This window comes from Mobula birostris, chromosome 7 (assembly GCF_030028105.1).
Source record: "Mobula birostris isolate sMobBir1 chromosome 7, sMobBir1.hap1, whole genome shotgun sequence".
Classification (NCBI taxonomy): Eukaryota; Metazoa; Chordata; class Chondrichthyes; order Myliobatiformes; family Myliobatidae; genus Mobula; species Mobula birostris.
This window is the reverse complement of record NC_092376.1, coordinates 148,601,370-148,673,458: the sequence shown is the minus strand read 5'-3', so window position 1 is coordinate 148,673,458 and position 72,089 is coordinate 148,601,370. Positions and strand designations below refer to the sequence as shown.

Below are 72,089 nucleotides of genomic sequence, written 5' to 3'. Positions count from 1 at the left end.
AACTGCTTTTTTTCAACTGCAGTGCCCGATTTTTTTCAACTTGAAGTTGGCAGCATAATAATAGCGCAACTCTGAAACATCGGAGTGTGAGTGCAAGAGTAGAAAAATGTCGACCGAGACGAGCAACCAGCCACAAATAGAGACGGGTGCAGTAGCAATGCCTGGAGATGAGACAGCAGAATCTCAGCGGCACCCAGCACCCGCGGGCGATCCCGTGCCGGGAACCATGGTCGGGGCAGAAGTCCTCCCCCAGTCAGCGGCTTCAGTCCGCCACCGGCCATGACGGTCAACCGCGGAGTGATAGATTGATGGAAGACATGGTGGCAGATGTGGACTAACTACAGCGTTGTAGCACAACTGCACAAACAAGTTCCAGAATACCAGACAGCATTATTTTTACAGACAATTGGACCGTCAGGACTTGAGGTCTACAACAGTTTTGTGTTCGCAGATGAGGCTGAAGGCCAAGACCTCACAAAGATTTTAGCTGCATTTGACAGGTATGCTATCGGTGAGAAAAATGAGACATATGAACAGTACTTGTTCAACAAGCAGCAACAAGATCAAGGTGAGACCTTTGAATCGTTTCTTGCCAGCCTTAGATCTCTTGCAAAGACATATAATTTTTGCTCGTGTATGTCAGACAGTCTGCTGAGAGACAAGATCGTACTGGGCATTAATGATTCCCAAACCAGAAAACGTCCGTTAAAAGAGAGAAAACTATCACTTAATGACTGCATTGACATCTGTAAAAGCACAGAAATGGTTGAATCACACCTACAAGCATTCAGTATAGCTGTAGACAGCAGGTCCGCTACTGTCCATGGGATTAAACCTTGCACTAACAAGAAGGTTCAAGGCATTCTGGACAGAAGGCTGGTGCTAGTGGTGGAGCCAGAGCAAAACGCACCTTGAACAGCCACAGAAGCAAAGTGAACCCTTGCAAGTACAGTGGCACGGAACACACAAGAGACGAGCAACAGTGCCCGGCATAAGGACAGGAGTGCAAGGCGTGTGGCATTGGAAATCACTTCGAGAAGGTATGAAAGCAGAAGCCCGTGCATGGGGTGGAAGCACAAAGCGATGACCAAACTGACAGTGACAGTTTATCGACAATGTCACACTGGTGGTGAACCGTTTGAAGACAAAGGATGACGTATTCGTACAGACGCTCATCAATGGAAAGCCAATAGACTACCAAGTTGACAGTGGGGCGAGCATTAACATCTTACCCGCAAATACTTGAAGGGAGTAGACCACACACTAAGACAATGCACAAAAAAAGCTGATGATGTGGAACAAGACCACCATGGATGCAGAAGGGAGGTGCAGAGTGAAACTGCGTAACCCCACAATGAACCGCAAGTATTCTGTTGAATTTGTCGTGGTCACTAATGACTTTGCACCTTTGCTGGGAAGTAGGGCCAGCCAGCAAATGAAGCTTATTACGGTCAATGATGACAACTTTCGCAGGGTGCATGCATCTACACTTAAAGAAAAAACAACGCACACCAGAAGAACGCTATGCAGAGGTGTTCGATGATGCACTTGGGGGGCTTCTGGGTGCAGCCCACCTGCAGATTGATGAGGAAGTTCAACCCACAGTGTTACCCCCACGACGTCTACCTCACACTATGAAGCGGAAAGTGAAAGCTGAGCTTGATCAACCGGTAGACAGCAAGGTGATAGCTCCAGTCCATGAACCTATAAGGTGAGTTAGCCAGCTAGTGGTGGCAGAGGAGAAGAACGGCAATCTTCGTATATGCATTGACCTTTGACCATTGGACAAAGCGCTGAGGAGAGAACACTGCCCCCTCTCGGTGGTAGAGGACATTTTGCCAGATCTTGACCAGGCTAAGGTTTTCAGCAAGCCTGATATGAGTTCTGCATTCCGGCAAGTGAATCTGGACAGTTAATCAAGCATGCTCACCACTTTCAACACACCTTTCGGGCAGTATAGGTGGCTCAGACTCTCGTTTGGAACCAGCGTTTCATCAGAGATCTTCCAGTGCAGGCTGCATCAGGCGCTGGAAGGACTACCGGGAGTGATCAGCGTCGCAGACGACATTCTGGTGTACGGAAAAGGGGAAACGCAGGAAAAGGCAATCGCCGATCATGATGTGAAATTTGAGCAGCTTTTACAGTGTTGTGCAGGGCAGCATATCAGGCTCAACAAGAACAAATCTTCTACAGAGCGACAGAGGTACCCTTTTTGGGGCACCTCATCACAAGTGAGGGACTTCAGCCTGATCCTAAAAAGGTCGCTGACGTTCTCAACATGCCGTACCCACAGATGTGCAGGGAGTGCAGCGATTGATCGGATTTGTCAACTACCTGAGCCGTTTCCTCCCAAGTCTCTCAGATACCCATGAACCAATAACACAGCTGACAAAGCCAGATGTAGCATGGGAGTGGTCAGCTGAGCAGTAAAACGCTCTCTCCAAGATCAAGCGGATGGTATCCGAAGCACCGGTGTTAGCATACTACAATTCTAAGGAAGAGCTAACCATCCAATGTGACGCCAGTAACAAAGGCCTAGGGGCAGCACTCCTCCAGAATGGATGTCCGATCGCATATGCAAGCGGAGTGCTAATGGACACAGAAACGCGTTACGCAGCGATCGAAAAGGAAATGCTCGCAATCATTTTTGCACTTGAGCGTTTTCATCAATACACTATTGGCCACTTCACAAGAGTACTCAGCGATCACAAGCCGCTCGAAATGATAGTTAAGAAGCCGTTAGTGAAGGCACCAAAGCGCCTGCAGAGCTATGACTTCGACATCACCTACTGTCAAGGAAAGCTCATGCACCTCGCGGATACGCTATCGTGAGCAGTTAGCAGTACTCCAGGCCAGGAGAACAGCTTCGACGAAGTCAACATGTTATCGCACCTGCCAATCCACGATGAGCGTCTAGAGCAGATTCGCATAGAAACAGCGAAAGATGACACACACTACAGATGCTGAAACGCGTAATCATCAGTGGATGGCCGAGCGAACGTGACAAGCTACCAGAGCAACTTACACCTTACTATAGCTATAGGGATGAGCTCGCAGTCCAAGACAGCTTAATCTTCAAAGGTGAGCGTGTCATCATACCGCAAAGTGAGTGAAAGCAAATGAAGGAAAGAATTTATTCATCACACTTGGGCGTAGAAGGATGCCTCAGAGGTGCATGTGAATGTCTTTTTTGGCCAGGCATGAGCAGCGACATCAAGCAATATATTGCTACATGTGAATTTGTTGCACATACGAAACGAGTCAGCAGAAAGAATCACTTATGAGTCATGAGGTATCTGCTCGGCCATGGGAAAAGATAGGTACCGACCTGTTTACATTCGAAGGAAAAGAGTACCTCATCACCGTTGATTGCTACAGCAATTTCTTCGAGGTAGATCTTCTTTGCAATACGACCAGCGCAGCCGTTATTCGCAAATTGAAGGCTCATTTTGCGAGATATGGTAGCCCAACACAAGTGGTTAGTGATAATGGGCCACAATACACATCAGCGGAGTTTCACAGATTTGCACGAGAATGGGATTTTGAGCACTTGTGTAGCAGCCCTGGAAATAGTAAAGTGAAGGGAAAGGCTAAATCAGCAGTTAAAACAGCTAAGCGGTTCCTCACAAAGAGCAACAAATTGCGAGCAGATCCCTACCTCGCACTTCTAGACCATCACAACACACCTTCGCAAGGGCTCAGCACGAGTCCTGCCCAGTGTTTGATGAATTGCCGCACACGCACGCTCTCACCTACTACAGCGAGTTTACTGGAACCCAGAGTTGTACGCGAACGCGAGCGTATGAAACAACGCGTCCAGCAGCAGGCTGGCAATTACAACGAATCAGCCAAAGATATTGCCCCACTCGACGAAGGGGATACTGTGCGCATGCAACCCTTGGTGCAAGGTAAAAAGAACTGGGAGAAAGCAATTGTGTGTCGGCGCCTTGATGAGCGTTCATATGTAGTTCAAACCCCTTCTGGGATCTACCAACATAACCGCACACATCTACGAAAGACGGCTGAGGAACCGCCTGAAAAGCAAAACTAGGTCAAACAACCGAGATCAATGACCACAGTGTGCCTACCGTATCAAATGCACACAGTCAAACACCAGCAGAGGCTAATAACACAACACAAACATTAACACAAACGTTGAAACATGCAAATAACAAACAACAGGATTTGGACAAAACAGTAAAAACTCGTTCTGGCCACAAAGTGAAAAGGCCACAATATCTAGAAGACTTTGTCCCACATTGAATAATTGCATGAACAATTGAACAATAAGTCTGTGACACTATTTGGCATTTTAATGTCATGTTTATACTCAAAGAAGGACCATGTCCTATTTGAGGTTGTGTAGTTTGTAGTTTGAAGTTAAAGTCAAATTTTAGCATGTTTTATATTTTGTATATATGCTCATACAAACGGAAATAATGAATGGTATGTATTTGTGACAGGCATAAGAGACATAAGGCATGATTAATGAATGCCTTGAAAGTTAATTCCATGAAAATACACTGGAAAACAGACTTCAGAGAAATTGAGTTTAATTGTTAATACAATTGTTCCTTTTCTTTGTTTTGATAAAAAGGGGGATGTTATGATATACTTGTACATGCACTCGTGAGCAGACGATTAAAGTTGGTGCGCATGCGCTGTTGTTTTTATCTGAAATATCTGTCTCGAAACAAGGGTGATGACTTCTTCTCTGTAGGCTGCCTCATTATTATTTGAGATTAGTCATAGTCATTGTCATACTTTATTGATCCTGGGGGAAATTGGTTTTCGTTACAGTTGCATCATAAATGCAATTGGCTCAGGATGTCTGACCCTCCTTAGGCCAATCAATGTAGTATCATCTGCAAATTTAATTAGCAGTTAGGAGCTGTGGATGGCGACACAGTCATGGGTGTACAGAGAGTACAGGAGGGGGCTTCAGACACAGACCTGGAGGCTCCTGTGCTGAGGGTCAGAGGGGCAAAGGTGAGGGAGCCCACTCTTACCACCTGCCGGCAATCTGACAAGAAGTTCAAGATCCAGCTGCACAAGGGAGGGTGAAGGCTGAGGTCTCTGAGCTTCTTGTCAAGCCTGGATGGAATTATGGTGTTGAATGCTGAACTGTAGTCCAAGAACAGCATTCTCACATAAGCATCCCTCTTTTCCACGTGTGTAAGGATGGTGTGTAGAGCTGTGGCTATTGAGTCATCTGTCAGTCCATTCTGTTAGTAGGCAAATTGTAGGGGGTCCAGTGTGGGTGGTAGCATGCTGCAGATGTAGTCCTTGACCAGCCTCTCAAAGCGTTTGCTTATTATTGCGGTGAGTGCAACAGGACGCCAGTCATTCAGACATGTTACCCTGGTCTCTTTAAGTACAGGAACAATGGTGGGTGTTTTGAAGCAGAATGGCACTCTACACTGGTAGAGGGAGAGATTAAAAATCTCTGCAAACACACCAGCCAGTTATGCCGCGCACACCCCTAGTACCCGCCCTGGGATGCCGTCTGGTCCCGCAGCCTTGCTGCCTCAGGGATGACCAAGGTGCAGGTTGCATCGGCGGCTCCTTTCGGGGGCTCAGTGCTGCCGACTTTGAACCAAGCGTAAAAAATAAATATGCCGGTGATATTAAATCTGATCCTGATATCAAGGTCACTTGAAAACCTACTGTACAAAGAATCTGTTAAGTGGGTCAACTGACAGAGTAAAACTTTAAGGCATTTTTAATTATTTAAATGAGCAGTGACAAAATATCTCTTCTTGAAATTTTTTTTGATCTTTTACATACTTTAGCTATGTCAATAAAGCTGCAGTTATCTTTTCATGTAATTAATGTATTTCAATGAACGTTGTGTTTCTAGGGTGACTGAAATGCAACTACACATGCTGCCCACTGACGTGTTGTACTTCTTGTCCTGGAAGAGCAAGGTAAGTACATACAGTAAGTGTCAAACATTGTTGCACAGTGCCTTAGGGTAATATGTCTATCATGACTGTATGATTGACTACATGTACAAGTTGTGAGATGTATGCATGATGCCTATCAACATTAATATCATTTGCCTGCCTTAGGCCAGTTTCTCTCTGTGGCTTTCTTATCTAAGTACCTGTCAAAATGCCTTTTAAAATTTGGAATTGATTCTGCAAAAGTCAAACAGAAATCATTAATTGAGAATATTTGGAGGCTGCTGAAGTTTTGATGATTCAATTGATTGAATACATGTACTAAGACGATCACTACATGATTAAAGCCTAACGATTTAAAATCTTCTGTGGGGGTTGATCGTGTTTTTATTATTTACAGAGTTTAATGTACTTTGGCAGGAAAATGTTATACTGTACTCAAAATTATTCAAAAGTTCTGCGTATCTTCAAATGCATTATTTAAATTTAAATCTCCAGGCTAATCTATGGAAAATTTTAGTCAAAATGGATGACTAGGGTCTAGGTTACTGTAAATGAGATGCTAAAGACTGGATCTTAAAATTAATCGATAGTTTTTCAGCCCATAACCTCATGTAAAACTGATTAAATTGTTTTGGCCCTGTTAAAGGAACCACTCAAGTTTTAAATTAATTCAAGTCAATGGAAGTTAGGCAACTTCTCTAAGAGCTACACTTCCTACTATACAAGTTTATATTCCTAATCAATTTATACAAATTCAAACAAAGTGTTTCCATTTAAGAATGAATAGCCCGAGTTTCTCTAGTTTATCAGATCTTAAAATTTTTACAGCTGCCCAATCGAAGCATGAGCGAGAGAGGAGGCCACTCACAGGTCCGTGAGTGAGATTTAAAAAGGTGCGTTCACAGGCTTTCAGTGTTTGCTGGTTGCCCAATCGAATAGCGATCCAATAACAAGGGAAAATAAAAATGCTAAGACAAGCGTATCAGCCATTGTGCCAGTTGACCTAAGTGTGGAGGCTTTAGCTTATCAGGCTTAAGTAAGAAAAGGCTTGGGTAATGTATGTATCTGATAAATTTCTCCTTCATTTTTCATTCATTAGTACATAATTTGAGCAGTAAGACTGGCTCCAGAGGTTGTGTGGTGTTCTTTGTGTGAGATGTGGGAATTCTGGGAGACCTCCAGCCTCCCAAATAAACACATCAATACTAAGTGCACCAAGCTGCGGCTCCTCAGAGAATATATTAAGGAGCTGGAGCTACAGCTTGATTACCTTCAGCTCATATGGGAAACTAAGGAGGTGATAGATAGGAGCCACAAGGAGGTAGTCACCCCTAAGTTTGCAGAATGTGGGTACCTGTGACAATCAGGAGAAGGAAAGGAAATGGGTAGCCAGTACAGAGTACCCCTGTTCCCATTTCCTTCAATAATAAGAATACTGCTTTGGACACTTTTGAGGGGTGGGGGTTTGTAATCTACCGGAGGAAGCTGCAACAACCGGGTCTCTGGCACTGAATCTGGTGCTGTGGCTCAAAGGGAAAGTGGGGAGAAGATAACTGCAGTAGTGATAGTGGGTTCCATTGTCAGAGGAGTAGACACGAGATTCAGTGGACACCTGGATGGTTTCCTGGTACCAGGGTCAGTGACGTCTCAGATCAGGTCTGTGGCATTCTAAAAGGGCCACTGAGCAACTAGAGGCCTTGATACATATTGGCACCAATGATATAGGTAGTGTAGAAGTCATGTATCTTTTCTGTCTGTATTGTATTTTGTGTTGCGTGTTTATTATGGGTAATTTGTCACGTGGGTAATGGGCATGGTAAAAGCAAATGAGTAAGGTTATGTATTCATGCGTTGTCTTAGCTCATTTTGGTCTAGTTAGAACCGGGGTGATCTTTTTTGTTGACCTCTAATTAGATCATTATACTGCTAATTTAGTTTGACCACCAATTAGAACGTTATCAGACCACTGGTTATGCTAATTGGAGCTTATTAGACTGCTTAATATGCAAACCTCACTAATTTGAATGCTAATTATTTTATTTTGTTATATCGCCAATTTTAGTTTCATTAGTTTTTATATCTATAAGATCGTTCATCTTTTCTGATTTTGTAATAAAGGATTGAATGCGCTTTCTTCAAATTGGAACTTAATTATTTTAGAAGTATGACATGCAGTGACAACCACCATATTCAGTCTCTAACAAGTTTTGGTTTGTTTTCAAGTAACCACCACATTTTGTCAACAACAAAAAAAATGGTTATACTAGACGAACACCGGTCTACGGCGAAAGATTGCCTAGATCTGCTGGCGAAATTGGAATCGTATCACTGAGAAGTTTGCACATTGGCAACTCCAGCAGCCGGTGGCAATAAACGACCTTTTGTTGATCCGTGCTGTGTATTTGTGGGCTGATTACAGATTTGAATGGTCTGCACTGCCTGATTATTGAGGACCGTTACTCATTCGTCTGGTGTTTGCCTGGGGGGTGGGGGGGGGTGTTCTTCTCTTTGTTTTATTGAAGTGCTGAAATATTCCAGATGCTGGCGTTTGAATTAAAGGCTGTTTGTCCTGTCTGGTTTAAGCACTGTGAATGCATGGAGTGCTTGTTTGTGCCTACATTTATTGAATCGAATATCACCGGTGCTGCGGCTGAACAAAGAGTTAATTGCGAGAGCTGCAAAAAGGAGAAAGTAACATGAGCGATTGGAAGCACGGGACTGACAGCAGCGACCCTCACATCGGAGCTGGCAAAAGAGAAATTAAACTTTCTTCAAAAGCTTTAGCGGGTAGAACCAAAAGTCTTCGAAAGGGATATAAAACAAAAAATAAATTTCTAATACCATCAATTAAGGATCTTATGGGAAATAAGGAAAATGCGTTACACGTGCAATCTCCTCTTGCGGACTTGACTGGACTCCGTGAAGCTGTTGCTAAGCAACAGCACATGTTGATCTCATTACTTCCCAAGGTTGAGCAGGAACACAGATCCAATGTTTTTCAAACATCGGATGACTTAGTGCATGCATAGGGGGCGTTAAAAAATGAATGACCCAAACATGTTCCATTGAAGGTCACATTGCTGCAACAAGTAAATATGTGTCTCACTTTCCATCAGACGATGTTTCTCAAATTTCAAGGCATGTGTTGACCACGCACATAGCAGATGATCAACAGGATGACGTAGACGCAATGTAAAGCAATGTCAGTGCTTTAAGTTTTCCTGCAGGCACAGCATCTTCTGTATCCAATACCTCCTCTGTAGGCATTAAATCAGAGGCTGTTAGCTGCATTATCACACGGCAACAATTATTGAACGACAGACGTGCTGGAGTAGCAAGAGGAAGTGCTATGGAAAAGGAAGGACCTTAAATTGCAGGAAGAAACTATCGCACAGGCGGCTAAAATTAATGTGCTAAGGACTTCAAGTGTGGCGAGCGCTAAAAGTGCTCCAGCAGGACAGTCCTGCGGTGTGAGTCCCTATATTGATAAAGCACAGAGAAAACCCAACACACTCAACGTCAATGTTGATTCATTTGTTACTCAAGTGTCTGTGAAACATGAACAATACCCCCAAGAGTTCGCTCAGGGTGTTACTCTCAGCCCGCACGAAGGAGGCACTCTGTATCTATGTCATATCCAACGGTTCAAAGGGCTCATGGGACCATTCACTTACAGCATGGAAATAGTCTTGTTTCAGATGATAGATGTCAGAACAATATTATGTGGAAGTTAAATGAAATAACAACCTTTTTGGAACAACTACAATGCATCTCATCTTGACCTAAAATAGAGATTCAAATTTTCGATGGCAACCCATTGTAATATCATGCATTCATGAAGGCTTTCGAAAAAGATGTTGAAGGCAAGACTGACAGCTATAGTGGCTGCCTCTATATCTTTGAACAGTACACTAAAGGTCGCTCTAGACTCGTTAACACTCACAACATGCTGGAGGAACTCAGCAGGTTGGGCAGCATCCGTGGAAATGATCAGTCAACGTTTCGGGCCGGAACCCTTCGTCAGGACTGAAGGGGGAAGGGGCAGAGGCCCTATAAAGAAGGTGGGGGGAGGGTGGGAAGGAGAAGGCTGGTAGGTTCCAGGTGAAAAACCAGTAAGGGGAAGGATAAAAGGATGGGGGAGGGGAAGCAGGGAGGGGATAGGCAGGAAAGGTGAAGAAGGAATAGGGGAAAGCACAATGGGTAGTAGAAAGAGGCAGAACCATGAGGGAGATGATAGGCAGCTGGGGGAGGGGGCAGAGTGAAATAGGGATAGGGGAAGGGAATTACCGGAAGCTGGAGAATTCTATGTTCATGCCAAGGGGCCGGAGACTACCTAGATGGTATATGAGGTGTTGCTCCTCCAGTCTGAGTTTAGCCTCATCATGGCAGTAGAGGAGGCCATGTATGGACATATCCAAATGGGAATGGGAAGCAGAGTTGAAGTGGGTGGCAACGAGGAGATCCTGTCTGTTGTGGCGGATGGAGCGGAGGTGCTCGACAAAGCGGTCCCCCAATCTGCGTCAGGTTTCACCGATGTAAAGGAGGCCGCACCGGGAGCACCAGGTGCAATAGGTGACCCCATCAGACTCACAAGTGAAGTGTTGCCAGACATGTTGCTAGCAGGTTGACCCGAAGAAAGGACATGTAAAAGTTAAGGCTTTACTACTGGAACATTTTGGTCTTGAACAGAAAATTGCTTCAGCCTGCATCAAAAGGCTCTTTCTCGAGTACCTACCAAATCCAAAGATGTAAAAGTTTTTCCGGACTACAGTCTTTTCCTTAGAGGCTGTCGCAATGTCATGGAAGAAGTGCAGTACATACTCAAGTTGGACATGCCTGCTAATATGATGATTGCCATAAAAAAAACTGCTGTATATTCTCAGGGATAAATGGAGGATGCAGTCTGTGAACTGCAAGAATGACACAACTGTAAGATTACTTTCACTGACATTGTTGATTTTATTGAAAGGCAAATATAGATTGCTACAGACCCGTTATTTGGGAATACATAGGATGCCACATCATCTGCAATAAGCAAAGATGTGAACAAAACTAAGTCACAACTTCATTCTAAGGCTAAAGGAAGCAGCTTAGCCACTACTGTGGCCACTGAGAAGTAAAGCTAGAACTGAATCTGGAACTAGTGGAAGGGAAATGGTCTTGTCTGCTCTGTGAGGGTGAACTCACATTGGATTCTTTCTGTCAGCTGGAGAAAAGAGCTCAGAGTGAGAAGATGGCCTTCCTAAAGGAAAATGGTGTCTGCTTTGGCAGTTTGTGTACAGGACACATCAGCAAAGATTGCAGAAAGTGTCTTCCATGCAATGTACGCAGTGGCAAGCATCCCAGCATACTTCATGTTCACTCTGATGAAAAGAGTGCTGAATCAAAACAAGCTATGAAAGAATCAGACACAGCAGTGGGTAGTGTTCTGGTATCCAATGGTCTTACGGGGATTGGCAATCGTGATTGTAAACTTCCCATAGTTCCAGTACAAGTGAAGTCTAAGAAGGGTAACAAGACAGTGGTTAGTTATGCTTTCCTAGATCAAGGAAGTACAGCAGTGTACTGTACAGTGAGCCTCATGAACAAGTTCTACCTCACAGGAAAAAGGATAGACATTTTCTAACACACCATGGGTCAAGGATTGGACCTGGCTGGCTTAGATGGTGAAAACTGTTGTGAACTACCTAAAATCTATAGACAAGAAAGTATGCCTGTCCACAAAGGGAACATGCCATGACAGAGAGATCTCCGCAGATGGTCTCACCTGAATCATGTCCCTTTGCCAGAGATTGACACAGAAATTAAACTGCTGCTAGAGACAAATGTGCCCAAAGCATTGGAGACATTGCAAGTGATTCACAGTGTTAACGATGGACCCTATGCAATCAGAACGATGTTGGGTTGGACTGTGGATGAACCACTGAAAGGAGACCATTGTGATGGAAAGACTGTGCACAGCCAGAGCTGACAATTAACAAATCCTAAGTTTTGAACTTGGATGAGCATTGCCACCAGCAGTTTAAGGCAGATTTCCCTGGATGCACCCAGGATGAACAACCTGGTCTGTCAAGAGAAGATCACAAGTTCATGGAGCTTATTGCAAATTCTGCAAGACTGGTGGATGGTCACAACCAGATTAGTTCACCTTTGAGAAAGAAGAAGGTTAACATGACAAATAATAGGAAGGTTGCTGAACAGCATGCTCTAAATCTAAGGGAGAGGTTTAAGAAGGACTTGTCATTTCACACTGACTACACAGTTTTCATGAAGGATGTCATCCCTATAGGTTATACCAAAAGAGTGCCAGCAGTGCATCAGGATCACAGTGATGTGAAAGTCTGGTCTATTCCATATCATGGTGTTTGTCACCCTAGAAAAGGGAAACTTCATGTTGTGTTTGATGGTGGCGTGACTTTTCAGAGAATATCACTTAATGCTCAGCTTTTGTTGGAACTGTGCGTGAGTTGCAAGAAGCCATTGAGAAGTGGAATCATTCACAAATGAGTGATGGACTTGTTCAAAAAGGAATTAAGTGGATTTTAACCCCCCAGCTGGTTCACATCATGGAGCAACATAGCAAATGGACTCAGGAGTCCTTGTGTAGTATTTCTTTAGGGTTAAATTGCAGGTTGAGTTGGTGGTGAGGAAGGGAAATGCAATGTTAGCATTCATTTCGAGAGGACTAGAGTGTAAGAACAAAGACGTAATGCTGAGTCTTTATCAGGTATTAGTGAAGCCTCACTTGGAATATTGTGAGTAGTTTTGGGCCCCTCATCTGAAAAAGGATGTATTGACATTGGAGAGGTTTCAATGGAGAGTCACAACAATGGTTTCTGGAGTGAAAGGCTTATCATATGAGGGGCGTTTGATGGCTCTGACCCTGTTCTTGCTGGAATTTAGAATGAAACCCCCTGGTTTCCTTGGCTGCGTAAGTCTAGGGAAAACACTCTCCGGTTATGCCAAACCCGTGAGATTGAGCTGGCTCTCTAGCTCCAAACCCCAGTTTGTGTGGATACTGTGTCATCTGCTACCCTGTTACAAATTAGAGCCACAAAACAACAGACAGTACACTGCATACGATTAAAAGAATTATATCTATGAATCTTAACTAAAGGGTTAAAAGGGCCCATTTTAATTAAAGTCAAATGTGCACAAGTTGGAGCTCATCTTGAACTTGTCAGTCACTCACGCGCTGGGGCCTCGGTCTGTGCGACAGCACACACCACTTTCCAAACGCCACTCGCAATCCACCTCGAACAAATGGGTCTCCCACCGGGTTGTATCCTATGACCCAGTTCTCCCCAGCGTCTTTTCCCTTTAGCTCCTGCCGAACCAAAAAAAAACCCCAAGACCAACCTTCGTGTCCCTCACCGAGAAAACCTCCCCCTAATTCTACCATCCTATTGTCATCCCTTATCTTCAACAATAACCCAAACAGGCTGACAGCAAAGCAGACTGCTCTTACAGAGCTGCTAAATGAAATTCCTACAGCATAACAGTAAAAATATGAACCAGGGCATTACACTCTCCCCCCACTAAAATAACCATGCCCTCATGACTTGTAAATAATTTGTGATCCCATCATTAATAATAATGATTTCAAAGGAAATTCATGATGCCAGAACCTCCAATCCATTTGTAAATGGTAGTGACATATCTCACTAGGGGGATAGTCGTAACACTCTGTTCCCCCGGTGCTACATAGGCCAGCCTATCTGGGGGTTTCCTGACTCTTTGAGACCTCCTCATCCCATCATCTACGTCTTCAGTTTCAGACATTCCTTGGGATACTTCTGGTCTACATGGCGAGGCCTCCCCCTGTCTATTACTTGTGCCTTCCGGCAACTCAGATCCCTCTGCCACTTGGCTGAGCTCAGCTTCATTCCCAGTTAGAGTCCAGCCCCCCCTCTTCATGGTCCAGCTGCATGCCTGCCTGTACACTGCTAGTCCTCCCATTTCACCTGCCTCCGTGTGAGAAGGGTTGGGAATCTCTTCCTCAATTACTGGGGAGTTGGTGAAAGGCAGCATATACCACACACCCATTCCCTCATCCTCTGAGTCAGTATCCCATTCTGGGACAGGGGCCAGTTTAATCTTTCCTGCTGCTGGTCCTTCAGTCATCCTGCATCGCCACAGAGTCCTCTTACTAGATGTAGGCTCCAGGTCAGGCTCTGGGTCAACATGCACCTCTTGATTCCAATGGAGAATCTTGACAGGCCCAGTCCCATCCTCTGGTTTCACCCGGAAAACTGGTACGTTTGACATCTGACTCTCCACCTCATAGGGCGTAGCCGCCCAGCAGTTAGCCAACTTATGCTTCCCAGGTAGCCCCAAATTCTTTATGAGGACTCGGTCTCCAGGCATGAATTGGGAGAACCTAACCTTTTGATCATACCTCCTCTTATTTCCTTGATTCTGCTTAGTAGCCAAGACCTCAGCTAATTCATAAGCCTTTTTCAGCTCCCTTCTCATATCAGACACATATTTCAGATAAGCCTTCAGTGGTAGATCTTCTTCTCCTGTTCCAAAACAGAGGTCAATGGGCAACCTCGCCTCGTGTCCAAACATCAGATAATACGGTGAGCACCCAGTAGCTTCATCTGTGTACAGTTGTGTCTAGACTGACATCTATATCATTTATTATTATACTGTAATTTGTCCTCTACTGTGCCTATTGTCTTGTTTATTAATTTTTGTACTGCCCTGCACTGTTCTGTGCACTTTATGTAGTCCTGTGCAGGTCTATAGTCGAGTGCAGTTTTTGTGCTTGTTTTACGTAGTCTGGTGTAGCCTTGTGCTGTCTCACATAGTCTAGTGTAGTTTTGTGTTGTTTCATGTAGCATCATGGTCCTGGAGGAATGTTGTTTCATTTTTACTGTGTACTGTACCAGCAGCTTATGGTCGAAATGACAATAAATTTGACTTGACTTGTCTCTAGCAGTGGATCAGATGTCCAATATGTTGACTCCACTTGTTCTTTTTGCTGAGTGTGCCTAGCAAGGTCCGACTGAACCCCTCTGGCTGGGCATCACCCTGTGGGTGATAAGGTGTAATTCTCGACTTCTTGACTCCACGCATACTCAGTAACTCATGTATGAGCCTACTCTCGAAATCCTGTCCCTGATTGCTATGTATCTGCCCGAAGAGGCCATAATAAATGAAATACTTCTCCCGTAACACTTTGGTCACTGTGGACGCCCTCTGATCCTTGGTAGGGAAGGCTTGTGCGTATTTGGTGTAGTGATTTGACCAAGAAATTTGCCATGTTGCTGGCATCTGGCTCTATTGACAGGAAATCTATACACACCAGGTCAAGGGGCCCCTGCACTCTGCAGATGGGACAACGGAGCAGCCCTCGTGGCAGTGTCTTCCTCCGTACACATCGAATGCATGACTTGCAGTACTCCTCAACCTCTGGTTTCATTCAAGGCCAGTAAAACTGATTTCTGATCAATCCATAGGTCTTGTCAACCCCCAAATGGCCAGAATCATCATGAAGTGACGTCAACACAATCCTCCGATACTTCTCAGGCAGAACCAGCAGGGAACGCCGAGCCCGGTCCGTAGGCAACGTGACCCTGTATAGGATCTGGTTCCTCAGCTCCAATCTGGGTCATTTGGCGTAGTAGAGACATCACAGAGTGTTTCATCTTGTCTGCTTGGGCAATGTCCCCTTTCGCAACCACTGACCAAACAGTACCAATACACGGGCCACCTCGCTGAGCAGCTGCCACTACCCCAGGGCTCAATTCTGGCAACTGCTTTGTCTTCAGAGAAGTCAGGTTGCAGCAAGCTTGTGGAATGGCACCATCAAATGATCAATCCTGCCCTTGCCTTCCCTCTGCCTTCCCTGTGATGGGAAACTGGCACATGGCTTTGACTCCAGGAGCACGAACGCTCTCCCACTCTCTGTCCCTGTCCAGCCCTTCACGTGCACATCGGGACAAAGCATCGGCATCAATGCTCTGTCTTCCCAGCTGGTACTTCAGGCAGACAACACCGCCAACCACTGATGACCTATGGCATCCAACTTTGCTGAGGTCAGGGTACAAGTCAATGGATTGTTGTCCGTCCTCACCTCGAACCTGGCACCATATAAATAGTCAATTAGCTTATCCACCACAGCCCATTTCAACGCCAGGAATTCCAGTTTGTTTGTGGGGTAGTTTCGCCCAGAGAATGACAGACTCCGGCTGACAAATGCGACAAGTCTTAACCCTGTGCCCTGATCCTGGTACAAAACACCCCCTAAGTCCTCTCTGCTGGCATCTGTATGCAATACATAAGGCATCGGGGGTCTGAAAAAGCCAGCACAGGTGCTTGTGTCAGCAGCTCCTTCAGTGATTGAAAGGCCTCTTCACGTTTTGCATCCCACCTTGGTCCAAAAGGCTCCGAAGGGCTAAGATAATTTTTACTATCCTCTCCTTTTGTCCTCCCTTTCTTCCCCAAGGGAGGGTAACCACACAGAACAAAATTTAATGGGTGATTCACTTAGACTAGTTCTTCACGAACCTCCAGTAGTAACCACAGAATCCAAGGAATGAGTGCAAGGCACTCACTGTCTGGGGCCTTGGCCGTGTGGTCACCGCCTCTATCTTAGATGGATCTTTAGCTACTCCATTTGATGAGACTATGTGCCCAACATAGCTGACAGCCATCTAGCGGAACAGGCACTTGTCCAGGGAAAGTTTTAACCCTTCAGCTTTCAGGCAGACCAGCACCTTCAGTAGTGTCACTTCATGTTCCTCCAAGGTGGATCTGAACACTGTGAGATCTTCCAGGTGCACCAATACTTCAAGCAAGTTCATATCCCCCACCATTTTCTCCATGACTCGCTGGAAAGTTGCAGAGGCTCCGGATATGCCATGGGGCATACTTTCAAACTGGAAGAATCCCAGTGGACAAATGAATGCAGTCTTCTCTCTGTCATCCTCATTCATGGGGATCTGATATTACCCATTCAAGTCCAGCACAATGAACCACTTCGCACAACTCAGGCAGGCCAGCGCGTCCTCGATTCATGGGACAGTATACTGGTCGGGACTATACGCTTGTTCAGAGTCCAAAAGCCCACACACATCCGTATCTTCCCATTCTTCTTCCTGGCCACCACTATTGGGGACGCATAGGGACTTCTGGACTCAGTGATAATCCCAGCTTCCGCAGATGTTGCTGAATGTCTTCCACCTCTGCAGGTGTCAGTCGCCACGACCTTTTCTGACCCGGGTGTCCTCCGTTACCTGGATAGTGTGGCGAGTACTCTTGGAACAACCCACATCAAACATGCAGTAGTAAAGACATCTTCCAGCTTCAACATCTTCTCTATCAACCTCTTTTTCCAACCTCCCAATACTGGGGAGTCCCCAAAGTTGAATGACTCAGCTCAAAGTTGAATGACTACCATTCTAATTGGATGGCACACATTTCACATCATCCCTTATCTTCAACAATAACCCAAACAGGCTGAAAGCCGATCAGACTGCTCTTACAGAACTGCTAAATGAAATACACACAGCATAACAGTAAAAATATGAACCAGGGCATTACAGGAAGAACGAAGGGGACCTTCATTGAAATCTATTGAATGTTGAAAGCCCTAGATAGAGTGGGTGTGAATAGGATGTTTCCTAGAGTGGGGGAGTCTAGGACCAGATGACACAACCTCAGAAATGACAGACGCCATTTTAGAACAGTGATGAGGAAGAATATCTTTCGCAAGAGGGTGGGTGAATATCTGGAATACTATTATTTAGAGTATAAGTCAATGTCGGATCTCTGATATTTTTCTAATCCTTAGGGTTCTTAGGAGTTTTTATTATTAATTATGTTTATTTCAAAGTTTTAACAAAGATAGACATTTGAAACTAAGAGCTGAGAAGTAGAGCAGTGATTCAATGAATAGGAAAGATGAAGGAGACAAAGAGAAGAAGACGCCTCTGAAAAATCCATCACCATTTATAATCCAGCTAACAGAAATTCCTTAGATAAGAATAGACCAATCAATGGTTGCACAATTATATCACGTGAGTAATGCGCCAACATTTAGCCAATGAAAAATGAGAAAGGTGATAAACCATTATGTAACTGCTATACTGCTTTCTGTCAGTAAGTGGGGCCAAACCACAACATACTGTGAAAAATACATGAGTTTGTTAAAAAAAAAGTACAAATTATGATTAAACTAGGACTTTCGTCGTATATTAATTCATCTAATATCTTATAAAAAGTATTTTAAAAACAGTGGATTCCAGCAGTTTCCCCTTTTGATTCTGTAAGGGACCCTGGCAGAATCACATCTGAAAATTCAGAGCTAGAAAAACTTTCAGTATCTACGTTACAGAGTAATCAAGAACTACTTCTTAAAAAGCATTTATAGTACTGCATCATGATTGGATACATTTGTTAATGCTTATACAAGTCATTTCATGAGTAAGTGAAACAGGCAAAAATATAACAAGCATCAGAGTAAAGTCCATAATGTCCAATAATTATATTCCTGCTTGAAGTCTTCCCACAGTACTTGTCTTAATCTGGAAACACTTTAGCTTGCTTGCAGTGGCTGGCATGTATCCACTTAATTTTACTTTCTACCTTAACTTCAGGATAGATAGAGGGGCCTCAGGATAGAAGGGAGCCCTTTCAAAACAGAGATGCGGAGTAATTTCTCTAGCTGAAGGGTGGTTAATTTGTGGAATTTGTTGCCACATGCAGCTGTGGAGGCCAGGTTATTGGGTGTATTTAAGGCAGAGATTGATAAGTTCTTGATTGGACATGGGGTCAAAGGTTACGTGGAGAAGGCCAGGAACTGGGGTTGAGGAGGAGATATAAAAAAGGATCAGCCGTGATTGAATGGCAGTGCAGACTCAATGGGCCAGATGGCCTAATTCTGCTCCTATGTCTTATGGTCTTAACTTCTGAATTGGTAATTAACACTACTTGGTAAGGACCTTCCCACCAAGATTTCAAGGGATCCTTATGCATTTTCTTGACCAGAACCCACTTGCAAGGAATCAAGGTGTGTCCTCCTTCCGATGGACCACTCCAAGCAGTAGAAGCCTATTGAGAAGCAGACTAAATGGCTTGCGTCATTTTTGTACAATAATCAACCAAACTATCTGACATAACATGTATATCAGCCTATCTGAGATTAAGAGCTCCTGGTGGGTCACCCAGTCACCACTTCAAGTGGACTCAGTTTTGTTTTCTTGTTTGGAGTTGCCCTAATGCTGCATAAAACCAAAGGAAAAGCATTAGGGCATGGTACTCCTTCCCCATGACACCTAGTCAGCCGTTATTTGATGATGCCATTTATTCTTCCAACTTGTCTTGATGACTCTGGATGATGCAGGCAATGAAAAGACCATTCAATGTTCATCAGTCGACATAATTCCCACCTAGGAATATAGTCCCTAATCAGAGTTTTGGCTCTGTTTGTGGCAGTAGCTTTTCTTGCTGGGATGGCTTCCAAACATTTTGAAAATTTGTCCACTATTACTAGTAAAGAAATAAGGAAGAAATATTCTTTCAATTCTGCCCAGAGAGGATTGGCTTATAAGTGATGTTGAAATTATATGTAATAAGTTCAGAAAGTTGTGGATGGGAACTAATAAGGCAGCTGGGACTCTAGCAGCCTTAACAGTGCTACAAAAGTCTGAGAGTAATGAACTGCAAGTTCAGATAGATGCATCAAAATGCAAACGCACCAAATAGAGAATCAAACCTGTGGACTGCGTCAGCAAGTGAATGATTTAACTGACCAGTTGGAAGAAGAGAAAAAAGACAATTAAAAAAATCTAAATAGCAGATCTCTGCATTAATGGAGCAGGTGAGAGAAAAGCATGCAAAGTATGTTTGTATCAAAGCGCAATATGTATAGTTGTAAAATGAGGTGAGGCAAATCCGTGCTGTGTAGGAAAGACCTTCGGTGAGTAGTACAGTCAACCCAATGGGCGATGTTAATCGTGTTGAAAGGCAGCCAAAACTGATTAGTCACCAGAAACAGTGACACCTTGAGAAATCCAAGAAACTGCAAAGTGTTACTGACTCAGCAGAAGCCCCTTGTGGCTCAAGTGATGATGACAGTAATGAGGTAATTGGTTGGGCAGCCATGGCAAGACTTGCCCCAGCAAAAACTAAGAGAGTGAAAAAATGCAAGACTGATGAAGGAGATTATGAAAGGAGACAAAAAGTTTATCATCAACTGCCATATCCAGAAAAAAATGCTAAGTAGTCCAGGGAAGTTTCACATCCTAACAAAATGAAGCTTAAAGACTTGGGCTGAACTTCAATTAACACTACTTATAGATACAAATTGCATCCATATGATGACATTGTAACTTTAGCTACAATGCTAACAACTCAGCAAATAAACCAGTTGACCCAGCAAATTGAGGATAGTATAGGAGAGGACACACAGGATTTACCTGCCATTTGGGAAATAATTAAGGCATGGTTGGAATGACAATCCCCAATACAGATTGATTAGCAGAAAGCGATTGACTGCAACAAGAGGAAGTGATTTATTTAGGACAGAAAATTTCCCAAGCCAAACAGGAAATCACTGAAGATTGTGCGAAGGCTATTAAATCAGTAAAATCAGTCCAGCAACTTCGATCATTTCTGGGTTTGTGCAACTACAACAGAGGATGGGTTGATTCATATGCTGAAATTGCTCGACCCCTCTCCAGTCTGCTGAAAGGCAGCAAGCACTCCGATGACTATGTGACTCTTAATGAAGAAGATATGGAAGCTTTTCAAACTTTGAAGGTGGTACTAAGGACTGCACCTGAATAGGGAAACCCTGTATGTCAACAAGAAGCCTGGCTACATGACGGCAGTTTTAACTCAAGAACTTGGAGATCAACAGCATCTTCCAAGATGCAGCACAGAGTATCATAGGAAGTCATTCCTGCCTGTGGCCATCAAAGTTTACAACTCCTCCCTTGGAGGGTCAGACACCCTGAGCCGTTAGGCTGGTCCTGGACTTACTTCATAATTTACTGGCATAATTTACATATTACTATTTAACTATTTATGGTTCTATTACTATTTATTATTTATGGTGCAACTGTAACGAAAACCAATTTCCCCCTGGGATCAATAAAGTATGACTGTGACTATGACTATTTGTATGGTTGAAAGAGTACAGAAAAAATTTACAGCAATGTTGCCAGGACTGGAGGAGCTGAGATATAAGGAAAGATTCATAGGTTAGGACTTTATTCCTTGGAACATATAAGATTGAGGGGAGATTTGATTATGAGGGGTATATATAGTGTAAATGCAAGCAGGCTTTTTCCACTGAAGTTGGATAGGACTGGAACTAGAGGTCATGGGTTAAGGGTGAAAGGTGAACAGCTTAAGGGGAACATGATGGAATACTTCTTCACTTAGAGGAGCACGAGAGTGTGGAATGAACTACAAGTGGTGCAAGGGTGCATGCGAGCTCAATTTCAAGGTTTAACAGAAGTTTGGATAGGTACATACATGGATGGTAGGGCTATGGAGGTCTATGGTCCCAGCGCAGGTCGATGGGAGCAGGCAGTTTAAATAGTTTAGCATGGACTATATGGGCCAAAGGGACTGTTTCTTTGCTACGCCTTTATATGACTCTAATTGATTGCCACAGGTGGCTATGGAGGCCAGATCATAGGGTGTACTTAAGGCAGAGGTTGATAGGCTCTTGATAAGTCAGGGTGAGAAAGGTTACAGGGCATAGGGCAGGAGAATACAGTTCAATAGACAATAGGTGCAGGAGTAGGCCATTCAACCCTTCGAGTCAGCACCACCATTCACTGTGATCATGGCTGATCATCCACAATCAGTATCCAGTTCCTGCCTTATCCCCATAACCTTTGATTCCGCTATCTTTAAGAGCTCTATCCATCTCTTTCTTGAAAACATCCAGAGATTTGGCCTCCACTGCCTTCTGGGGCAGAGCATTCCACATATCCACCATTCTCTGGGTGAATAAGTTTTTCCTCAACTCCGTTCTAAATGGTCTACCACTTATTCTTAAACTGTGGCCTCTGGTTCTGGACTCACCCATCAGCGGGAACATGCTTCCTGCCTCCAGCGTGTCCAATCCCTTAATAATCTTGTATGTTTCTATCAGATCCCCTCTCATCCTTCTAAATTCCAGCGTATACAAGCCCAATCGCTCCAATCTTTCAACATATGACAGTCCCGCCATCCCGGGAATTAACCTTGTGAACCTACGCTGCACTCCCTCAATAGCAAGAATGTCCTTCCTCAAATTTGGAGACCAAAACTGTACACAATACTCCAGGTGTGGTCTCACCAGGGCCCTGTACAGCTGCAGAAGGACCTCTTTGCTCCTATACTCAATTCCCCTTGTTATGAAGGCCAGCATGCCATTAGCTTTCTTCACTGCCTGCTGTACTTGCATGCTTGCTTTCAGTGACTGATCTACAAGAACACCTAGATCTCGTTATACTATCCCTTTTCCAAACTTGACTCCATTTAGGTAATAATCTGCCTTCCTGTTCTTACCAAAGTGGATAACCTCACATTTATCCACATTAAACTGCATCTGCCATGCATCCGCCCACTCACCCAGCCTGTCCAAGTCACCCTGCGTTCTCATAACATCCTCCTCACATTTCACACTGCCACCCAGCTTTGTGTCATCTGCAAATTTGCTAATCCCTTCATCTAAATCATTAATGTATATTGTAAACAGCTGCAGCCCCAGCCTCAGCACTGAGCCCTGCAGTACCCCACCTGTCAGCGCCTGCGATTCCGAAAGGGACCCGTTAATCGCTACTCTTTGTTTCCTGTCAGCCAGCCAATTTTCAATCCATGTCAGTACTCTGCCCCCAATACCATGTGCCCTAATTTTGCCCACTAATCTCCTATGTGGGACTTTATCAAAGGCTTTCTGAAAGTTCAGAGGGAATTGAATCAGCCATGACCAGATGGTGGAGCAGACTCGATGGGCCATATGGCCTAATTCTGCTCCTATGTCTTACGGTCTTAAACACCAAGGATTTATCTTGTGGCTGTTCTTACATCTTTCCTCACTGCTCAATTCTCCCCTATCTTTTCATGAATAGAATAGAACACAGTACTCAAAACAAGTTGCCTGATCAAAATAGTGTGCCACTTAGTAAAGATTGCCTCTAATACATATTTTGTTGCTTTTCTTAACTTTATATAAAGTTTGATGAAACTGATAAAAGTATATTGTAACATTAAAAGATCATACAGGTAAATGTAGGGTAAGTTCTACTGAAAGGACGACAAATGAAAACTAAAATTCACGTACATGGTACAACATACAAGGCAGTCCAAGTAAGTTATCATGGCTCAACAGAACAGTGGTTAATGGCTTAGTGATTATGACTTACACATTAGGATTCTTATTTTACTTACTGAGCAAATATGAAACAGCTTATCTCAAGAGATATATATCTTATAAATTTAAACAGTAAATTTATCAGGTTTTAAATTATGTTGCCATAACATTAATTATATGCACTTTGTTATCTTCAGGTTGGATCCCTTATCCCTTATATAAAGCTACATCTCGCTATTGTTTTTATTCAACTTTGTTTCCTGGAGTTTTGGAGTTTTGTCCAGCAAGGCAAAGTGACCAGTATCCTGTTATAAAAACATGTATTGGTCAAGATCTTCACCAACTTCCATTGGTTCCCGTGGATCGTGCTGAAAATTAGGAGAAGACATTACAGTCTGAAAAAGATACTTGTTGTCTGTCACCTGAGAAAATGAAGGGGAGTCCTTCTTAATCACAACTTCAAACTTGGATACTGAATCACCTCCTACTTGTTCCAAGTAAAATTGAAAATCAGTAAACTGCAGTACAGATTTTGAAGGCAGCAGCTGTTTTTCTAGGTAGCTCAGTTTACGACCATTGATAGAGAGTGCAAACCTGTTACTTAGGTTTTTTAACTCAAACTGAAGTTCTGAGCTGTGAGCGGTGAGAAACGCCTGAATCTGAAACTGCAACCTGGAAACTCTTCCATGGTTTAGCTGAATGCTGCAAGTGTTCTTCCTGCCCACAGTCACCATCTCATGAGCTTCGTACTTTTGTGGCTCATTAAACTTTATAAAGCTGAAAACATCTTCTTCTTCTTCCTTTTTTCCTGGATGACGGACGCTGATGAAAAGGCACGGCACAATTTCCTGTGTGAGATTGTCACTGCTGCTGTCCATTTTCAATAGTATTCCTACTGGTCCTATTAAAGAAAGTTAGCATTCAATCACAGGTCTCCATTAAACCTGCAGACAAAAGATTTGTTGGGAATAAAAGAAAACCATATAATTCCTCTGGTTACTTGATATACTTTTCCTAACTGCTTAAAAGAGTAACCAAATATACCAGTACATACTCAATTAACATCTTAAATTTAACACCTTAAATTTTAATCATGGTCCCTCCCACATTTAAACTATCTCACAGCTGCTGCTATGTTTTGCAACTTCAAAATATTATACTAATTGATGGGAAAAGATGGGAGTCCGAAATGATGTGAGTCTTAGCCTGTACTTTCACTTTAAGCAAGGCACACGTGCATCACATGGTAGTGTGATGACCTATGCAATTCATGTATTTATACATATAACATTTATTTAAATATTACTGAAAATTAAATACACAAGTCTTTGCGGCAAAATGTTAGGCAATGGCTATCTGAGCTGAAAGTCTCACGTGGAATGTAACAGATTCCACCGTGAGACTTTCAGCTCAGATGCTAAAAATAATTGGTAAAGATATTTCTTTCTCTGGGATAAGCACTTATGAGTTGTTCCCAATCAATCAGTTAGGAAGACTAACGAGAGTAGAACTTTTGCGGTGAATGGTAGGACCCTATGGAGTGTTGTACTGAGGAATCAAGCTGTAGAAGTGAATCGTTCACTGAAAGTGGCATTGCAGGTCGTCAGGGCTGTCAAGAAAGCTTTTGGCTTTGGGTGTTGCAGCTGGTCAAGACGTCAGTGGGGCCGTATTTGGAATAGCGTGTTCGGTTTTGGCCATCCTGATAAGAGGAAAAATGCCAAGAAGTTGGAAAAAGTGTAGAGGAGATTTACTAGGATGTTACCTGGACTCTACTTACTGAGTTATGGAGGGAAGTTGAGCAGGTTGGGACTTTTTTGATTGGAGCATAGATGACATAGAAGAACAGCTATATTTCATCGAGAGTTTGAAGAAATTTGGTATGTCACCAAAGTCACTCACAAATCTCTACAGGTGTATTGTGTGGAGCATTCTGACTGACTGCATCAACATCTGATAATGGTGTGTGTGTGGGGGGGAACTGCACAAGATCGAAATAAGCTGCAGGAAGTTATAAATTCAGTCAGCTCCATCATGGGCACCAACCTCCCCAGAATCTAGGCGCAACGCCTCAAAAAAAGCAGCATCCAACATTAAGGATTCCCATCACCAAGGACATGGTGTCTTCTCATTGCTACTATCAGGGAGGAGGTACAGGAGCCTGAAGACACACACTCAACGATTCAGGAACAGCTTCCTCCCCTCTGCCAACAGATTTCAGAATAGACATTGAACCCATGAACACTACCTCACTACATTCTTGCACTACTTATTTTAATTAACTGAAAAATACACACTTCTTAATGTAATTCATAGTTTTTATTATGCGGTAGAATGTACTGCTGCCACCGAACAACAAATTCCACAACATATGCCAGCGATATTAAAACTGTTTCTGACTATAAAGGTCAGAGTCAGAGTGAATGCAAAGTCTTTTTCACAGGGTTGAGGAAATCATGAACTAGAACGCATAGGATTAAGGTGGGAGAGTAGATATTTGATAGGAACCCGAGAGGCAATGTTTTCACTCAGGAAGTACATGGAATGAGCTGCCCAGGAAGTGGTTGAGGCAGGTACATTAACAACTTTTATAAGGCACTGGGACAGGTACATGGATAAGACCATAAGATATAGGAGCAAAATTAGACTATTCGGCCCATCGAGCCTGCTCTGCCATTTCATCATGGCTGATCCATTTTCCTTCTCACCCCCAGTCTCCTGCCTTCCCTCCCTCCACATCCTTTCACTCGCTGACCAATCAAAAATCTATCAACCTCTGCTTTAAGTACACATAAAGATTTGGCCTCCACAGCTGCTTGTGGCAATAAATTCGGCAGATTCACCACTCTCTGGGTAAAGAAATTTTTCCTCATCTGAGGCTGTGTCCTTTGGTGATAGACTCTCCCACCACAGGAAACACCTCCACTCCAGCAAGGCCTTTCACCTTTTGATAGGTTTCAATGAAGTCACCCCTCATTCTTCTGAATTCCAGTGAATAGAGGCCCAGAGCTGTCAAAAGCTCCTCCTATGACAAGCCATTCAATCCTGGAATCAGTTTCGTGACTCTCCTTTGGACCCTCTCCAGTTTCAGCACATCCTACGACAAGGGTCCCAAAATGCTCACAATACTCCAAGTGAGGCCTCACCAGTGCTTTATAAAGTCTCAACCCTACATCCTTGCTTTTATGCTCTAGTTCTCTCAAAATGAAAGCAAACATCGCATTTGCCTACCTCACTGACAAAATCTGCAAATTAACCTTTAGGGAATCCCACAGGACTCCCAAGTCCCCTTGCACCTTAGTTTTGTTTTGTATTTTCTCTTCATTAAGAAAATAGTCAACCTTTTCAGTTCTTCTACCAAAGTTCCTGACACTATATTCAATCTGCCACTTCTTTGCCCGTTTTCCTAACCTATCTAAGTCTGAAATTGTGGATATCCTCTGCCTGTTCTGATTTCCTCTCACATTTCAAAGATCTGTGGGCTGGAAGGTTAATTGGCTAGAATGTGGGTTGCTAGTTAGTTGATGGAATGTTTTATGAAGTTCTGGTCACCTATCTTCTAGCAAGATATTAAGTCTGAAAGACTACAGAGAAATTTTACAAAATGTTGCTGGGACTTGAGGGCCTAAATATAGGGAAAGGTTAGGCATTTTTTTCCCTTGAGTGTAGGAAAATGAGGAGAGAGGTATACAAAATTATGAGGTGTAGATAAGGTAAATGCAGACAAGGCGCTTCCCACCGAGGTTGGGTGAGACCAGAAGTAGAGGTCATAGGTTCAGGATGAAAGACGAAATGTTAAAGAAGACCCCGAAGAGAAACTTCAGTCAGAAGGTGGTGCGACTGCGAATGTGCAGCGAGCAGCCAGCGGAAATGATGAAAGTGGGTTCGATTGCGACATTGAAGTTTGGATAAATACATGGATGGGAGGGGGATGGTCCAGTTCGACTCGGACTTATTTCACTTAAAAAGCCTTACTTGATATATAATACCGGAGTATAAACGCTCGCTCTTCTGCAACGTCATTTATTTCGGCAAAAGCTATAATTATTTTATAATCTTACGGCGCTTCGAATCACTGTTACTTAGGCGTAATTTGGTGTTTTATGCCTGCATAGGTCAAAGTCTCGTACAATACTGTCAGAAAATTCAAAAGTTTCCAACGAGTGCATGTAATCACCAGTCGCCTCTCAACAGAGCAGTAACGTTGACTCTGGTTTGCCTTTTGCAGCAGCGCGGGAAACCGAACATGGGTAATTTCCGTGTGCACCAGAGCACAATTCTGCATTGCCTAGTTATGCTTTCTGTTAAACGCGGGGGATATGTAAATTCTAAATCCCGCCTATATGCACTTATCTATCTATCTATCTATCTATCTCTCTCTCTCTCTCTCTCCCCCCCCCCTCACCAAACTCAGTCCAATTTTCTGAATGCATTATGGTACTCGAGTCGCTAGCTACCGCGCACTCACATTCATTAAACAAAAATCCCTTACTTACCCCGCGGCGCTAACTGGTGGTTTCTTAGGCGCGGATCGGAGACCTTGGACCCGCCCCGTTTAGCTCATGGCGAATACGGGAAAGAGTCCTGGTCACACCCGCTCGGCCGCAGCACTTATTCCCCAGCCCTTCCTACTGTCCCGCTCCCCTTTTCCGCCACGCAATCATTCTACGATCGGTGTCCCAGGTGCCTGCTCGCTGTTCACTGCGCTGATCGGAACCTTCGGGTAGCCTGGGAGTTATTTTCGTCCTCTGGAGATAAATAGAAAAGTAAATAAACACCGAAGAGAAGATGTACATACTGTTTGAACGGGGTCGAAGGTTGAGTCTGCATTAATTTCCTCCCTTGCAGCTGGAGACGTTTGAGTATTTTAAATTTAAAGAAAACAACCTCGATTATGGTAAATGGGATAGATTATGAATAAATCTGGTATACTAAGAAATTGTGGACCATTAGGAAAGCAAAAACTCACTATCACACGGCATAAATTCCTTGTCCTGTATATCTCTCATTCTTTCCTCACTTACAAACCCGGTTCATGACAGCAGTAGTTCTTAACTGGGGCAACACCGGACTTCTATGAAAATCATGAGGAATGAAAATGAAATGTTTTAATGCAGCTGTTTAACACTACTGACTGCCTTGCTTGGCAATTTTAGAGAACAGTTTAAAGGTCAACCACACTGCTGAAGGACTGGTGTCACACACTAGCTGAGGCAGGGATTTTCAGGCCTGGAGGTCATTGGTTAAGCAGTTACGTTTTTATGATAATCTGGTGGTTTTAGCAACATCATTACAAAGCCTAATACCTTTATTTTAATTCAAAAATAAACCTCCAGGAAATACAATTCAGTACCTGGCCTTCCTTACATCCGCAGTGTCAGCAAGTCAATACAGGATTCAAGATTCAAGTTTATTTTTCACGTGTGCATCAAAACATACAGTGAAGTGCGTCATTCACGTCAACGACCAACACCCCAGTGTGTGCTGGGGGCAGCCCGCAAATGTCGCCACGCACATTCCAGTGCCAATTATACAATGCCCACAATGCTCGGCAAAACAACGCAGAACACAACAAGCAACTAAGAGCAACAGTAATAACAGCCCCAGTCCTCCTCCCCAACCACCCATGTAGATACGCAGTCCTTTAATCCTGGGATAGGCGACTAGTTCCAGCCTCCAATTGATGCAGACACTGGGCTTCAACTTTCACACAGACTCTTGAAGACTAGGCCCCGGTCAATGGGCCTTGACTTCCTCACTTCCGATTCGTCTCATTCACTGTCGTCAAGTTAATGCATTTCATTGACAAAGCAACAGTGCCACTCATGGGGCCTCTCAACAAAACACACTTCAAGTGTTTGAGGAGCTGTTACACATGACAGGGCCATTCCATGTTTAATGGTGGCAGGACCTTGGACTGAACTCCTTCCCCACAAAGCCTTTGTGTTAGCTGCAGTAAGCTTCAGTATCTAATAGAACACAGAACTCTGTACAGAACAACACTAGCGGATTCTTCGCTCTACAATGTAGTGCCAGTTTTAATGCCAATTTATATGAAATGTCCTCTTCCTGTTTATCATCCACATTGCTCCATTACCTATATATTCATGTGTCAATCTAGAAGCCTCTTAAACTCTACCAAACTGCCTGCCTCCACAATCACCTGGCAAACATTTCAGGCACCCACTACTCTGCATAAAACACTTGTTCTTTATGTCACCTTTAAACTTCTCCCCATTAACCCCATTGACATTTCTATCCCAGAAGTGATTCTGATTGTTTACACTAACTGCATTTCTCATAATTTTAAAAATCTCTATCAATACTTCCCTCAACCACTGATGCTTTTGATAGATAGGTAGATAGATAGATAGACAGACATACTTCATTGATTTTGGAAGAACAATTTAAATTTAATCAAACCTTTCCTTATTACTCATACTCTCTAATCCAGACAGCATTCTGGTAAACCTCTTCTCTTTCCACAGAATCCATACCCTTCCTCGAATGGGGTGCCCAGAACTGCATGCAACACAGCAAGTGCAGACTGACTAAAGTTTCATAAAGTTGCAGCATGACTTTGTAACTCTTAAACTCAACACCCCTACCAAAGAAGGCAGGCATCCTTCACTATCTTTTTAATAGTCATAGTCATAGTCATACTTTATTGATTCCGGGGGAAATCGGTTTTTGTTACAGTTGCACCATAAATAATAAATAGTAATAAAACCATAAACAGTTAAATAGTAATATGTAACTTATGCCAGTAAATTATGAAATGTCCAGGACCCGCCTATTGGCTCAGGGTGTCTGACCCTCCAAGGGAGGAGTTGTAAAGTTTGATGGCCACAGGCAGGAATGACTTCCTATGATGCTCAGTGTTGCATCTCGGTGGAATGAGTCTCTGGCTGAATGTACTCCTGTGCCCAACCAGTGCATTATGTAGTGGATGGGAGACATTATCCAAGATGGCATGCAACTTGGACAGCATCCTCTTTTCAGACACCACAGTCAGAGAGTCCAGTTCCATCCCCACAACATCACTGGCCTTATGAATAAGTTTGTTGATTCTGTTGGTGTCTGCTACCCTCAGCCTGCTGCCCCAGCACACAACAGCAAACATGATAGCACTGGCCACCACAGACTCGTAGAACATCCTCAGCATCGTCCGGCAGATGTTAAAGGACCTCAGTCTCCTCAGGAAATAGAGACAGCTCTGACCCTTCTTGTAGACAGCCTCAGTGTTTTTGACCAGTCTAGTTTATTGTCAATTCGTATCCCCAGGTATCTGTAATCCTCCACCATGTCCACACTGACCCCCTGGATGGAAACAGGGGTCACCGGTACCTTAGCTCTCCTCAGGTCTACCACCAGCTCCTTAGTCTTTTTCACATTAAGCTGCGGATAATTACTGCCTTTTCCACTTGAGTACCCTCTTTCATTGAACTATGGACTTGGACCCCAAAACTCTCTGCACTACTACGCTGTAGAGAGGCCTACCACTAACTGTATACTTTCTCCTTTCATTTGACCTCCCAAAGTGCAATGCTTTACTCTTTGTAAACCCCTGACTGTGTCACCACCCACAGCTCCAATCTGCTAATTAAATTTGCTGATGACACTACACAGAAAACAGATTATTATCTGAATGGTGGCCGATTAGGAAAAGGGGAGGTGCAACGAGACCTAGGTGTCATTATACACCAGTCATTGAAAGTGGGCATGCAGGTGCAGCAGGCGGTGAAAAAGGCGAATGGTATGCTGGCATTTATAGCTAGAGGATTCGAGTACAGGAGCGGGGAGGTACTACTGCAGTTGTACAAGGCCTTGGTGAGACCACACCTGGAGTATTGTGTGCAGTTTTGGTCCCCTAATCTGAGGAAAGACATCCTTGCCATAGAGGGAGTACAAAGAAGGTTCACCAGATTGATTCCTGGGATGGCAGGACTTTCATATGAAGAAAGACTGGATGAACTGGGCTTGTACTCATTGGAATTTAGAAGATTGAGGGGGGATCTGATTGAAACGTATACAATCCTAAAGGGATTGGACAGGCTAGATGCAGGAAGATTGTTCCCGATGTTGGGGAAGTCCAGAACGAGGGGTCACAGTTTGAGGATAAAGGGGAAGCCTTTTAGGACCGAGATTAGGAAAAACTTCTTCACACAAGGAGTGGTGAATCTGTGGAATTCTCTGCCACAGGAAGCAGTTGAGGTCAGTTCATTGGCTATATTTAAGAGGGAGTTAGATATGGCCCTTGTGGCTACGGGGGTCAGGGGGTATGGAGGGAAGGCTGGGGCAGGGTTCTGAGTTGGATGATCAGCCATGATCATAATAAATGGCGGTGCAGGCTCGAAGGGCTGAATGGCCTACTCCTGCACCTATTTTCTATGTTTCTATGTTTCTATGTTACACTGATTGGCCTAATCTCTAGTAATAATGAGGCATCACCCTGACTCAGTGGTGTCAACAAAACAACCTCTCTCTCTCAATTTCGCAAAAACAAAGGAGCTGGTTGTGGACTAGAGGAGGAATGGAGACAGGTTAGCCGCTGTAGACATCAATGGATCTGGGGTTGAGAGGGTGAACAGCTTTAAGTTCCTCGGCATAAACATCACCGAGGATCTCACGTGGTCTGTACATACCGACTGTGGTGAAAAAAACACAACAGCACCTCTTTCACCTCAGATGGTTGAAGAAGTTGGTAATGGCCCCAGATCCTAAGAACTTTCTACGGGGGTACAATTGAGAGCATCCTGACTGGCTGCATCACTGTCTGGTATGGGAACTGTACTTCCCTCAATCACAGGACTCTGCAGAGAGTGGTGTGGACAACCCAGGGCATCTGTAGATGTGAACTTCCCACTATTCAGGACATTTACAAAGACAGATGTGTAAAAAGGGCCTGAAGGATCACTGGCAACCTGAGTCACCCCAACCACAAACCGTTAAGTTGCTACCATCCGGGAAACGGTACCACAGCATAAAAGCCAGGACCAACATGTTCTGGGGCAGCTTCTTCCACCGGGCCATCAGACTGATTAATTCACTCTGATATAATTGTATTTCTATGTTATATTGACTGTCCTGTTGTACATACTAATTGTTACAAATTAATATAAATTGCACATTTAGACAGAGACATAAAGATTTTTACTCCTCGTGTGTGAAGGATGGAAATAATAAAGCCAATTCAATTCAATTCAACTTGTCGGGAGTAAACAAACAATGGAGGTCCCAGCACTGACCCTTGTGGAACATCACTGATCATGGACTTCCAGCTAGAATAGCAGACTTCCACCCTTACTCTCTGAACAAGTCAGTTCTGAATCCAAACTTGCAATTCACCTTGGATCCCATGCATCCTTATTTCTTGAATGCATCGCTTGGCCTGTATTCCTGCAGCCAGAAATATACCAGCTGGCATTCACTTACAGGACAGCTCTTTGCAATAGAAGACCAATAATTTTAGGGTAGACCAACATGTGGTTTTCACTGAGTTGACAATCTTAATGTTTGCCTCGGTATGTATCCCTGGGTATCCTATGTTATGCAGTTGATTTGAATGAACTTCAACAAGGGATCTTGTACTCTTTTCTAGACCTTCTTTGCAAATCGATGGTTCAATTAGAGATGGAAATAAGGACAATATTGTACTCATTGCTGTTGTCTCAGGGGAAGTATGCACTGGGATTGATTCATGGATTGCGCAGAGAAGATCTGATAGGAGCAGCCCCGTCTTTAGAAGCTAAGCAGGTTCTAATGCTTGTTAGTGAGTACAGTCTAATTGGGAAGACATCCATCATGTCCATTGTCTGAAGAGCTTGCGCGATATTCCATGGTGACCACTTCTTGACGGACCTGTGATCAAAGATGATTTTTCGTAGTCTTTTCTGCATAAGCCAGGTAGTGCAGCAAGTTGCAATAAAATAGAGCATTGCTTCATAGCAAGGCCAGATCCATCCTTTTCAACACCAGAGACAGGTAGAAATGCAGCAATTAGTGCCATTTGGTGTTTGTGTATTTTGCTTCCCTTCACAGCATGACACAGACACACACAGAGGAGGCCATCTCGACAAGGGAATTATTACATGAACCTTATCTTCCATTCTTGGATTTGCAGATGAAGTGGAAGATGGTTTGTGTGACTGTGACAGTGTAGGAGAAGGATATGGGGCACACCTATTGTGGGTGCATCAACAGCAGCAGCATTGTGCACCCAGTAACCATGTTCTTTCCACCACTGGGAGGCAGCTCTGCTTTCACGGTCTCGGTCTTGGTTGGACTGGTTATCCACTCCAGCCAATTTTTGCAACATGCTCTGGCTCTTCCAAACCAAATCCCCAGCACAAACAGGCAGTCAGACAACAGTGAAGGGAACTGAAGATTGGTCAGGGCCGCTGCCAATTAACATGGCATCACCGTTCCTGCAGTTGATTCTGGCCGTAGAGGCCATCTCAGATTTGTTGCGGATACTAATCGATCTGCGGACAAACCTTGGATCTAAGCAGAGAATGGTGACGTTATCCATATACAGGGAAGTTTTGATCTGTGTCTCCCATTGCTTGGCATTGTTATCCCTCTGTACCAACATGCTTCCTGAAGGATTTGACAAAAGGTTCTATGTCAGATATGAACACGCCAGAGAGGAGTAGGCAGCAGATTCGATGTGGAAGCATTTTGAGACCTGAGGAGAGCTAAGGTACCGGTGACCCCTGTTTCCATCCAGGGGGTCAGGGTGGACATGGTGGAGGATTACAAATACCTGGGGATATGAATTGACAATAAACTGGACTGGTCAAAGAACGCTGAGGCTGTCTACAAGAAGGGTCAGAGCTGTCTCTATTTCCTTTAACATCTGCCAGACAATGCTGAGGATGTTCTATGAGTCTGTGGTGGCCAGTGCTACCATGTTTGCTGTTGTGTGCTGGGGCATCAGGCTGAGGGTGGCAGACACCAACAGAATCAACAAACGCATTTGTAAGGCCAGTGATGTTGTGGGGATGGAACTGGACTCTCTGACGGTGGTGTCTGAAAAGAGGATGCTGTCCAAGTTGCATGCCATCTTGGACAATGTCTCCCATCCACTACATAATGCACTGGTTGGGCACAGGAGTACGTTCAGCCAGAGACTCATTCCACCGAGATGCAACACAGAGCGTCATAGGAAGTCATTCCTGCCTGTGGCCATCAAACTTTACAACTCCTCCCTTAGAGGGTCAGACACCCTGAGCCAATAGGCTGGTCCTGGACTTACTTCCTGGCATAATTTACATATTACTATTTAACTATTTATGGTTTTATTACTATTTATTATTTATGGAGCAACTGTAATGAAAATCCAATTTCCCCCAGGATCAATAAAGTATGACTATGACCATGACTTAATTTGGACTGCAGTACTGATGTTTGTGAAGAGCAGTAGGATCTAATCCCTGATTCCCTCCCAAAATTCATGTTGGAGAGCACATCCATTATGTAAGTGTGCAAAATCCTGCCAGCGGCCTTTGTTCCATATTTTTAGTTGAAGCCTCTAGTTTATTAGTCCGGTAATTTAACCACTGCATCAGCAGCTGCTATCACTTCATGATTATGGCAATAAATTTTGTTTACGTCCTCTACTGAATAAAAGGCATTCAGGTTAATTGAACCTCACATCTCGAGGACATATGTTCCATTTACAATACCAGTTCTGCAAATTGCGGCCTTCGCACCTCCATTCAAATAACAGAGTTCTTACATGCTGCATGAGATCCATTTAGTGCAGGGTTCCACTCAATGTAGCTGCAGAGTAGTAACAACAGGTTCACACATTGCCTTTGGAATACAGTTTGGGGCTTGTGTATTCAGATTTGCAAACTCTCAGATCCTAAATGTGCTGGCAGTTTGCTATGGAACTGCTGACAAAATGCTGTGGAACCTGGCACCAATAGGACCGTTCAAGGTGGGTCTTATACGGTGAGCTGTAGGGCACTGAAGGGTGCTGTAGAACAAAGGGATCTGTGAATACGGGTATATAATTCATTGAAACTAGCACCTCAGGTAGATAGGATTGTAAAGAAAGCTTTTAGCACATTGGCCTTCATCTATCAAAAGACTGAGTACAGGAGATGGGATGTCATGTAGAAATTGTATGAGGTTGGTGAATTCTAATTTGGAGTATTAGGTGCAGTGTTGGTTACCTACCTGCAGAAAAAATGTAAGTAAGGTTGAAAGAATACAGGAAAGAATTGCCAGGTCTGGAGGACCTGAGTTATAAGGAAAGATTGAATAGGTTAGGACTTTATTCCTTGGAACATAAAACACTGAGGGGAGATTTGATAGAGGTATACAAAATTGAGGGGTATGGATAGGGTCAATTTAGGCAGGCTTTTTCCACTGAGGGTGGATGGGACGACAACTAGAGGTCTTGAGTTAAGGGTGAAAGGTGAGAAGTTTAAGGGGAACATTAGAGGAAACCTTTTCACTCAGAGTGTCGTGAGAGTGTGGAACAGGCTGCCAGTGCAAGCTTGAGTTCAATGTTTAAAGGAAATTTGGAAAGGTACATGGATGGTTGGGGTATGGAGTCCTATGGCCCAATGCAGGTCAATGGGAGTAGGCAGATTTAGTGGTTCAGCACAGACTAGATGGGCTGAATGGCTTGTTTCTGTGCTGTAATTTTCTATGATTCTATTATGGTCCAATCCATTGCTCCCAAAACCATCGGGAAGCTCAGAATGGTTGAGAAGACCCTCCCTCAAGTTTACTCCCTGCAGTTCCCTTTGAAAGAAAAGGAGACAATTTTTTCCCTTGGCGACCGGAACCTTCCTGACCTCTCTGATCACCCAAAAAATTTCAAATTTTTGTTAGCTTTGCAGTACCTCAGGTTGCAGAACAAATCTGTAGACAATGTCTGATGTGCCTTCCAGAATGTGGAAAACTAGTATAAGTAACGCGCTCATACCCTGCTTTAGATGGCCCTTTTACAGATGGATTTTATTGAATTGCCTCAAGGTGAAGGGTATAAGTACGTATTAGTCAGTATCAATGTGTTGTCACAATGGGTTGAAGCATCTCCTGGTAGAGACAATGATGCGGTTACAGTAGCGAAATGTTTGTCAAAGGAAATAATCTGCGATTTGGGATCCCCTGGAAACTACCTAGTGACAATGGTACCCATTTCACTGGTAAAGTAATTAAAGTAGTATGCAAATCATTACAAGTGGATCAACATTTCCATTGTAACTACCATCCTCGGTCAACGGGCCTAGTGGAAAGGATGAGCAGAACAAATGAGAATAACTAAGCTTGTGTGAGGCAACTGGCTAAAGTGGCAACAGGTTAAAAAAAAAAGAGAGATTGAAAACTTGGCTGAGTGGTGTAATAACAACAACCTCTCTCTCAATGTCAAGTTCAAGGAACTGTAGACTTCAGGAGAGGGAAACCAGAGGTTCATGAGCCAGTAATGATTAGAAGATCAGAGGTGGAGAGGGTCAGTAGCTTTAAATTCCTGGGTGTCACTATTTCAGAGGACTTGTTCTGGACCCCTCATATAAATATTATTGTGAAGAAAGCACAACAGCACCTCAACTTCCTCAGGAGTCTGTGGAGGTTCAGCATATCGTGGTGGAAACTGTGCTGACTGGTTGCATGATGGCCTGGTATAGGAACACCAGTATCCTTGAGTGGAAAATCCTACAGAAAGTAGTGGATTCGGCCCAGTACATCATAAATAAAACCCTCCCAACCATTGAGCACAACAACATGAAACATTGCCATAGAAAAGCAGCAGCAATCATCAAAGATCCTCACCAACCAGGCAATGCTTTTTTCTTGCTGCTGCCATCAGGTAAAAGATACTGGTGCCTCAGGACTCACACCCCTCTGGCTCAAGAATAGTTACTAACCCTCAACTATCAGGCTCTTGAACAAAAAGGGGTAGCTGACTCATTTATGGACTCTGTTATATTGTTATCTCATGTTTGTTATTTATACTTGCATTTGCACAATTTCTTTACAGTTAGCGTTTCCTGATGTTTACAGATTCTGTTTACAGTTACTACGATAACTATATTACTTAGATTTGCTAAGTTTGCCCGCAGAAAAAGAATCTCAGGGTTGTATGTGGTGACATGTATGAACTCTGATAATAAATTTTACTTTGAACTTAGAACTTTGAAACAGGTGCTGCCTTTGGTTATGAAGACTATTCGAGCCACTGCTAATAGAACGATTGGCCTGTTCCCACATGAAATCATATTGGGATGGTCTGAGTGCCTACCATCTGATGCACCAGTAAGGAATTAAACAGATGCAGGTACACACCCTGGATGAGAGAGCATGTTGAATTATTGTACAGCCTTGACAATAAAGCATCACTAAATATTATCAACAGAGAAAAGAAAGCCAGACTCCAGTAGAGAACCTTTAATGCCACCACATTGAACCCAAAGACTACGTGGTGGTGCAGACATTTAAAACAGCAGTCCCCAACCACCGGGCTGCAAAGCATGTGCTACAGGGCTGCGAGGTAATGATATGATTTGGCGATATGAGTCAGCTGCACCTTTCCTCATTCCCTGTTACGCACTGTTGAGCTTGAACGCACGCGAGGTTATTACCCGCGCGTCATCCATGTCAACACGGTAAGGAGATCAACTCCTTGAGCTTGCAAATGACAGCGGGCTGAAAAGTATGTTTGACATAACATCTCTGCTGGCATTCTGGATCAAAGTCAAGGCTGAGTATCCTGAGATAGCCACGAAAGCACTGAAAACGTTGCTTCCATTTCCAACATATCTCTGCAATGAATGCAACGAAAACTAAATTGCTGAATAGACTGGACATAAGGAACCCCCTTCGAGTATCACTGTCTCCCATCACCCCTCGATGGGACCGTCTTGTTGCAGGGAAACAAGCCCAGGGCTCCCACTGATTCAGCGATATTGGTGTGTTGCAATGATTTTATATGTTCATACGGGGAAAATATGTGCTGTGTGTTTAATATCCAAGCGTTCTTAAAATATTATGCTGTTGACTTATAAGTGACTTATATAACCATATAACAATTACAGCACGGAAACAGGCCATCTCTGCCCTTCTAGTCCGTGCCAAACGCTACTCTCACCTAGTCCCACTGACCTGCACTCAGCCAATAACCCTCCATTCCATTCCTCTCCATATACCTATCCAATTTTTATTTAAATGATAATATAGGACCTGCCTCTACCACTTCTACTGGAAGTTCGTTCAACACTTACTTCAAGCTCCCCTGTCCTCCCCTGATAATTGACTTATCACTATATTCATGCGAGGAAAATATGCGCTGTGTGTTTAATATTAAATTCCTTAAATAAACCCGTTTAGAAATGAAATTGAGTCTATTAGCCATTTATGATCTATATTCCGGTCGTGATTAACAACCCCCCCCCCCCCGCCAACAGAATCGCCAAAAACGATTTGCAGAAAAAAAATCGGCACGTACACGCATGCGCAAGACACGCATGTGCACTGGTGCCTGCGCAAGGCTTCATGGTCATGGTAGTTTTTCGCGTGGTAAACATGGCATATTTGACTGCTACTCTTGTCCGTTGGCAATCCTACCCACCCCCCCCCCCCCCGTCAGCCGGTCCGCAAGAGTATTGTCAATATTATACTGGTCCGCAGTGCAAAAAAGGTTGGGGACCCCTGATTTAAAAGAAAGCACTGCTTGGAATCTTGACTTGAAGTACCATTTCAGGTATTGCTGGTCACTAATACAGCCGTCAAGGTAAGAGAAAAGCCCTGGTGGATTCATATCTCTCACTGTAAGGAGGTACCTAACAATGTAAAAAAAATAAATAAAACTACTGAGAGTCCTAATGATGGTGGTTGCATTAGTTCTTGTCCTTTCCCCAACAGATGTGACTGCCACGAACGCTCAAGCTGCTGGGTTTGAATGGCTGTCCCAGCACATGTAGAGACGGGCGTGCCTGTGCTCTTCACTGAAACGGAGATGAACTGTCACTTTAATTGGTACAAGCCTTCAAGTCGTCAGGATATGTTTGGTTTCTGATATAATGATGATGGGGCTCAGAAACATAGACCCCCTTCCTACCCTTATCAGTACAGCCAGAATGTCATTGGAGGAAAATAGGGATATAAATTTGGAAACAATGAGTGTTTGAGGATGGTATTAGATTAGATTAGATTATGAGGAAACGCAGTCCTCTTTTATTGTCATTTAGTAATGCATGCATTAAGAAATGATACAATGTTCCTCCAGTGTGATATCACAGAAACACAAGACAGACCAAGACTGAAAAACTGACAAAAACCACATAATTATAACATATAGTTACAGCAGTGCAAGCAATACTGTAATTTGATAGAAGAACAGAGCATGGGCATAGTAAAAAATGTCTCAAAGTCTCTCTAAAGTCCCAACGTCTCACACAGACGGTAGAAGGAAGAAAACTCTCCCTGCTATGAGCTTCCAGCGCCGCAAACTTGCCGATGCAGCATCCTGGAAGCACTCGACCACAGTCCGACTCTCAGTCCGTCTGAAGACTTTGACCCTCCAACCAGCCTTCCGACACCGAGCACCGAGCACCATCTCCGCCGAGCGCTTTGACCCCAGCTCCGGCCGCCAGCAACAGGCAAAGCCGAGGATCTGGGGCCTTCCCCTCTGGAGATTCTCGATCGCACAAGCAGCGAACCGGGCATTTCAGAAGTTTCTCCAGATGTTTCTCCGTGCTTCTCACGTCCGTCTCCATCAAATCAGGATTGTGCACGGCCCCTATTTAACAAATACAATATAATTTCACCAGAGAGGTCGCGCGCGCTGCATCACGCCACCATCTTCTCCCCCCTCCTGTATTCCCTCATACTACAATGCTAACCTCAGGATAAAAAGGACTTAATGCTGTTCTTGGGAAAGGTACCATTTGCCGAGGGAACCACTAAAGCAGCATGGGGACTAATTAATATGGCATCATCATTGGAAAAGTTAGCAAATGAAACTGCATATGCTCTCAATCAAACCCAACAGGCTATATCTAAATTGTTGGCAGAATTCATGGTGATCCATACAGTGGCTTTGCAAATCTGAATGGCTTTGGGTTTTGCTTTATCTGAGAAAGGAGGCATGTGTGCACTGATTGGACAAGAATACTGTACTTACAAACTAGATGAATCAGGAGAATATAACTCACTCTACAGATCACATCAGACAGGCCACCAGGAAGATTAAGGAAGTTGGAGACCAATTCAACAATTATAATCTTACAGAAAGCTTGTGGCTGTTTAGGATGACGGGAGGAGGGTGATAGACTGCTGCCCTGCATTATGCAATGCCTATTGGTACTATAATATTGTCAGTCATCCTCTTGTGATTTCTGTGTAAGGTATTTGGACCCGGAAGAAGAGAGTATTAGAAAATGGGTACCTCTTGGTCTGGACTAGGAAAGGGAGATTTTGCTTAACTAAAGATCTGAGACTGTATCATTATATGAATGTCTGAAAACACTTTGATGACTGTATTCTAAAGCCGAAGCTTATGAAATTATGGTGTTGTCATGCAATGACAAAAAGGAGGGAATCTGGAAATATATTCAAAACTTTGAGATACTTTATGCATTTAATTTTGCAATGTAACAAAATGGAACCTGTATAATCCCACAGTGCTTTGCTAAATGCTGAGTGTGTACATGACAGGAGGCACCTAACGCCCTAATCATTGTTCGTTGTGTAACTAAGGAGAGGTTGATATACTGCTGGCCTTGAGATGTGCAACTCTACTGCAGTGGAGAAGCTGACCTGCAGAACAGATAACAAAGAACAGCTTGAAATCTTGTATTTAAAAAAAGGAACTTTGTAAGCTGTAGGTCAGAAGCAGCCTCCATCCTGAGGAGTGGTGATGGTTCTCATTGCTGGCAATAAACATGCCTTTGAACAGATTCATTCTGTGTTTATTTTTGGTTCTTTGTTATAAGACTTAGCAAAAGGTACACAACATAGTGCAGCATGTATACGTAAACACGAGGAATTCTGCAGATGCTGGAAATTCAAGCAACACACATCAAAGTTGCTGGTGAACGCAGCAGGCCAGGCAGCATCTCTAGGAAGAGGTACAGTCGACGGTTTGGGCTGAGACCCTTTGTCAGGACTAACTGACGAAGTCCTGATGAAGGGTCTCGGCCCAAAACGTCGACTGTACCTCTTCCTAGAGATGCTGCCTGGCCTGCTGCGTTCACCAGCAACTTTGATGTGTGCAGCATGTCTACAGTGCCTTCAGTCCAAAGAACCAACGTTGACTTTGGCGTCCATCCAGCTAGTCCCAATTTCTTACATTCAGCCCATATCACCCGAAGCCCTGCCCTTCCATGTACCTATCTAAGTGCTATCCATGATAAATAAAGAGCCCAATTTGTTACCCAATGTCTTTTCACAAGTAGACTCTGGATAAGTGGTGGAAGTAACTACCTGAACAAAGTGCATTGTGCTACTGCTAGCTGGAGGAGAGGAAGATGGGAATTTTGAAAACTGAACTAGTATGCAGAAGGCAAATGAGAGGGCAGCCAGTATTTTAGAATAATCTTCCACTTCCTCAAACCACGCCAACAAATACAAAAATTTTGCTTATTTGAGAAACTTAAGAGATTCTGCAGATGCTGGAAATTCAGAGTAAAGCTACACAATACTGGAAGAACACAGTAGGTCAAACAATATCTATGGAAAGTAATAAGCACTGAATATTTTGGCAGAGATCTTTCATCAGAACTGGAAAAGAAGGTGGAGGAAGCCAGAATAAGAAGGTGGGGAGGTGCTAGGAGGGGGGAGGAGTAGAAGCTGGAAGGTGATAGGGGAAGTCAGGTGGGTGTGGAAAAGAGATGACGTGAGAAACTGGGAAGTGATAAGTGGAAAAGGTAAAGGGGATTGAAGAAGAAGGAATCTGATAAGAGAGGAGAGTGGAGAAAGGGAAGGAAAAGGGACACCAGGAGGAGCTGATAGGCAGGTGAAGAAAAGAGAAGAGGTGAGGGGGAGCCAGAGTGGAGAATGGATGAAGAGGAAAGGGCGAGTGGGAAAATTACTGGAAATTGGAGAAACCAGTGTTCATGCCATCCGGTTGCAGGCAGTCCAGATGGAATATGAGGTGTTGCTCCTCCAAGCTGAGAGTGGTCGCTTCAGGGAGAAGAGGACAGCATTGAACAACATATTGGAATGGGAATGGGGTTTATAATAAAACTGGTTGGCCACTGGAAAATCCTACTCGTTGCAGATGGCACGAAGGTGCTCAACAAAGCACCCTTTCTTTCCAGACCTGATGAACGGATTTGACTTGAAACGTCAACTGTGCTTACTTGATAAGAATGTTAATGCAGCTTCCATATAAAGACACAGAGACCATTTTCTATCTTGATACCATGCTACTGTTCCCTCCTCCTACAACTTAATGCATCTTGCATCTAGAAATATATTCATCTCCTTAAATAAATTAAGCAGCTTGGTCTCTGTGTTTTTCTGCAGTCAGGAATTCTGCAGGTTCACTACCTTCCGACAAACTTCTGTAGATGTGTGGTGGAGAGTATACTGGGTGTAGCACAGCCTGGTATGGAAACACCAATGTCCTTGAATGAAAAATCCTATAAAATATGGTGAATTTGGTCCAGTCCATCTCATATAAAGACCTCCTCACCGTAGAGCATATCTACAAGGAGAGATGTTGCTGGAAAACAGCATCCATCACCAGGGACCCCACCTCCCAGGCCATACTCCCTTCTCACTGCTGCCATCAGGGAAAAAGTACAGGAGCCTCAGGAATCACACCACCAGATTCAGAAACTGTTACTATGCCTTAAACATCAAGCTGTTGAATCAGAGATAACTTCACTCACCCCATCACTAAATGGTTTTCCCCAACCTATGAACTCATTTTCAAGGACTCTTCATCTCATGTTCTCTTTGTTTATAAAAATAATTATTTTTCCTTCTTTTTGCATTGCACAGTTTGTTGTCTTTTGCACATTGGTTGTTTGTCCATCCTGTTGGGTGCAGTCTTTCATTGATCCTATTTTGTTTCTTAGATTTACTGTGTATGCCCACAGGAAGATGAATCTCACAGTTATATATGGTGACATAAATGTACTTTGATGATAAATTTACTTTGAACTTTGAACCTTTTGAATAAAGCAATTTCTCCTCATCTCAATCCTAAATGTATTAACCTGTATCCTGAGGCTGTGACCTCTGGTTCTAATCAGGGGAAACATCCTCCTAGTATCCAGACCACGAAACAGATTTTCATTGTAAATTTGTGTGTTTCATTGAAATCTCTTCTTCTGAAGTCTGTTAAATATTGACCTTATTGTGCTAATCTCCTCTTAAATGACAGTGCTATAAACCAGTCTGATGAACCTTTGTTGCATGCTTTCTATGGCAAAAATATCAAAACTGCACACATGTTGTGCCCTCAATGAAACCTTGTATAACTGTTAGACATCCTTGCTCCTATACTCATATCTTCTTGCTATGTTTGCCAATATACCATTTTCCTTTTTGATCACATCACTTCCATGGTTGTTTTTAGTGAGTGATATACAAGAACATCTGGAAATCTTTATTTTAATCAGCCTTTGTGTTTTCCCTAGCAAAGTGGAAGACTTTACATGTTCTATACAATGTGGCATCTGCCATATCACTGTTGTTGTTTCCATAACAAATTTGTTTTGCCAGTCAGGGTTGTTAGCCCTGAGCTGAACCCCTGAACCTGGAGGACTGGTGGACCACTCTTATTCTGGCCTCTACCCTTTGACCTGTTTGGCATGGGTGACCCTACCAAGAGCCAAAGCACAAAGCCCTGACCCCACTAACATAGCTCTCCAGGTCCTTGAGGAACACAGCCTCCAAACCTTCCCTTGGGTTACCAGTACTAAAGATCTGTGCCGCTCAACTGGCTAGAGTGTTACAGAGATCGTTAAGCCCTCGCTTCGGCAATCTGAGGTACCCATGTGCTTCAAGCACTCTTCAATTATACTGGTGCTTAAGAAGAATGTAGTAACCTGCCACAATGTCTATCATCCAGGAGCACTTACTGTACATCCACTGTGATTGAGTGCTTTGAGAGATTGGTGGTGAAACATAATGACTCCTACTTGAGAAGTGACTTGGATCCGCTCCAATTTGCCTACTGGCGCAAGTCCACAGCAGTTGCATTTCATTGGCTCTTCACTCAACCCTGGAATGGCTGGACAGCAAAGATGCATATATCGGGATGCTCTTTGTCGACTGCAGCCTGGCATTCAATACCTTCATCTCCTCAAAACTAATCAATAAGTTTCAAAACCTTGGCCTCAACACCTCCTTGTGCAATTGGATCCTTGATTTCTTCATTTGCAGACCTCAGTCAGTTTACATTAGCAACAAAATCTCCTCTGCAACCTCCATGAGCACAGGTGCACCACAAGACTGTGTGCCTACCCCCTCCTCCCTCACTCGCTTTACACTTGACACTGCGTGGCTGAACATAGTGCTATCTGATGTTGAAGTTTGCTGATGATATCCCTGTCGGAGGCTGAATCAAAGATGATGATGAATCAGCTTATGAGAGGGAGACTGAAAATCTGGCTAAGTGGTGCCACAACAACAACCTCTTGCTCAATGTCAGCATGACATTGGCATAACATCTAAGACTTTGACGTACTTCTATAGATGTGTGTTGGAGAGTATATTGACTGGGTGCATCACAGCCTGGCATCGAAACACCAATCCTCCTGAACAGAAAATCCTACAAAAGGTTGTGGATCCAGCCCAGTCTGTCACGGATAAAGACCTCCCTACCATTGAGCACTTCTACATGATGCACTGTCGCTGGAAAGCAGTATTCATCATCAGGGACCACACCACTCACGCCATGTTCTCTTCTCACTGCTGCCTTCAGAAAGAAGGTACAGAAGCCTCAGGACCCACACTACCATTTTCAGGAACAGTTACTACCCTCAACCATCAGGCTTTTAAGACCATAAGACAAAGGAGCAGAAGTCGACCATTCGGCCCATCGAGTCTGCTCCGCCATTTTATCATGAGCTGATCCATTCTCCCATTTAATCCCACTCCCCCGCCTTCTCACCATAACCTTTGATGCCCTGGCTACTCAGATACCTATCAATCTCTGCCTTAAATACACCCAAAGACTTGGCCTCCACTGCTGCCCGTGGCAACAAATTCCATAGATTCACCACCCTCTGACTAAAAAAAATTTCTTCGCATTTCTGTTCTGAATGGGTGCCCTTCAATCCTTAAGTCATGCCCTCTCGTAGTAGACTCCCCCATCATGGGAAACAACTTTGCCACATCCACTCTGTCCATGCCTTTCAACATTCGAAATGTTTCTGAGGTCTCCCCTCATTCTTCTAAACTCCAAGGAGTACAGTCCAAGAGTGGTCAAACGTTCCTCATATGTTAACCCTCTCATTCCCAGAATCGTTCTAGTGAATCTTCTCTGTACCCTCTTTTGAACCAGAGTGGCTAACTTCACTCAACTTCACTTGCCCAATCACTGTACTGTTCCCACGACCAATGGACTCACTTTCAAGGGCTCTTGATCTCATGGTCTCGCTATTTATTTATTTGTCTGTTTGTTTATGTTATTTGTTTGGCTGTTTGTTTATTTATTATTTTCTTTCTTTTTGTAATTGTAGTTTGTTGTCTTTTGCACATTGGTTGTCCACCCTGTTGGTGCCGTATTTAATTGATTCTATAATGGTTATTTGATTTATTAAGTATGCCCACAAGAAAATGAATCGTAGGGTTATACAGTATATGGTGACATATATGTACTTCGATAATAAATTAACTTTGAACTTTGAACTTTGACTTGGTAATTTAATAGGGAATCATCTTTCACCAGCAGGTGGCAGTATTTGTGTTTTCATATTGCTTCAACTTAGTTGAAGTACTATATCTTTCTCTCAAAACAGACAGATTTATTTAATCAATATGTAAAATCAATAATTTTTATTTTAACAATTATTCTTGTGCCAACAAAGGATTTTATTTTCATGATTGGTGAACAGGTTTGAAAGATTTACAATGTGGAATATCTGATGGTCTGGTGCACAGTAATCTAAGGGCTGTCTTTAATTATTGAAGCCACAGGAATAAAACTAATGCAGCTTAAGCACTTTGAACATGGTTGTTGGATTCCAAATATTGCAGCCCAGAATAAGGCAGAGTTCTTGGCCCAGTCATTTTCTGGTTGAGTCCTTACAACATGCATTTAGGGGCCGTGCACTTGCTGTTGAGTGTGTAAGTGCTCAGCTCTGCTTATAAGTTATCTGATATTTCATGGGACTCATTTTCTCACAGGTATCTGGATTTTGGGAATCCCGCCCGCCACCATCCAGGCATTGCTCCCTTCTCACTGCTGCCATCAGGAAAGAGATACAGGAGACTTAGGTCCAACACCACCAGGTTCAGGAACAGTTATCACTGCTCAACCATCAGGCTCTTGGACCAGAGTGAATAACTTCACTCATCAACTGACTCTGCAATCTATGGTCTCACCTTCAAGAACTCTACAACTTATATTCTACACATTATGTATGTATGTATGTATATATGTATGCATTTATTTAGTTCATTTTAATCTTTGCATTTACTGTTGGTGCGTGGCTAAGTGATTAAGGCGTTCGTCTAGTGATCTGAAGGTCGCTAGTTCGAGCCTTGGCTGAGGCAGCGTGTTGTGTCCTTGAGCAAAGCACTTAACCACACATTGCTCTACGATGACACTGGTGTCAAGCTGTATGGGTCCTAATGCCCTTCCCTTGGACAACATCGGTGGCGTGGAGAGGGGAGACTTGCTCCATGGGCAACTGCCGGTCTTCCATACAACCTTGCTCCGGCCTGCACGCTGGAAACCTTCCAAGGCGCAAATCCATGGTCTCACGAGACTAATGGATGCCTATATACTGTGAATGACTGCAAGAAAATGAATCTCCAGGTAGTTTATGGTGACATATATGTACATATGTACTTCGATAATAGATGTACTTTAAACTTTCAACTCCAAGTAACGGATAGTAACTTGACAATAATTTTCCCTGCTGGTGCATCAGATGGACATGGTGGTAGGAATGACCTTTAAGTGACTTACATTTTAGGTTACAACTGTGCGATGTTCATCTAAGAGGCTATTTTGACAGAAGCTACTCTCTGTCCAAACTTAAAGATGAAGAATGGATGAGGAAGCTAGGGTGTGTCGTACAATGCCAAAGGGTTTGCTGCTCTAAGTTTCCGTCCTGACGAAGGGTTCCGGCTCGAAACATCGACCGATCTTTTCCACGGATGCTGTCCGACCTGCTGAGTTCCTCCAGTGTGTTGTGAGTGTTGCTAAGTTTTCATTGTCAATGGGGCTTTAGACTTGAGGCTTGGTCAGACAGTCATGAGGTGATATTAGGAATGTGCTACCTATATAATTCCATAAGACCTTAAACCAGACAGATGCACTCAAAAATCTAATAAAAAGACAAGTGTTCAGCTAATGTGGGACTGTTATTGATCTATTATTGTTTAATGTACCAATATTCAGTGAAAAACTTATTTTGCATACTGCTTACACAGATCAAATTATTACATCGTGCAGGTAAATGATAAATTACAAGATCATAGCGAGGCAGATTGTCTGGCCAGGAGTTCCTATTACCACATAAGATGCCCATTTCACAGTAGAATATAAGCTGTTCTTGAGCCTGGTAGTGCCTGCTTTTGGGCTTTTTTAAATCTTTTGCCCAATGGGAGAGGGGAAAAGTGAGAATATGTGGGTTGGGTGGGATCTTTGATTATGCATGGGGCTTTAGTGAGGCAGTGAGATATATACTTATTTACTTACTACCCATAAACTCAGCTAGAGTTTAGCACGGCAATGAATGTCTTCCATCTCTGTTTCTCTTGTTCACCTTCTCTATTGTGCTCCAGGTGTGGTTCAAGGTCCTCATTCCTGCCTCTACAGTATGGCATCAAGTTTTCTTTGATCTCCGACATTTCATACTGTTGCACACAGTTGTAGAAGAATTCTTCATTGCTGTTTCCATAACAGTGCTGTTGGACCAGTGAGGGTTGTTAGCCCTGATCTGAACCCCTGAACCGAGAGGACTGGTGGACCACTCTCTCATTCTGGCCTCTCTCCTTTGACCTGTTTGGCAAAGGCGACTCTACCAAGAGACAAAGCATAAGACCCTGACTCCAGCCAACATTGCTTTCCAGGTCGTTGATGCATGTGAGTCTCCAATACGGTGTAGTCTGGTTCCTGTGAAGTGCTGAGCTGTGTCCACAACTCTCTGAAGTTTCTTGCGGTCACATGCAGAGTAGTTACCATACCATGCTGAATTTTGTTGGCTTCCTGAGGAAGTAGAGCCATTGCTGAACTTTCTTGGCTGTGGCTTCAAAGTCATTGGACCAAGACAGGTTTTTGGTGATATCTACACCTAGGAACTGGAATCTCTCAACCGCAACACCATTGATGTTGATAAAGCATATGCACCACCCTATTTCTGAAATCAATAACCAGCTCTTTTCTTTAATTGACATTGAGGAAAAGCTTGTTGTGATGTCACCATGTTACTAAGCTCTGTGGCTCCTTCCTGTACTCCAACTCAACATTATTTGAGATATGTCCCACTACATTGGCATCATCAGCAAACTTACGGCGTTTTGGAACAGATGGAGTTCCAACATCTGACTACACAGACATGAGTGTACAGGGTGTAGAGTGGGGGGCTAAGAATGCAGTCTTATGGAACACCACTGTTTAGAATAATCGTGCAAGAGATGTTGCTGCTTATTCTTACTGATTCAGGTCTGTTGGTCAGAATGTCATGGATCTATTTGCAGAGGAAGATATTAACTCCCAGGATCTGGGCTTTGGCGATGAGATTGTTTGAAATAATAGTGTTCCAACCAAATAAATAATTAAATAAAGCAAAGGACTAATTGTTTGATCCCTCATTATATTGTTAATTATCTCTACACTGCCTAGAATTCGTGCAGACTCTGGTCATATTTAACAAGAGATCAGAGATGAACAGTGGGGTTCAGCTCCATAGTTCCCTGAAAGTAACAACAATGGTAGATAGGGTGTTGAAGAAGGCATTGGTATGCTTGCTGTTATGGTTTGTATGTTCAAAACATTAAACTAATTTAAAGAAAAGACAAGAGTCTGGGAATGCAGATCTGGCTTTGTCTTTACTCTAAGCAAGGCACGCACGTATCATGTGGTAGCATGATGATGTATGCAATTCATATAGTTATACATATGACCTGTAACAAAATTATTTAAACAAGCAGGAATACTTAATTGACCTACAAAGGGTGATTGATAAGTTCGTGGCCTAAGGTAGAAGGAGTCAATTTTAGAAAACCTAGCATATTTATTTTTCAACACAGTCCCCTCCTACATGTACACACTTAGTCCAGCGGTCGTGGAGCATACGGATCCCTTCTTTGTAGAAGTGGTTCACAGCAGGGGTGATTGATAAGTTCGTGGCCTAAGGTAGATGGAGATGAGTTATTAACTTCAAACTTTCTGCATTATCACTCAGAGTTGAACTGCATGTGTATGTAATGAGAGCGTCTTAGACCTCCAGGTGGTCCACAGGTGATTGATAAGTTCGTGGCCTAGGGCAGAAGGAGATGAGTTATTAATTTCAAGCTTTCTGCATTTTCACTCAGAGTTGAACTGCACATGCATGTAACGAGAGCTGTATAACTCATCTCCTTCTACCTTAGGCCATGAACTTATCAATCACCCTGTGTGTTTGTGTGTGTGTGTGTGTGTGTGTGTGTGTGTGTATACATACACACACAAGATTATTTAAATATTGCTGAAATATTAACCACACAACACTCCTCCATGCTTAGCTATAAACTCCATCTCAATATAGAATGCATAATCTATATGCGCAGTATACTACAAACGTTTGTATATACAAACGTAATACAACTGCTATAAACAGATATCCACAGCATAGTAAATTCTTAATTGATCCATTCAGGCCTAAAGATTTAATTGTTGCGGATGATTTCTTGCTCTTGTGGAATCACTTTGCTGGGCAGGTAAGAATTATGGCTGTGAACACAATTGTAGGTTCTGGGGCTTCTTCATGGTGGTTGTAGATTTGACTCTGAGACTACAGGAAGTGATTCTGACAGCTCCGGACACCTTTCTTCTCCTTTGCTCTCTCTGGATCTACTTCGATCTCTTTCTTTTTCACGCTCCTTCTCTCTTTCACACCATTCTCTTTCTCGTTCACATTGTTTCTCTCTATCTGTCCCTCCCTTCTTCTAGTTTGTGCATCTTAATTTTGGGAAGGTCCATGTAGTTCACTGGAATATTAATCCTTCTATTGCTCTCTTTACAAACTGATCTCTCTTCTTGGTTTCCTCATCTACAACATTACCTGACAAATTTTCTGTTTTGTATCTCCACTAACTCCTGTCTTTTTGTCCTTCCATTCATCCAGCTGGGCTTTGGTCTTTGCATCTACTTTTACGAGCAGCTTTCTGTTTCCCACTTGAAGATCGAGCAATAACCTTAATGCATGCAGAGTATTTTCTGGTTCTTTATATTTACAAAATCTAAATGCTTGCAACATTCTTGAAGCTCTTTGAAGTCTCTTCCAGTTTAAAATCAAGCCACTTTTTGCAAGTAACTGCCTGATTAATATATCAGAAGCCTTCTTAGATACGTTGCCTACAAAAACTGTTGTCAAACCACTGCTTCTGTCACTTTCACAATTTCTCTGAGCAACATGGTCCTTCTTTGGCCCAATAGGCTTGCCAACCAGAGGCACAGAGGTTGGCATCAATGCATGTTTGCTGTCTGTTGGGCAATGTTTCATGGTGTTTGGCATGGAGACAGTTATGGCATTTCTTAATCTGGTTTCAGTTGGCTTCATTGCAAGGGATGTGACATGCAAATTATGGATGGATCTCCAACCAAGTTGTGGTTGTCTCAGCCAATCATTCCCTAACAATGCTGGTCTTTCTGTTTCTACCACATACAACCTCAAAGTGGCTTGTTAGTTGTTGTATGTCACAGTTAAGAATGTCATTCCAACAGAAGTTATCTTTTCTCCAGTATAAGTTTTTAGTTGGATATCTGCAGGCTTCAGATTAGGATCTATGAAATGCTGTTCAAACTAATTTTGTGGAATGACCAAAACAGCTGAACAAGTGACAAATTCCATTTAAATCGGACTTCCGTCCACTTCTGGTGTAAGCCATATTGCTTGTCTATTATGACTTTTCACATTGTAAATCTCAAGGCCAGCCAGTACTGTGTCACTCTCATTATTATCAGAGTTTTCATCAACAGCACGCAGATTAGTGCTCTTTTTGAAACTGCAACTTGACTTTTTATCTTTTCTCTTCTCTGAGCAGAACATTTATTTTTATCTGCCCAACATGCTCTTTGTATGTCTCCTACTACGTTGCATTTCCTGCAAGTTTCACTTTTAAATCTGCATTAGTCTGGTGATGGGGTTGACTGTCAATACCACTGAGACAGAAGTGGTTTGCCAATGGAGAACCAGTGTCCCACCCACTCTACCTGCCTTCACTGTTGGTGATGAAAAGCTGTCAGTAGCGCCATCTTTCAAATATCTGGGGAGCATTCTGTCTCAGGATAGCGGCATTGACAACGACATCCAGAGCCACATTAAACAGGCATCAGCTGCCTTCGGGAGACTTCGGCTTCGAGTCTTACAGAACAGGAGCCTTCGTCCCTCCACAAAGGTTGCCGTATACCAAGTGGTCTGTGCCACCACCCTCCTTTATAGCTGTGAAGCTTGGGTAACCTACAGCCGTCACATCAAGTCCTTGGAGTGCTTCCACATAAGCTGCCTCCAGCGCATCCTGGGAATTACCTGGCGTGAGTGGGTGCCTCACACTGAAATACCAACTGCAGAAGTATTGAGGCCATGATTACCCAGCGTCAGCTGCAGTGGCTGTGGCATGTGATAAGGATGCCCCCATGTCGGCTACCCTGTAGAGTGTTATAAAGCCAGCTACATCATGTTCGACGCTCAGCTGGAGGGTTGAAGAAGTGCTATAAGGATCAGATGAAGAATGCTTTAAGGAAGTGCAAGATCAGACCTGAGGACCTGGAGGATGTTGCTGCTGACCGTAACACTTGGCGACAGCTGTGTAGGGACGGGGTTCATATTCTGGAGATGGAAAGAACAACCAGAAGACAGCAGAAGAGAGCCAGGAGAAATGCAGCCATGGTTGCCACCACTACTACTACCACATATACATGTCCCACCTGCAGTAGAGCTTGTGGGTCCAGGATAGGACTGTATAGTCATCAAAGATCTCACCGTTAAAGGAGTGGATGTTGCCATCGGATTTCAATGGACATCCGAAGAAGTCTGTTGTATATAAGCCTCTGCCAAATAGTAAAACAATTTGTTTGGACAGGTAGGTTTCTGTTTGCAATTTTGTTCACACTCACATTCCTTACTGACTGCAACTCAATTGTATCTCTGTCTGTAGTCTCCATTGAAAAAGCATTATCTTTCTTTTCAAATCTTTTTATTATTATTATCCAAAATTAACATGAGTGCATCGAAATAAGCAACACTTACAATGTCTCAAGAAAAAAAACATTATCTTAAAGATTGAAAAATTTTTGGTGATAGCAAAAAATCCCTACTAAGCAAGAATAAGTGGGGGAAACCCCCCATTAGATGTTCAACCCTTGAGCCATGCGTTATACAGAAAGCTTCTAAAGATAAACGTCAAACCACCAGCAAGAAAAAAAGATGTACCAAACATTTACAATTAGATCGTGGAGGAAATCTATCAATTAACTCAAATGATAATAACGAGCAAATGAACCCCATCTTTTCTCAAAAAGAATTATAGGTTCAAAGGTTCAACTAATTTTCTCCAGACTAAGACATAGCATCACTTGAGAGAACCATTGTGACAAAGTGGGAGCTGAAAAAGCAATTTCTACTGCTCATTTGAATGTAAGCTGTGCTTCAGTTAGGAGCTGTTCTTGAATGCATTCTTTTAAGATTCAACAAACTAAATGATATATATCATAGTGCATCATTAAGACCATTACTGAACTGACAATGCTCAGACAATTTCTTCAGCTCAGCCACGTATGCTGAAATGGACTCTCCTTTTTTAGATTATGCTTATGAAACCTAAAGTGTTTTGCAATCAACAGTGGCTTTAGCTCTAAGTGTTCCTGCATTACTTTGACAATATCACCAAATCTTGCTTCTGCAGGTTTTATTGGAGTAGTGAAACTCGAAGCAAACTGTATGCCTTGAAACCCTAATGCACGGAGCAAAATCGGTACTAGCTTTTCAGTGGTCATTGCATTTGCTTCAAAATACTATTCCAATAACTCAAAATACATGAGCCAATTGCCTGCTGTGTAAACAAACTTGCCACTCTTCAAAGATGTAAAGATTCAAAGTACATATGTTATCAAGGAATATCTAAATTATATAACTTGTTTTGTTTGCTTACAGGCAGCCACAAAACAAGAAAACCCAAAAGAACCATATTTAAAAAAACAAAATAGAGACCAACACCTGATGCGCAGAGAAAGGAGAAAAAAAAGACAGATCATGCAAACCATAGAAGTGAGCAACAACATTCCAAACCAAAATGAGTCTTTAGAACAGAACCCCAGAGCAGCCAAAAGCCTCAGTACAGGACCTTCATATTAGCGAGCACACAGCACGGCAGCTGGGGGCAGTCTTCATAGCCTCAGCACCATGGAGAGAGTGGTGAAGCTCGCGGGAGAGGGAGCAAAGTTGGCTCTTGCCTCCGATCCCGACACCCATTCTACAATCTTTCCAATGTACCCAGCCAATTTTGATTTTATAAAAATGATTCGTATCACCCAGTGTTCACCCTTTATGAACAGAATTCTTCCACTTGCTGACTTAATAAAGGTCTCGATGGTGCCTTCCCTTCCGAAGACTGTCTCCCTGTGAGCTGGGCTGTGTTAAGCTGTTTTAGAAATAGAGAAACATAGAAAACCTACAGCACAATACAAGCCCTTCAGCCCACAAAGCTGTGTCGAACATGTCCCTACCTTAGAACTACCTAGGCTTTACCCATAGCCCACTATCTTTCTAAGCTCCATGTACCCATCCAGGAGCCTCTTAAAAGACCCTATGATTTCTACCTCCGCCACCACTGCCTGCAGCCCATTCCACACACTCACCACTCTCTGCAGAAAAAACTTACCCCTGATATCTCCTTTGTACCAACTTCCAAGCACTATGCCCTCTCGTGCTAGCCATTTCAGCCCTGGGGAAAAGCCTCTGACTATCCACGTGATCAATGCCTCTCATTATCTTGTACACCTCTATCAGGTCACCTCTTATCCTCTGTCGCTCCAAGGAGAAATGGCCGAGTTCACTCAACCTATTCTCATATGGCATGCTCCCCAATCCAGGCAACATCCTTGTAAATCTCCTCTGCACCCTTTCTGTGGTTTCCACGTCCTTCCTGTAGTGAGGCGACCAGAATTGAGCATAGTACTCCAAGTGGGGTCTGACCAGGGTCCTATATAGCTGCAACATTACCTCTCGGCTCTTAAACTCAATCCTACAATTGATGAAGGCAAATGCACTGTATGCCTTCTTAACCACAGAGTCAACCTGCATAGCAGCTATGAGTGTCCAATGGATTCGGACCCCATGCTTCCTTACTTTCTCAATAAGCTTTGCATGGCGTACCTTATCAAATGCCTTGCTGAAATCAATGTACACTACATCTACAGCTCTACCTTCATCAATGTGTTTAGTCACATCCTCAAAAAATTCAGTCTGGCTCGTAAGGCACAACCTGCCTTTAACAAAGCCATGCTGAATATTCCTAATCATACTATGCCTCTCCAAATGTTCATAAATCCTGCCTCTCAGGATCTTCTCCATCAACTTACCAACCACTGAAGTAAGGCTCACTGGCCTATAATTCCTGGGCTATCTCTGCTCCCTTTCTTGAATAAGGGAAAAACATCTGCAACCCTCTCATCCTCTGGAACCTCTCCCATCCTCATTGATGATGCAAAGGTCATCGCCAGAGGCTCAGCAATCTCCTCCCTCGCCTCTCACAGTAGCCAGGGGTACATCCCATTGGTCCCGATGACTTATCCAACTTGGTGCTTTCCAAAAGCTCCAGCACATCCTCTTCCTTAATATCTACATTCTCAAGCTTTTCAGTCCACTGCAAGTCATCCCTATAATCGCCAAGATCCTTTTCTGTAGTGAATACTGAAGCAAAGTATTCAATAAGTTCCTCCGCTATTTCCTCTGGTTCCATACACACTTTTCCACTATCATTTTAGATTGGTCCTACTCTCTCATGTCTTATCCTCTTGCTCTTCACATACTTGTTAGAATGCCTTGGGGTTTTCCTTAATCCTGTCCGCTAGTGCCTTCTCATGGCCCCTTCTGGCTCTCCTAGTTTCATTCTTAAGCTCCTTCCTGCTAGCCTTATAATCTTCTAGATTCCTATCACTACCTAGTTTTTTGAACCTCTTGTAAGCTCTTATTGTCTCCTTGACTAGATTTACAACAGCCTTTGTACACCACAGATCTTGTACCCTACCACCCTTTCCATGTCTCACTGGAACATACCTACTCAGAACCTCACGCAAATATCCCGTGAACATTTGCCACATTTCTTCCATACGTTTCCCTGAGAACATCTGTTTCCAATTTATGCTTCCAAGTTCCTGCCTGATAGCCTCATATTTCCCCTTGCTCCAATTAAACATTTCCCTAACTTGTCTGTTCCTATCCCTCTTCAATGCTATTGTAAGGGAGATAGAATTGTGATCGCTATCTCCAAAATGCTCTCCCACTGAGAGACCTGACACCTGACCAGGTTCATTTCCCAATACCAGATCAAGTACAGCCTCTCCTCTTGTAGGCTTATTGTGTCAAGAAACCTTCCTGCACACACCTAACAAACTCTACCCCATCTAAACCCCTCACTCTAGGGAGACGCCAATCAATATTTGGGAAATTAAAATCTTTTACCACAACAACCCTGCTATTATTACTCCTTTCCAGAGTCTGTCTCCCTATCTGCTCCTCAATGTCCTCCTTACTATTGGGTGGTTTATTTACTTTGATCATCTCGCTGTACTTTAACAGGTCAGTAGCTGTGTCAAATTCATTTTAAAATTACCTCGTCGTCAATGTTATGTTTTGTAAGTTCAATACATTAAAGTAATTCAAAGAAAACATCAGAGCTTATGAATGTGGTTTGGCTTTGTCTTTACTTTAAGCAAGGCACGCATGTATCACGTGGTAACGTGGTGACATGCAATTTGTGTATTTATACATATAACCTGTAATGGGTTACTTAAATGAACAGGAACACGTAATCAACCAATATATATATGCAGTATACAAGATTACTCAAATATTATTGAAATATTAAATACATAACACTTGCCTTCATAGAATGTAAAAGCTGGAATGCTATGTTGTAATTTTATATTTAAAAAACCAATTAGACCATACTTGGAGAATCATGTGAAGTTCTAGTTTCCACACAAAGAAGGGAAATGGTTGTACTGGAGAGAGTGCAGAGTGATTTACCCGATTTGGAGGGCTTTAGCTATATGGAGGAGACTGGGCTTGTTTTCCCAGGAGCAAAGAAGGCTGAGGTGATCACCTGATAGAGATACAGTATATAAAATTTTAACAGCTATGTATAGAGTATATAGACTTTTTCAGAGGATATGGACTTATGTAAGGAGCTTAAACGGGGAGTTGAGCAGGAAAGTGATTGATATCTGGAACATGCTGAGGAAGTGGTAGAATCAGATAGACAGTAATCACTATGTCAATGAGATATTTATTCTAGGCATGTGGATAGGCAAGATACAGAAGGATAAAGAAAGCAGGTGAGATCAGTGCAGATGGGCAAAATGTTGGCATTGTTGACTGAAAGAATTTTGTGCTGTAGAATTCTATGACTCTGTGACACAAAATCTATTAAGTTTAGTGTCATTTTTCATTTAATAGCAACCAAATCCTACACTGGACTTTGAAAGACAAATGACATTGATTATGTTTTTGAAGACAATACTGTACATCAATTCTTCTTTTCAGATTCAAGGGAGTACACATGAGATGGGGGCTCCACGATTCAAACTCCAGCCTGTGGTAGTGTACACCCGAGCTCTCTCCCACCTTCTCCATTGCTCCGGCTCCTTTCCAGTCCGTCGGACATCAGGTGCTCCAACCTCACTGATGCTTCCAATGGTCTTTGAATGAAACTATTTCTGCCAGATCCATGTTTTTTACATCAGGAGACACTGATTATTTAACAAGTCTTTACTGGTGCCATTTAATTTTTTTTTTGTAATTCAAATTTTTATAATTATTTATTCTTATTTTACAAAGCGGCACAGCATGTCACAGAGCAGATAGAGTACAGCATATTTACACAGCCATTCCATGACAGGAAAACAAGTAAAACTTAGAAACAGAAAGAAGTTCTAACTTAAGTTTAAATTAACATACAACCAAAATTGATCCCGCGTGTCTTGCACTTTTCCCTCACTGTTAATTCTTCCCAACATGTGTTCATATGATGAAATCTTAATCATTTCCTCAGTCCATTCTTTCACAGTGGGACATTTGGGTTTTGTCCAGTTTTGCAATATAATTCTTGCAGTTGTGATGAGACCCACCTTTAAATTAGTGAACTTGTCATTGTTTACATGAGGTATCATTGTCCTATCACCCGGGAGACAAAGCCGTGGGCACAAGGGCAGTGTGGAACCTGACCAGCTCCCCAACAAATCAAGAACTTTACACCAAAATGGATGAACCATGGAACACTCCCAAATCATGTGAAAATACATGCCCACCTTATTTTTACATTTCCAGCAAAAATTATTATCAACAATCCCCATTTTGTAGAGTCTGGTTGGTGTCCAATAGTATCTGTGTACTATCTTATATTGAATAGATTTCCCTCTTGCTTCCCTAATATGTCAACCACATTTGATAAAATATTTGACCACTCATTATCTTCAACATCGCTTCCAAGATCCTTCTGCCATACTGCTTTGAGATTGTTACACGATTCATCCACAGAGTGCTTGAACATTTTATAAAACTCTGATGCTTTATGAACTTCCTGTGGTAACATAAAGTATTCAGATAAAGGGTTACTTTATGGGTCATTGTTCTTGAATATGCTACTAATGCAATGTCTTATTTGCAAATACTTCCAAAAACCCGAAACGTCAACTCATCGTTTCCACAGATGCTGCCCGACCTGCTGAGCTCCTCCAGCGTGTTGTGAGTGTTGCTTCCAAAAATTCCCTTTATCTACAAAGTTATATTTCCTCTGCAAATCCACATATGACATAAAACTCCCATTCTCATAGAGATCACCCACTGTATTTACACCTTTAATCTTCCATTCTTTCCAGTACACCATTCTTTTCCCAATGCATATCTCAGGGTTATTCCAGAGCGAGGAGTATAACTGGTTTAAATGTGACATTCCACTAGTTTTATGAATTGTACTCCACACACTCCTTGAGTGAGATAGTATAGGATTTAGATTAGTCTTGTTTTCCACATGTTGTGAGAGGATATTAAGGGGAGAATGTGGTGCAGCCAGGCTCCATTCTATAATCACCCAATCTAAATCAACATCAGCCCTGTCCCAATGTTTAGCTAACTTGGGCATTTCAAAGGATAACTTATAAGCCCTGTCGTCTGGTAGGCTGAGCCCACCCATGTCTCTGGACATACACATCTTACTCATTTTAATTCTGGGCTTCTTCTTATCCCATAGAAAATCCCTGATAATTTTGTTATATTGCCTGTAGATCAAATCTGATATATTTAAGGGAAGCATCATAGAAAGATAGTTAAACTGAGGTGCTATGACCATTTTAACTACATTGACTTTACCCCAGAGTGACAGTCTCAGTGTCCCCCACTTATCCAGATTATTACTTATTCCACTCAATAATGGGTCATAATTTAAAGTAATTATCTCATCCAAATTCTGACTAAGTTTGACCCCTAGATACTTCATTCCAACTGGCACCCGTCTGAAATTACACTGAGATACTGAATTTGAAAAATACAATTTTGATATTAGCATAGCCTCAGATTTATTGCAGTTGATTTTATAACCAGATACCTCAGAGTATAATTGAATTGCTTTCATTAGTGGGAGTAAGAAGTTAGAAGGGTCACTAATCAGTAGTAAAATATCGTCAGCATATAACATCAGTTTATGCTCCTTTCCACCTCCCTTCACTCCTCTAACATTTGGATCTGCCCTAATCATGATTGTCAGCGGTTCCAAAAAAATCGTAAGTAACAGTGGGGAGAGGGGGAAGCCTTAGCGTGTACCCCGTGAAATGTTGAAAAATGGGGATATGATACCATTTGTAATAACTGCAGCCTTAGGGAATTTTATACAAAATTCTAATCCATGATTTAAAGATAGAGCCAAACTCAAAGAATGACAAGGCTGTGGTTAAAAATCTCCACTCAACCCTGTCAAAGGCCTTTTCGGCATCCAGGGAGATGGCAGTAACTGGGATACTGCTTGGGGAGTTCAGCCATATTAAGTGCAGTAATCTCCTTAAATTGTCAGTTGAGGATCTGCCTTTAATGAAGCCAACCTGGTCAGTATTAATTATAGATGGCAATACTTTCTCCAATCGCAAAGCCAGTATTTTAGTCAGTATCTTACAGTCCACATTAATTAAGCTTATAGGCCTATAATTGGAGGGATCTATTGCCTCCCTGGCTTTTTTTGGGATCAATGATATTAATGCTTCATTAAATGTATTTGGTAAAGATTCCAAATTAAATGCTTCTGAATAGATTTTAGTTAGAATAGGAGCCAATATGTCCAGAAATTTCTTATAATATTCAACTGGGAAGCCATCCATACCTGGAGATTTCCCCATTTTCATAGCCGCAATAGTTCGCCTGACCTCATCCTCAGTAATTGGGGCATCCAAGGACTCAGCTTGTTGTGGAGATAATGTAGGCAATTTTATGTTAGCAAAAAACTGATTCAGCTCCTCCTGGTCATGGTTAAATGGTGATGCATATAGATGTTCATGGAACTGTCGAAAGACTTTGTTTATTTTTTTAGATGATGACACTAATGTATCACCTTTCATAATTACAGGTAAAACACTATTCATATTCTGCTGCCTTAAATATCACGCCAGCAGCTTACCAGCTTTGTCAGCACCTTTGTAGAAACTTGTTTTTAATCTAAATAATGCATATTCTGCTTCTTTGTTATTTAGCTGGAATTTCAAATTGCACAGATCTTTGTATAAGTCATCAGTATATTGTCTTGCTAAAACCTTTTTCAATGTGGTTATTTCTGCCTCCAGATTTTTTATTTGCTCCATACTTTCTTTCTTCCTTTTAGATGTTTGTGCTACTAATTATCCTCTTATTTAGGCCTTGGATGCCTCCCATACCGAGGACAGCTTTACTGTGGTCCCTACGTTCAATTCAAAAAACGAAGTCAGATCCTCAGCCAGCTTATCACTGAAATCCTCATCTCTTAACAGCATAGTATTCATTCGCCATCTACCCCTCCTTCCCCTTTCAGTATTTAAATCAATTTCAATTTCAGCCGGTGCATGTTCTGATAATGCTATCGGGCCAATTTTACAGTCTATCACCTGTTCAACAATGGAGTTGGATATTAGAAAAAAATCTATTCTAGAGTAGGATTTATGTCGATGAGAGAAAAATTTATATTCTTTTCCGGATGGATTCGCCGATCACCATATATCCACCAGACCAATATCCTCAATAAGTTAATGTAAGGCAGCCCTGTCCCTGGGTACTGGTGATGTCTGAAATTTGCTTTTATCAATAACAGGGTCCATTACTTGGTTAAAGTCTCCTGCTAAAATTATATTTCCTTCCTTGGTGCTGAAAATTTCGTTCACCTTGTTAAGAAAGTCTGGGTCTTCCTTATTAGGTGCACATATGTTATAAAGTACTACTTTCACCCCGTTAATAAGTGCATCTATACAAATTATCCTGCCTTTCTTGTCTTTAAATTCTCCAAGCAATACAAAATTAAGTTTTTTGTTAATTAAAATCATTGTCCCATTTTGTTTGCTATTAAGTGATAAATAGAATACCTGACCCACCCAATCTCTTCTAAATTTCAGTGCTTCGACGTCTTTAAAATGTGCTTCCTGGATAAATGCAACATCAATTTGTTTGCCTTTAAGGTATGATAAAATCCTTTTCCTCTTGATTGGGTTTCCATACCCATTAATGTTCCATGATATGAAATTAACCATTTTCATGTCCTAAACTTCATGCACACATGTGCAAAAATACACATTTTCCTGGATTGCTGAGTCTGGAATGCAATAACTTCGAAAAAATAATCCAAAAAAAACCTGCTGTACTCTATCCCCGTGCTCAATTATTACCAAAAAACACTGCAAATGCTGTGCTCTCAAACAACAAGTAAACAACCAACATAACCCAAAAACACATAAATAATACATTCCTGCCAGATTACCTAACAAATAAAAACAAACAGGCAGGATAACCTCCACAAAGAAACAGAAAAGAAAAAGACACATGATATGCTCTGCAAAATGCCAAGCCAGCTAGCAAGCCTCACCCTAATCAGACCGCTTCATCCAGCTCCCCACCCACCGTTACAGCTAGAAGGTTATCTCCACCTATTACTGTGATCAAATCCTGTCTCTCAGTCAATGCCAGCGCTGCAGTTTTTCTGAATGGATTTCTCTGCTTCTGCAGCAGTAGTAAAGAACTTGTTCTTTCCTTTCCACGTGAAGCGTAGAACTGCTGGATAAGCGAGTGTGTACCTCACGTTGACTTCTTGCCATTTCATTTCTAACCAATAGAAGCAGGTCTTTTATTCTGTCACACTCATGAACCATTTGATTTGTTTCCCTCTTTTTTTTGACGTAGAACATGTGAATTTTAGCTCATTATAATGACGTCAACGTGCACCCAGCTCTAAATCTGCTGCTTATCTGTTTACTTACGCAGTATGGAACTTAGATTTGTGAGTGCCTTACACCAGTTGAAGCAAGTTTGTTCTATTTAAAATGGCAGCATGCACCTTTAACGAGGGAATGCATTGTAACTTCAGGTGTTGCCATTTTTTTCAACTGAAATTAACCAGAGAGACATTTACAAATAGCACAACATTACAGAGACACTTTTCAAAACACAAACATACAAATGCCTTGTCATACTGTAGTGCAGACTAGAACATTGTTTCCTGAGCTCCCTGGGTGCATATGACATCCTGGTGGGAATCATTTTGCTCACCTCTCCCTCCTCCTCTAGTTGGCCTTGTCTCTGCTCATTCTGTCAAACATGCTGCTCTCCAAGGGGAAGTAATACTAATATTCTCACCTATGGAAACAATTGATGTTTGTAGCAACTTGAAGTTATGTCGAAGTTCTTCAGCATTGGGCAAACCACTTTCCATAGACTTTGGAGCCTATATAGAACCATAGGAAGTTCAAGCTCCTTGTAGGATGTAGCATTAGCCAATAGAAATAATTAGCAATGAACTTGTAAGTTGTTGAACAGCAGGTGCCAGTTCCTTTTGTTTGTTAAATACAGTACGTGCTCTGGAGTTTTGGCTTAAGAAACCGTGAGGTGTCATATCAACATTGCATGAAGAGTTGCATCATGACTGAACAACTCTGAACACCTTCACTGAGTGTTCTCATTACACCATTTACCATCCATCTGAATATGGAAATTGGCATGATTTGCACTACATCTGTGTACACATGCCAGAGTCAATTTGGCTAATGGGTGCCACAGAACTCAATGCTAGACTTTATGTAATTGCATTAGTTACCAAAGGATGGCGCCATATCTCCGGCAAAACAAATAAATATTAATAATTAGCAAAACAGAACTTTTAATAAACATATCTGGAACAGGAAAATAAATGAAATAACCTAGGTAACTAAAATTACTGTATACATGTACTAAAACAAAAGTATGTGGAAGTTCGACATGAGGTTATGTAAGGTTTTACTTTTAAAGATCATATTTTAAATTATATAAATAAAATTAAGCAAAATACAGGTTCAAACTGTTCACAAACAATAATTTAAAGAGAAACATGTCATATTTAGATCAGGGAAGAACTGGAGACTTTACTAATTTTTGTGATAAAAACACCAAACATTGGGATGACATCGATGATTCATTCTAGTTTTATGTTTTCTTCTACTATCTTCCAATATATCTTCATAATGAAAATAACAATTGTCCTCAGGCAAGGAAAATCTCTATCAGTGACTAATCTGATTTATTAGTAATTCCAAAAGTATGGCAGTCTGGTTGACTATTAATTTTCCTCGGAACTAGATTAACTACCTAACCAATTGTTTCACACTGATACTACAAAATGTTATAAGAATGCACATGGGTGGATTGCATGAACCAGGACTCTGTCATGGTCTGGTCCATGAAGTCTGCATTCCAGTTCACAGTCCAGTCCATTGTTCCTTATTCCAGGTTTTCTGGTTTTCCCTTGTTCTGTTAGGTGCTCTAATTGAGGCACCTGATTCACATTTTGGGCTGGCTACATAAATAGCTCTTTGGTTCAGCTTCATTTGCTGGTGGTGTTTGAGTGTTGGATGTTGTGAGTAGGAGAGTGAGAGTTGATTGTGGAGCTCACTGGAAAATGGCAGAGAGAGAGAGAACATCAAGGAAAGAACCAAGCTGATGAAGGAAGTTTTTGGCGAGAGTGGAATTGAAGTAGAGATGGAGGTCAGTGGGAAAGAGGAACAGAATGGAAAGAGGAAGAAAAGAAAGCAGAGGTATGGGATATCCAACTCTGAGGAGTCAGTGGATGATCAAAACAGGACAGCAAAGCAATGGAAAGAAGATGAGATTAAAGCAATTATAAAACTAAGCGAAGACGGGGCATCTTTTGGTAATTGGAACCTGATTTGTTTGATGAAGATGCTCAAAAAAATTATAGGTGAGATTAAAAGAGCAAAGATTTTGTGAAATGAATTGCTATTGGTGATTGTGCTCAGCAAGGCAAAGTGATAAGATTAAATAAAGTAGATGGCAAAGAAGTACACTGCTCAATACCCAACAATAGAAAGTGGACTAGAGGAGTTATTTCGGGGATACCAACGGAAGTTACCATGGATGAGATTAAACAGAACATAAAAGGAGCAAGAATTATTGAGGCCAAACATTTGAAAGTTACAAGGAACAGGAAAAAGTGTGATAGTTTATTGGTAATGATTAACTTTGATGAAGAGAGATTGCCAACTAATGTTTACTTAGGGTATATGTGTTATGCGGTTAGGATATATATACCACCGCCTTTAAGATGCTATAAATGTCAGAAATATGGGCACATTGCAGTGGTCTGCAGAGGAAAACAAAGATGTGGGAGATGCACTGGAGGACATGAATATGGGAAATGTGAAGTGGGAGCTAGGCTGGAATGCTGCAATTGTGGTGAGGAACAGCGCAGCTTATCGAGGATGCATTTATAGCAAGAAGGCGGCTGAGATACAATATGTAAAAGTAACTCAAAGAATCAGTTATGCAGAGGCAGTGAAAGAATTCACTGAAAAAAGGCTGTCAAGCAAACAAATACAGGGAATAATAAACTGGTGAATTGTGATGGCTGTAATATGAAAAATAAGAATACACTATTAATGAGAAGAAAGGATTTTGTACTTATGGTGGATGCAATTAATTGTTCAGTGCAAACAAGCAAAAGAACTGCAAAAATTAAAATTGTAGTCAAGTCTGCAGAAAAGTATCTTGGTATTAAAGGGATTAGGTGGGAAGAAGTCAAAGAAATGCTGAATGAAGGGATAGGGGCCAGTAATATGAAAACCAACATGTGCATTAAACTTAGACTACCTCTTTACCAATCTTCCTGATACATATGCATCTGTCCATGATGCTATTGATCAAAATAGCTGTCTACAAATTGACATCATCAGAACATTCTCCTGTGTTTAACAGGATACTCAAAACTAGATATCTAAGGGATTCTATTGGCCAGAAACAGTTGGAAAATTGTACTCCAACCAGGATGTGTATTTTCATGCCCTGGTAACTCCTCACTGCAACATTAACAAAAGATCCCAGAACCAATCCTGGTCCAATAGGAATGGAGAGTAACATTCTTGGAGCATGCCCAAGCCTACATAAAATGATTTAATAACTTGATGAAGCTGGCATTCCAATCTTCATGTCATCTGAGTAACAGAAGCGGTATATTCTAGGCTGAGCTAAACTATCCCGGAAACAATGGACTGAATCAGAATTTTGCATCCTGCCACACCCATTTGTAATTAGTGATGGATATTAGACAGCAGAAATGAGGAGAAGAAATCCCTGTGTTCATGGTGGAGATCTTTGGCATGGACTAGAAGGGCCGAGATGGCCTACTTCCATGCTGTAATTGTTATATGGTTATATCTTCACGTAATTCAAAGCTCAAAGTACACTTATTATCAAAGTATATATGCAACTTTGAGATTTGTCTCCTAACAGGCAGCCACGAAACAAAGAAACCAAAAAAAAACATTAAAAATACTCTTCCATTTCATGTACATCTGTTCTTACCCCATCCTCCTGACACCCTACCAGGAATAGGGCTACTCTTGTCCTTACCTACCACCCCACTAGCCTCCGCGTCCAGCAAATAATTCTCCAAAACTTGCGCCACCTCCAATGGGATCCCATAACCAAGCACATCTTTCCCTGTCCCCACTTTCTGCTTTCTGTAGGGATTACTCTGTACATGACTCCCTTGTCCATTCGTCCCTCCCCACTGATCTCCCTCCTGGAACTTACCCTTGCAAGCGGAGTAAGAGCTACACCTGCCCCTACTCCTCCTCCGTCACTACCATTCGGGGCCCTAAACAGTCCTTCCAGGTGAAGCACCTATGGGTCTGTTGGGGTTATATACTGTGTTCAGTGCTCCCAATGTGGCCTCCTGTATATTGGTGAGACCCGACATAGATTAGGTGACTGCTTCACCGAACACCTACGCTCTGTCTGCCAGAAAAAGTGGGATCTCTCAGAGGCCACCCATTTGAATTCCACTTGCCATTCCCATTCCTATACGTCCATCCATAGCCTCCTCCACTGTCGTGATGAGGCCACACTTAGGTTGGAGGAACAGCACCTTATATTCCATTTGGGTAGCCTCCAACCTGAAGGCATAAACATCAATTTCTCAAACTTCCAGTAATTTCCCCCAACCCCCCCCTTCACCATTTCCCATCCCCTTTTCTGTCCCTCACCTTATCTCCTTGCCTGTCCATTGACTCCCTCTGGCGCTTCTCCCCTCTTTTCTTTCTTTCATGGCCTTCTATATCTTTCACCAATCAACTTCCTAGTCTTTACTTCATCCCTCCCCCTCCAAGTTTCACCTATCACCTGGTGTTCCTCTCTCCCCTCCCTCCCCTCTATTCCTTAGCTTTTTTTCTCCAGTCCTGCTGAAGAGTTTCAGCCCAAAGTGTTGACTGTACCCTTTACCAAGATGCTATCTGGCCTGCTGAATTCTTACAGCATTTTGTGTGTGTTACCCTCAAACACCCAATGTGCAGAGAAAAAAAATCATGCAAACAATAAGCACAAGCAAATAGTGTTTTGAACTGAAATCCACAAAGGGTTTGTCCACAGACCCTTAGTTCAGCGTACAGCAGATACTCTGACCTTTTCAGTCTGGCCTGGCACCTAAATCATCGTCGAAACATTGGATTCAGTTGCCTCGATACACTCTGGGACCTGGATCCTGCCACCTCGATCTAGCCTGTACCCAACCTTTTCGATTCGGCCTAGCGCTTAAATTGATTCAGCCTTGGGTCTTCCTCACTCTTGACAATGGGCCTGCTGCCTTGCCTTGCCTCCCCTCAGTTCTGCCACATTGCCTCCAAGTCAAAAGGAAGTTACAGACTATTGCCTGTGATGATCGTTTGCCAGGGGAAAAAAGTATTTAGTTGCTTTCCTTGTTTCCTTAGCTACCAGCTAGGAGTTGCTGAGATTCATCAGCGTCATCTTACAACAGAATGCAAATGGCTACATAATTCATCTGATTTTCTTGTGAGTACCTACCATTATGGAAGACACCTTCTGCCTATTCAATCTAAAAGGTATCCAGAAACAAGAGAAGTTGCAAGGCCGAAGGCACTGGCAGTATTTTGTCTTCAGATACGCTGAGTTTGGTGGGTCCATTCAGAACTGTTTTTATTTGCCAATTAAATCAAACCCAAGCAGAACATCACAGCAGGGTTCTCTCAAGACTACCATTGCTACCATCAGGAAGGAGGTACAGAACTTGAAGATGCACACTCACTGTTTTCAAAACAGTTTCTTCCCCTCCACCAGCAGATTTGGTCCATGAACTCATGAACATGACATCACTATTCCTCTTTTACACTATTTATTTATTTTATGTTTTATTGTAACTTGTAGTAAGATTTAATGTCTTGCACTGAACTATGCCAACAAACAACAAATTTCACAACAGTCTGTTGTAGCAAGTGCAGTCTTCTTTACTGCTTTATGTTCAGGGAGCAGTTTCAGTGCTGGACAGAAGGTCACAAAACAAACTATTATCCATTCTGGATAATCTGGCACATCCTCTCCATAACCGACTGAATAAGGAGCGGAGCACTCTTCAAACAAATTAATTCAGCTCCACTATCACAAGGATCGTTACAGAGTAAATCTTTCCTACCAAATGCGACAAGCATAACAATAGTTCATCTCTGAGCAACAGAACACACAACATAGTACATAGTTTTATTATTTCATACATTATTTTTGCACGTTATTGGAAATGATTGCACATTGGTACATTATTATTGTGTATATTATTATTCCGTACTTTATTATTAGTTAAGTCTGCACACTGCTAAGTGGGTTTTTAAATGTTGCTGCTGTAATGAAAGAATTTCCCACTCGGGATCAATAAAGTATTTATTATTATTATTATTATTATATGTCAGTGATAATAAGCCTGATTCTGATTCTGATTCAGTGTCCCAACTATAAGCATCTTCATTTACCTTATTAATCACTTTATAGTAAAATCAGAGGCTTGGAAGATATCTCATAATTATACAATGTTCATATCCATTCATAACACTTCAGAAAATATAGCAGTCCATGCCTAAATTCAAATTATATTTGCCATTGTTAAGTGGCAGAATTGTATTTGGATACACAAATGCCAGGCAATGGCTATCTCCACTAAGAGAAAGTCTAATCATTTATTCGTCTCACTCAACAGCATTACCAGTGCCAGCTCCCCATCATCAACGTCCAGAGGATCATTGCTGACCCCACATATAATATGGCCTATCATATGGAAAATATAGGTACCAGAGCAAATAAAACGTTGGCTGCCATCTAGTGGTAACTTACCTCTCAATATTGTAAACATTTTCATCTGAATAGAAGGCATGATTACCTTACAGAACCAGGAATTTAGTGTAATCTTGCTTTTGGCTGCTGTCTGTGTAGAAATTGCACAATCACACTATGACATATGGATTTCCACCCGATACCCTAGTTTTCTCCCGCTCTGTAAAAATCTGAATTTGTGGAATTCTCTGCCACAGGAAACAGTTGAGGCCAGTTCATTGGCTATATTTAAGAGGGAGTTAGATATGGCGCTTGTGGCTAAAGGGATCGGGGGTATGGAGGGAAGGCTGGTACAGGGTTCTGAGTTGGATGATCAGCCATGATCATACTGAATGGCGGTGCAGGCTCGAAGGGCTGAATGACCTACTCCTGCACCTATTTTCTATGTTTCTATATGGTGCTACAGTAATTGGCTACTGTAAATATAGTTACAAAAAGAATCCAAAGGGAATGATGGACATGTATGAGTAAGAATATGTTTCAAGGAAGCAGGGAAATAAGAAGAGGAGGAATAGGACTACTGGGATCTACATGGGAGCAACATGGACTGAGGTCTGAAAGGCCCTCTTGTCTGACGCTATAAGTCAGAAATATTTTGGCACTCTCTCCACTATGTTAAAAAAATATCATCCTTCCAAAGCCAGTCACTGTGATGGCAGTGTAAGCCCACACGACCATAAGATAACGGAGCAGAATTAGGCCATTTGGCCAGTCAAGTCTGCTCTACTAATTCATCATGGCTGATCTATTTCCCTCTCAGCCCCAGTCTCCTGCCTTCGCCCCATATCTCTTCACAAATCTATCAACCTCTGCCTTAAATATACCCAATGACTTGGCCTCCAGAGCCACCTGTGGCAACGAATTCTACTGATTCACCACTCTCTGTCTAAAGAAATTCCTCCTCATCTCCGTTCTAAATGTTCATCCCTCCACTCTGAGGCTGTGCCCTCTGTTTCCCCACTATATGAAACATTCTCTACACATCCACTCTACTGAAGCCTTTCAACATTTGAAGAGGTTTCAGTGAGATCTCCCCTTAATCTTCTGAATTTCAGTGAGTGCAGGTCCAGAGCCATCAACTGGTCTTCATATGGTAACACTTTCATCCCCTGAAACATTCTCATGAACCTCCTCTGAACCCTCTCCAATGTCAGCACATCCTTTCTTAAATAAGCGGCCCAAAACTATTCACAATACTCAAAGTGAGGCCTTACCAGTGCCTTATAAAGCCACATACTTACTTTTATATACTAGTCCTCTCAAAACAAAAGCTAACGTTGCATTTGCCTTCTTCACCACAGACTCAACCTACAGATTAACTCTTAGGAATCCTTCACGAGGACTCCCAATCCTTTTGCACCTCTGATTTTTGAATTTTCTCACAATTTAAAAAATAGTCTATGCTTTTATTTCTCCTATCAAACTGCATGACCATACACTTCCTGACTCTGTGTTTCATCTGCCACTTCTTTACCTGCACTAACTTTCTGCAGCCTCCCTGCTTCCTCAGCGCAATCTGCCCATCCACCTATCTTTGTATCATCTGCAATCTTGGCCACAAAGCCATCAATTCTGTTATCCAAATCACTGACATATAACATAAAAAGAAGTGGTTTCAGCACAAATCCCAGTAGAACACCACTAGTCACCAGCAACCAACCAGAAAAAGCTTCCTTTATTCCTACTCTGCCTCCTGCCAATCAGCCAAAGCTCTATCCATGCTAGTATCTTTCCTGTAATACCATAGGTTCCTGACTTGTTAAACAGGTTTATGTGTGTCACCTTGTCCAAGGCCTTCTGGAAATCAAATACAAAACATCTACCAATTCTCCTTTCTCTATCCTGTTTGTTATTGTTTCAAAGAAATCCAACAGATTTAACAGCAAGATTTTCTAAGGAAACCATTGCTGACTTTGGCCTGTTTTATCATTCCAGCATTGTTTCCAGTACCTCAAACTCCCATCCTTAACAATTTATTCCAACACCTTCCCAACCACTGAGTTCAGACTAACTTGCCTATAATTTCCTTTCTTCTGCCTCTCTCCCTTCTTAAAGATTGGAGTGATATTTGCAATTCTCCCGTTGTCAAGAATAATGCTAGAATGTATTGATTCTTGAAAAATGATTACTAATGCCTCCACAGTTTCTTCAGGCACCTCTTTCAGAACACTGGAGTATGCACCATCTGGTCCAGGTAGTTATTTACCTTCAAACCTTTCAGTTTTTCCAAGCACCTTCTCCCTAGTAATGGTAACTTCACTCACTTAGCCTCCGACACTCTCAAACTGCTGTCATACTGCTAGTGTCTTCCACTGAGAAGACTGATGCAAGTACTTATACAGTTCGTCCTCCATTTCCTGGGTGTCCATTACTACATGCCCAGCATAATTTTTCCAGCAGTCTGATATCTATTTTTGTCTCTTTATATATATGAAGAAACTTTAGGTATCCTCCTTAATATTATTGGCTAGCTTACCTTCATAGTTCATCTTTTCCCTCTTTATGACTTTTTCAGTACTCTTCTGTTTGATTTTAAAAGGTTCCCAATCCACTAACCTTTCACCAAATTTGCTCTATTATATACCCTCTCTTTGGCTTTTAAGTGGGCTTTGACTTCCTTTGTCAGCCACGGTTTCATCATCTTGCCTTGAGAATACTTCTTCTTTGGGATTTATCTTTCCTGTGCCTTCCAAATTCCTGCCAGAAATTTCAGCCATTACTGCTCTGCTGTCATCCCTGCTCATGTTCCCTTCCAATCAGCTTTGGCCAGTTCCTCTCTCAAACCTCTGTAATTCCCTTTACTCCACTGTAAGACTGATACATCTGACTTTAGCTTCTCCCTCTCAAGTTGTAGGTTAAATTCTATCATATTATGATCACTGTCCTCCTAGGGGTTCCTTTACCATAAGTTCTCTAATCAGTGCTGGTTCATTGCACAACACCCAATCCAGAATAGCTGATACTCTAGTGGGTTTAACCATGAACTGCTCTAAACAGGCATTCCACAAAATCCCTCTCTTGGGATCCAGCACAAACCTGATTTTCCCAATCTACCTGCATATTGAAATCCCCTATGACTATCGTAATGTTGCCCTTTTGATATGCCTTTTCTGTCTCCTGTTGTAGTTTGCAGCCCATATCTTTGCTACTGTTCAGAAGTTTGTATATAATTCCCATCAGGGTCCTTTTACCTTGCAGTTTCTTAGATCTACCCACGAGGTTTATGCACCTTCTGATCATCATATTCATCAATCTCTAATTGCACTACAAATTTATCTATCTTATTCCATATACTGTGTGCATTCAAGTATAGCACCTTCAGTCCTGTATTCATGATCCTTTTTGATTTTGTTCCCCTTTTACGTTGCAACTCATCCCATCTTCAGAGTGTACCATCGATGGACAGTACTGCAGCAA

At 42.4% G+C, this 72,089-nt stretch overlaps 1 protein-coding gene across 3 annotated transcripts; it reads right to left on the bottom strand.

Moving 5' to 3' along the window:
• Positions 1-17,948: 17,948 nt before the first annotated feature.
• LOC140200493 (TRAF-interacting protein with FHA domain-containing protein A-like) lies at positions 17,949-27,829 on the bottom strand. 3 transcript variants are annotated; one of them, XM_072263899.1, is made up of 2 exons: positions 27,720-27,829; positions 17,949-24,127 (listed from the first exon to the last, which is right to left on the bottom strand). In XM_072263899.1, exon 2 carries the CDS (start codon positions 24,102-24,104, stop codon positions 23,535-23,537), a length of 570 nt encoding a protein of 189 aa, XP_072120000.1. In that variant the 5' UTR covers positions 24,105-24,127; positions 27,720-27,829; the 3' UTR covers positions 17,949-23,534. The 3 variants fall into 3 exon arrangements, with proteins under 3 accessions (XP_072120000.1, XP_072120001.1, XP_072120002.1); XM_072263900.1 differs by having other exon boundaries at positions 17,949-24,170; positions 27,720-27,743; XM_072263901.1 differs by lacking the exon at positions 27,720-27,829 and adding an exon at positions 27,199-27,228.
• Positions 27,830-72,089: the final 44,260 nt, after the last annotated feature.

Coding starts and splice junctions, on each gene's coding strand:
- LOC140200493 (XM_072263899.1), bottom strand. CDS start 24,104: ATGGACAGCAGCAGTGACAATCTCACACAGGAAATTGTGCCGTGCCTT.